Source organism: Gopherus evgoodei, chromosome 5, assembly GCF_007399415.2.
Source record: "Gopherus evgoodei ecotype Sinaloan lineage chromosome 5, rGopEvg1_v1.p, whole genome shotgun sequence".
NCBI classification, from domain to species: Eukaryota; Metazoa; Chordata; order Testudines; family Testudinidae; genus Gopherus; species Gopherus evgoodei.
In genome coordinates, this window is record NC_044326.1 from 41,778,248 (window position 1) to 41,850,336 (window position 72,089).

A 72,089-nucleotide genomic window follows, 5' to 3' on the forward strand; every position below is an offset into this window, starting at 1 on the left:
TCAGAAAGCCAAGCTAACAGTCAGTGCCAGAATAAGAGAGTCAGGCCAAGGGTCAGAGTCAAAGACCAGGGATAATGATCAGGAACAAGGCAGGAAAACGAGAACCAGGAGTCAGGTTAGTAGGCAATATCAAATGTAGTAGCCAGGTAGAGCCCAGTTATACAGACAACATCCTATGCCTCTCACTGGGTTTAAATAGGAAGCCTTGATCAATCAGAAATCCTGGTGTTCCTTCAGAAAGGCCTTGGGGAGGCATCTCCACTCAGTCAGGTTGTAGTGAGCCACTGGACTGGAATAAGGAAGTGACAGTTGACTGCAAACACCATGAACCCAGTTTTGAGACCCAGGGGGTCATGACATAAACTTTAATCACAGCCAATATGTTTCCACAAAACAGAAACAGCCTCTTTGACAGAAAAAAGTTTCAGCAATTTTTTTCAATCAGCTCTAGTGGTGATAAAAAGGGGGGGAACAGAGAGTTTAGATTTTTGGAGGGTGGGGGCAGAAACAGATGATACAAATTCATGTACATTTTGCCTAGATAATATTGTGATGAGCGCCCTGGACAAAACGTCACTCCATTTCATTACCTAATGACTGTGGTATTGCAGGATGAACTTCATCTGGTATTGGTTTATTCCTGTTTATTATGTTTCTCATGTTTGAGCACAGTTACTGCAGCAAATAACTGGAAGTTACCTTTTCCCCCAGTTTAGAAGTCCATGGTAGGTTTGGTGTTTTTCAGCATTGTTTCCTATACACTTTTATTATGCTAATTTTCAAAAACAAGTAGAAGGCCAATTTCAAATGACTGAATTTTGTGAATTAACTTGTAAATTATCAGACATAATTTACAAAGGCAATGATAATATATCAGAAAATTCATTCTCTTCATTTATTTGATAACTAGAGTTTAATTTTACTTATTTATAATACTTCATAATGTACTTCAGCGTATTTAGTGAAAATTATGAAGGATGAGTACTGTGAGACTTCTAAACAGCACTCTACTATTAAATCTTTTCAGGGAAGTGAGACAAGAGAATATTTTTGGCACTAGGTTCATCTGTGTTTCATCACTGGCCCAGCAGTTACAGTGTTAGCAGCAGGAGTGGGCAACACTGAAAAATATTTCCTGCATACTTATCTAATCAGGGAAGAGAAATAACACAAGATTTCACCTGACATAGCTACCCAAGAGCTTGAAGAGTGAATATTGAATATCAGATACATACAGCCAATTCCTCACAATCAATCCAGAGAGTTAAACAAAAACATTTATTGAACATTTCCAGATATCAAATTCAAGAAAATCACTATCTGCTCATTATAGACACCTTCAATCTGATCTGCTCTGACATAACATTATGCCCACACAGAGTCCCATTGAGGTCAATGGGTGCCCAGTTAGGCTCAGGCATGTATTTTCGTGCATCAGATTGCAGGATTGGGGCTTTAGTTTAATGAATACTTTGCTAGTTTAAGAGCCTCCCAATAAGTAGAAACTGGAAGTATCAGCAGAGATGTTCGGGGAAGCTTCCACACTGCCTGCCCAACTGGGTCAAATTTTGCTCTCAGTTACAGCTGTGCCACTCCATCAGGCAACATTCAATGGCTCCTAAAACTCCCAGCTAGAAACTTTTTATTTGCTTTCAGATTTATTTGTTTCCTTTCTAAATCATTCTTCAATCCAAGGAACCAGTCTTCCACTTCTTTTAATATCCTTAGATATGATACGTCTGTGGAAAAAATTGTCAAAGGCTTTCTCAACATACCAGTTTAAATTCCTCTCCTTACTTGACTACCTGTAGTGATGTCCTTAAAGAATTCCAAAAAGTGAGCAATGAATGACCTTCCTTTCCTGAATCTGTATTGGCTGTTCTTAATCAAGCTGGGCTTCTCAAAGTATTTCCTCATTTGATCTCCCAAAATAGTTTCTAAGACTTCCCCCATAGCTGAAGATAAAGGTAACTAGCAGAAATCTCCTGGTGTGCTCCTAAGGCTTATCTTCAATTAGTGCTTTATATTGGTCATATTCAGTATCTTCAAGATTCATTCCTAACTGAGAACACCTGCAAAAATTCCTTTTGAATCTTCACCAATTTATCTGAGCCTTAAAATATGTTTCTTTTCTGAAAAGTGACTACATAAAAATGGCACTTTCTTAATTCAAGAAATCTGCTCCATGAGAGTTATCAGTTATCCCTGAAGATTTTAATGACAAAAAGTAAATTGCTACAAGTTTTCCCCCATTTGCATTTCCCCCAATGCAACTGAAATAGTTAAGTGGATTTAAAGTACATGCATGGTTTAAAAATTTAAATAGGATCAAATATGCACTCACACTTAGGATGTTTGTCTAAATCAAATGTCCATACCTTCTGAAGTTTGGTCAACATTAATTTCAATCCTGCTTGTAAACTATTTCCTAAAAAGCTGTCTAAGATTGCTTCAGATATTTTTGCTTGTTCAACACATTTTTCAGTGGAATGAAATAAAAATATCAAGAAATCTAAGTCCTGCTCCGCACTACAATGTTAGGTTGATTTACACTGCTTTGCTTTTACCTAGTTGCTCATGTGTCTACACTCAAATTTGCCTCCCACCAATGTAAGTGTCCTGTTACTGCAACAGTAACACCATCTCCCTGAATGGCATTGAGCCACGGTTGACATACTGTGCTCAACACAGTGCAAGTGTAGATGCTGCATGACCTATGTCAGCCTGAAAAGTTCTCCAGCAGCTATCCTACAATGCCCAACCCTGACTGCTCTGGTTACAACTGTGAACTCCACTGTCCCAGGGTCACAGAGACCAGAAGCTGCCTCCATTTTAAAAATCCTGCATATTTTTAAAATGACTTTTCCTGATTGCCCAGCTTGTGGAGCACACCTAGCAGCTCTCCTTGTGTGCAACTGTCTAATCAACCATGTGGGCTACACACTCTAAAAGCACTCATGCTTGGAGTAGATAGGAAGTATTGGGTCTCCTGGGCCTGTGGTGAGAAAAGGCTGTGCAAGCACAGCTACAGAGCAATTGTAGAAAAGTGGACATCCATAAGCCAATTGCACTGGATATCAAAGTGATGAGGTATGACAGGAATCAGGAGCAGTGTTATGTGCAAGTGAAGGCACTATGGCAAGCATATCAGAAGGCCAAGACCATCAGTTGATCTGGTGCAGAGTCCCAGACCTGCAGCTTTTACAAACAACTACAGACCATACTTGGTGGAGATCTCACCAGCACTCTGCAGAACACTGTAGCTACCTCTGAGATCTCTGAGACATAGATCCCTACCATGAACAACGAGGAGGAGGAAGATTGGGTGATATGAGACCAGAGAATCCAGCTATGTCGCATCCAGGACCTGTTCAAGACTATACTGCTGTCTAGCCAGTCCTGGCTGCTGAGCACGAGCAAGTGCAGTACAGTGGAAGGACCCTTGGGAAAGTGTTTGAATGCATTTTCCATTACAAAGTTTAATGTACGGATGGTGCCCAACCGCAGCTTAGCAGGACACAAGTATCAACTTCTCATGGTTTTACTCTCCTAAAGGTAGCAGTACAAAAACAGAGCTACAGTTTTTATCTGCTTTTCATTCCCCTGTACAGTTAGGTAAGGGGTGGGGAGCATGTGAAGCATTTTATTTATGTACACAGTGATGTTCCTTGAATCCTTCTGAGAGATCATGATGAAATTTTCCTGGAGCTACTCTGTAATCCTCTCCCAAAGGTTTCTGAGATGGCAGCCTTATTTCTTCCTCTGTGGTAGGATATTTTCCCATGCCACTCCACAATGACTTCTGCAGGCACTGTTTCAATTATCAGGCTAGTGACATAGGGGTCCCTGCAGCTTCAGGATCCCAACAGCAGCTGTGATCTCTGTGCATTTGTTACACTCTGGAGTGAGAGATCAGCTAAAATCATCACTACCTGTGGAAAATAGTGCCACTACTCAGTGTCTTTGACCTGTGTTCATATACATGGAAACGGGGCCAAAATCTTATTGTTTCTTGAAGACAAACCATTCTCTCTTAATTCCTCTCCCCTCCCCACCGCTGTTGTGCCATACTCACCATGGCTGGGTCTGAAGGGTGGTGCTCTGCAGATGCACTCTAAAGCTGAAGTGTCAATAAACATGTCTTGTTTAAAGGTTCTGGGGAGCAAGGAAAGGGAGCTTAACTTTCACTTTCCATTGTGGCAGGTGAATATTTCACACTATGGAGAAGGAAAAAGCAGACAGGAAAAGGAGAGGCAGATACATTTGGACATCATGGGGCTACTTCAGCAGCAAACACAGATGGTACAGATACTTGTTGACCTACAGGTTTAATAAACACAGACTTATTCATCTTTATTTCTTCACAACACATGCTACAGAACACCTAGTGCTACTGAAAGCACTCTCTATTTCTTATTGTTCAAGGCAACAGCGCTCATAGGATCAGGAACAAATACAATACTGCAAGCACTGAAATGGGTGCATAAACAGAGTTATAGTCATAAATTTACACTAAGCACCACATAATTCCTAACAGTTCAAGTTCAGTTCTAATAGCCCTTGAATCTGTGCAAACTCAGCAGACATGGGCTCCACCTCTGCCCTTCTCAATGGCAGCAATAGTTTGTCCCTTTGCCTCACAGATATTATGCAGGGCACAACAGGCACATTTAATGTCATTCTGAACTGCTGACCTAGCAGTATAATCTTTCCTTGGTGCTATCAAGATGGCCAGTGTATGGCTTCATAAACCAGGGAAGCAAAGGGTAAGCTGGGTCCTCCAGGATCACTATTGGGATTTTAAAATTGTCTATGGTAATCTGCTGTTGAGAAAGAGCATCTCTCTTTGCATGTTTCTGAACAGTACTGTGTTCTTAGAGATGTGAGCATCAAGCACGTTCCCATGACCAGTCGCACTGATGTCAGTGAAGCATCCCCAGTGATGCACTAATACTTACATATCTTTTCTGCCCTTTCTATTCATGTACTCATTCCAAAATAGGGATATCTGCTCCACTCCAACACAGTTCAGGAACCCCATTGCTGCAAATCCATTCACTATGTCTTGCACATTACTGAGTCAAAGTCCTGCTTAGCAGCAGACAATTAATGGGCCTGCACACTTGCATGACAATGGCCCCCACTGTGGATTTTCCATCTCCAAAATGATTTCTCACAGACTGATAGCACTCTGGCTTTTTGAGCTTCCACAATGGGATCACCATTCACTTGTCAGCTTGCAATGCAGCTCTCATTTTGGTATCCCTGTATTGGAGAGCTGGGGAAAGCTTGGCATTCAGATACAGGAGCATGGCCTCTGGCATCCAAAAGTTCTGCAGCCACTGTTTGTAATCCAAAACCCACATTATGATGTGATCTCACCAGTCAGTGCTCATTGCTCAGACCCTGAAGAGGTGCTCCACCATCCAAAATTTGTAGCATAGACATGGAACACCTCTGAGCCCTGGATCCTCACTGACTAAGGATAACTACTATGAGTTGGGTATGGTTCGGGAGGGGGTATATAGAGGTATATAAATCTATTTACATATTCAGCAAATTTTATTATTATTTTATTACAGTCAGTCAGTGTCATACTAATATGAATCTGCCACATATATATGTGTAGCCTTTTTGCATGGCTTATCTGATTGGACATTTTCAGTTTCTCATCTTGTATATATTTATGTAACATTTTTCTCTTCCATAAACTGACTTTAAAGCAATAGCCATCTTTCTACAAACATGCAATTTCTTGATTCTTTACCTAAGATAAATAAAAGGGTGCCTTCTTATAAACATTGTGAGTTATCCTAGCCTCACTTTAACTTTCATATTTTTCAGTTTACTCTTTATATTGGTTCTGCTGGCAATTTAATAGTTCAATTTTCCCCCCATATTGACAAAACTTAGTTATATATCCAGTACTATACCTCATACTCTTAAAATATATATTTAAAGTGGCAGTTTAGCTGTATATTTGTTTGTTTGTTTGTTTGGTTTCCTGTATAAAGCATATATGGCTGCAATTTCTTCATATTCTGGATTCTGTTTAAGTGATCATGTTCTTTTTCCACAATTTCAGAAGATATCTTCTTCCTAATGCAAACAATAGCTCATTCTGTATGGTAAGTAAATGGAATCCATGTAAAGATGGAAAAAAATAATTACTAATGCCATGAATTCAATAGTGGATGAGAAAAGTGGCACAGCACTAAAAAATATTCGTGGTCCCTTCAGTGGTTTAATGAAATGAAGTTTCATTTCTAGTGGCTGGATTTGACTGAGGAAGCAAGATAACTGGGTGAAGGTTTGACTGTAAGTTTTCCAGGTCAACCTCAGTCACACCAAAAAAGGAGAGTGTCAACATGGTCAAAGCCCTAAGTGTTGCAGAGAGCAGACCTTCGGAAAATTGGGGTGAAATTTTCACAGCCCCCGAGGGATATTGCTGTGAGCAGGACACCCACCCCAGAGTGTATGGGACAGTCTTCTGGCTCATGTTCTTGAGTTCTACAACCAACACTTCCTTTACTGTACCCCCGTCTGCTCCCTCACCATATCTCACTCACAGTGGTTGTCCTGTGTGAGTTCACCTCCCACGTGGGGAAGAAGGCACTTTGCTTGCTGTGGCATCTGAACACTTGCTGTAGCTGGCCACCCTGCCACCCACAATTCCTCTCTGGTGGCTGTCTCATCACCTGCTGTTCATTCCCAATGGCCGCACTGCCAGCCATTCATTCTGTGCTGCTCACTAGCCACTATTCCACTCACTGGTCACCTTCTGACACCTGCCTCTCTGCTATGACCTCTGCAGGTCAGTCTCTGGAGATTCCACCCAGTTCTTAGTGATTTTCAGCTCTGAGATTGGGCAGAGACACTGTCCCACTGGAAGTGATTGTTAGCACTTCTAAGCACTTAAAATAACAAAAGAATCCTAATGGAGCCCATTTAGTTCTGTTTTTGAACAGTGGGGAGGAACCAGAGCCGGCGCCTCCATTTAGGTAACCTAGGCGGTCGCCTAGGGCACTAGGATTGGGGGGGGCAGCATTTTGCCACCCTCGGCGGCAATTCGGTGGTGGAGGGTACTTCTGCGCTCCAGGTCTTCGGGGACAATTCTGCAGCGGGTCCTTCACTCACTTCAGGACCAGCCGCCAAAGTGCCCCAAAGACCGGGAGCCGCGGAAGGACCCTCCCACCACAGAATTGCCGCCAACAACCGGGAGCACGGAAGGACCCCCGCCTAGGGCGCGAAAAACCTTGGCGTCGCTCCTGGGAGGAATAGGTTAAACCAGACCATCATCTTTATATCTCTCAGTACAATATGCTTCTTATTCCATCTATATCTCCTTCACACTTTCACAAATCTCCTCATACATAGGACATGGATGTTTTCCGGACAGCTAAAGAATGATACCAAATATGAGTGTCATCCCTGTCCCATGGGAGCAGTGTTTCTCAACTGTTTTGATACCAAGGACCAGCTTGCTGCCTTCCTAAACTGTCAGGGAGTTCTCAGGGACCAGTGCCGGTCCACAGACTGGTAATTGAGAAACAATGCCATAGAGGACCCAAGAGTGAAGCTAACCTTAACCTTTCTCACTAGTTGTTGTAAAAGGGACAGATGCTGGGATTCCTGTCAGGGTTTTGTCCCTTGACTCTACTTGGAGGCTCTATTTGTACCAGCTCCTGGTTAGTGGGTGTCTGATAAATTTGAAGTCCCTTCCCCTAAGCCACAGTCCAATTTTTTCTGGCGTCTGGAGCATTCTCTGTTTCCTTTATCCAACCCAAACTGTTCTTTCTGCTGGGAGCACAAATGGGTGGGTTCTCCACTACTATATTCCTTCCTCAACTCACATTATTGACTTGTGGAAGGCACCTGTTTTCTGCCCCTCCATCAGCCTTTGTGTTTGGATCCTCCTCCCAGTGAATAGCTCCTCTGTTGTTCAGACCTTTTCTAAGTAGAGCAGAGTGCGAACAACCAAATCCTTTACAGTTTTATTTCTGCATAAAGACTCCTGAAGAGCAGCAAGCCAAGTTTTCACCCTGCTGAAGTGTGGAGGAGCTAGGAGCAGAGTGAGTGGAAATGTCTGTTGGCTGACCTAGGAAGATAGTACTACATAGCGTATAGTTGGGGAGTTTACATTAGCAACCGTAATGGCTAAAACATTCTTTTAATTCTAAATTAATGCTCGGATCTTGCAGATAATGATGTCCCTCAATGGAAAGTCATCTCCACAACATGGGTGGCCACCGTGAGAGAGTGGAATTTTCAAGCCCTGTGCTAATTTTTTAGTACTAAAGTATGATGAACTTAGGTGGTATATCTTGGTCATGTCACTCATCTTACCAATCCTGAATTTTTACATTGCAAAATAAATTCTCTCTGCATAACCCTTATTTCTGCAATATAAAATTTAGGTATTCATGTTCCATGTGGACCTCCTTTGGTGGGACAAACTTTCTTAGGTGATCCAGAGTTACTGATTCGCTGCATTAATTCAAAACCTCATTTAATTAAAATTTTTACATTTCCAGTTATTACTTTTCTTAATCACTTCTTATAGTTATTTGTCTGGCTTTATATTACATATTATCATCAACGTTCTGGTGTTTGCAAAGACTGCTGCACAAAAGTTTACACTTAAGATTTTTGGGATAACCATTGGCAATGGATAGTTGCAGACCTGTTCATCTCTCCTTTAAGCACTAAGACTGTTTGAAGATGCCTTGTGCTCCATAGTGAGAGCACCACAAGGGTCCGGCTTGGTTCAATTCCTGTCAGAGTCACTGAATTATCATGTGACCTTGGACAGTCATCTGATCCTTTTGCCAGAGTTGCTGACAAGGGGTTTTGGGGGAAGATAAATGCTGAAAATGAGTTGCTGAATCTGAGCTGCACTGTGTGAGCAATACATCTTACCACACCAATAGCACTGGCAGGATTTCACTTTGTTTTATTTCACCAATACTGCTTACACAGGAAACCAAACAAAATAAAAAAGGACAATACAGAGTTTATTTTAGACTTTCTGAATAACACAACTTCTGCATCTACAGCTAGTTTTTTCCTCCTTCACCTTGTTGAAGTTCAGTGCCCCAAATTAACTGTCTGTCTTCTGTGGCAGGGAAAGCAGATTGCAGGATTCTTGAATACACCAGCACATGTCCAGCTGAGCCCACACCTCTCTGAGCCTGTGAATTCAGGGTATTATCCTGCCCAAGAAGAGTTCTAATGTTTCATCCGCTCCTTTATTCTGAGACACCACCAACATCTCTCATAGCCTCATTCCATATAGTTGCTCAGGACAGGCAAACAATGAAGTGGAAGTTTCACCCTTAATACTGGAGTATGAGAGTTTCACTTTGGTTATGATGCAAAGTGTGGGCCATTAATGGTGGTTTGGAATCTTAATGGCTCCCATCAACCAGGACTATTGACTGTGGATGGCTCTGTTTGCAGGCAGGCCTTCCTTTGAGTCAGTCTGGGAGCAATGAAGGCTTGGGGTCTTACAGTGACATGTGATCATGTCACATGAACTGGAATCCATCTTTAACTTGGTACTTTTCCAGTGAGTGGGGGTGGAAACCCAGAGAGAGACAAAAGATTCCTGCCTTATGCAAAAGATATATAAAGGAGTGGAACATAACAAAGTGGGGAGCCATCATGAAGAACCCCCTAGCTACCACCTGAACAGGAACAAGAGCTATACCAGGGGAAAGAATTGTGCCCAGGCCTGGAAGGGGCCCAGTCTGAGAAAAAACTTACTGAAGCATATCTGAGGGTGAGATTATCTGTATTCAGTTTGATTAGACATAGATTTACATGTTTTATTTTATTTCGCTTGGTGACTTACTTTGTTCTGTCTGTTACTACTTGGAATCACTTAAATCCTACTTTCTGTATTTAATAAAATCACTTTTTATTTATGAATTAACTCAGAGCATGTATTAATACCTGGGGGAGCAAACAACTGTGCATATCTCTCTATCAGTGTTATAGAGGGCAAACAATTTTTGAGTTTACCCTGTATAAACTTTTTACAGGGCAAAATGGATTTATTTGGGTTTAGACCCCATTGGGAGTTGGGCATCTGAGTGTTAAAGACAAGCACACTTCTGTGAGCTGCTTTCAGGTCAACCTGCAGCTTTGGGGCAAGGAATTCAGACCCTGGGTCTTTGTTGGAGCAGACGGGAGTGTGTTCTGGCTCAGCAAGAGAAGGTGTTGGAGTCCTGAGCTGGCAGGGAAAACAGTAGCAGAGGTAGTCTTGGCACATCAATTGACAGCTTCCAGGGGGCGTTCTGTGATCCAACCCGTCACAGTAAGATTACATAGTTAGAGAGAGATACCAAGATAGATAATTAGAGCAAAGATTTATTGGTAAGTTAGTTAGTTAAAAAAGCTATTTCATTGTTTTATCATCATCATTAGCAGTAGTAACATTGTATTAGTGCCTAGTAGCCACATTAAGGGTCCTGCACTGAGCACTGAACACACAGAACAAAAATGGTGCCTGCCTCTAGAGCTTGCAATATTTTCAACACATATTGGTAAAAACGACAACCAGAAGCTTTGCAAATAATGCATGTTAGCTGAAAAGTGAAAGAATATGCTCCCGAACCCCATAGCAGAGATCTGTATAGCAGAAAGAGGGGAAAACAATCAAAGAAAAAGGAGAAAAATATGACTAATATTGGTAGCATGCAGTCTTTTGTAGCATATCACAAATATCATCCAGAGCTCTTTATTTCTGCTCGCTTCCTCTTATCAGTACTGTTGTCATGGAATTACTGCTTTCCTGTTCACCTCTGCAGCAAGGAATTCATGTGTATCTGAGAATGTAATGTGGTTGTCAAAATGACAACAATCTGAGGTTTGGTGTTTCAACATTGGAACAAAGAAACAGTGGAAAATGTGTGAAATATGTTTTTAAAAAGAGCCTATTGGCTGCTAAAGTGAGAATCCCTTTGGAATTTAAAGGATATCAGGAAGAATAGCAGGGGGTCAGTAAAGAAGTAACATCTATGTTTTAAAGCTTTAGAGTAAATAGTAGTAGCATAAAACGTGATATGGTGACCTGGGTTTGATATTAAAGCCTACATACATCCCAAATGGTCTATATTTTGAAATAAAAGGAAGTCTGGCACTTAATATGAAGCAAGTAGCAAAGAGGCTTAACTAGCATCTTTTTTTTTATCAGAATACAAGGCCATATCCTCAGCAGGTGGAAGTCGACATAGCTTCCCTGAAGTCAGTAGAGCTCTGTCAATTATATCAGCTGAGGAATTGATCAAAAATGTTTATCGCTTTCACTTACAGTTTTTCATGCCCTTCTTATCTTTTTATTTCCTTAAGTTGAGCAAAAGGTTGACTTTTGAGCAAAAGATTCTTGACCATACCTCCAAAAGCAATTCATCACGCAGTATTCAGGTTCTGACAGACAGTAAGCATTCCCAGACCACCTCCAAATTGTATCAACAAATGTCAACTGCAAAAATGCTTAATTTGGAATCAAGGCATCCAACTGAAAAAAACAGTTATAAAATAGGGAATACCAGAGAGCCGTTAAGTTATCAACACAACATGACTACACTGATGTTATCTTGTTAGGAGGTCTCAATCCACCTGCTATAGCTCTTCTGCCAACTATGAACTGTAATGACAAAAATGGTCATTATAACCTTATTAGTTAAAACGATGAATGCTCTTCTGGGCCAATACAACATTGCCTGACATCAATTTTTGGCAGATAGGGCCATGTAAGCTAATAAAAACTGGAAATGAGGCAAGGAACTGGAAAGAAATGGACAAGTTAATAAAAAATAATAAATAAATAAATAAATAAAATTAAATTAAAATAAAATAAAATAAAATAAAATAAAACAAAATAAATAAATAACGTGGACACTGCATAGTTTTCTACTTTCTGAGGAAGATGTAAAAATGGCACGTATGAAATATTTATTCAGGACTTCAGGTGGATACGTTATTTATCATTTTCAGTCCTACATCTGTGCAAAGTCTGCTCTTGGGTAATACTCTGCCATCTTTTCTTCACAGATGTGACTGTATATAAGTAGTGGGAAAAGTGATCTCTCTATATAGTGGATTAAATTCATCCCTGGTGCAACATCACTGGCTTGAGGGCATACATTCAACATAGAGGGCACAGAAGGAGGAATGCTCTCTCCAAGTAGCTAAATGCAGCAATTCCAAGTGAGACTACTAAATTGGAATCCATGTCAATTCCCTGAGCCCTGAGAGTTGCAACTACTTCCAGTCTATTACCATGATGATAAACACTAATGAGAGGTGCTGCTATGCTTGTTACTGTGGCCTAAGGTAATCAAGAGAGCACATGGGACTTGCAGGTACGGTAATTCCATCCTGGCTTCAGATTAGGTAACTCCATGCCACAGCAAGACAGGTGAAAGGGCAGGGAGATGAAATACAAGAATGAGGCAAAAAATGATATGAATTAATAGATACAGACACATCAAGACATACCTTTAACAATTTGTTCCAGCATCTCTCTTCTCTCCTTCTCTGCTCATAGGACACCACCATATCTTCTTCTGCCCTATGCACTGTACAGTTCCCCTTAGCTCATCTATAAAGTACTTACCCTTTATCCACATTTAAGTCTCTCTTTAATACGTCATACTGTTTACAATTAATCAAACGGACTTGAATATAAATTGTCTATTGTTGCTCCCTTTTCTGGCTTGCCTCTATCTACTTAACATTTGTCAGTCTTTAGAGTGTGAGTTCCCTTGAAAAGCGATCATTTTTCTTCAGTGTTTGGAAAGCTCAGACTTATGGTAGCTCCCATTACATGCTAACCAAATAATAAACAAATTAATTAATAAAATAATACATAAAATAATAATAATAATTGCAAAGAGACAGGAAGAAAAGGTGAAAACAGTGCCTCTACTAGAAGACCAACCTTTAAAAACACATGCTGTTTCTATGGTTAACTTTGTCACTGAAAAATGATGTTGTTACACCTGACAAAAGCAGGTGTCCACATTTTGACCCTGTGCCACACATTTTTATAGCCTTGTCACACACTGACATGTCTGAAGGTTGAACAGCCTGTCTGACTCACTGCTCTAGAGAAAACTATTGCACTGTTAATGATGGGGATACCAATACACCTTTTTCACTTCCAACAACCATTTACAATCTTTCTCTGCCCTTTAGCAGGGCTTCCCAGGTGTCAACTGCACACAGTTAAACAAATGAATCCAAGTTTATCATCAGGTTGAGCTGCCAGAATTATATGTCAGATATATTTACTAGTAATATCTCTTTCAGACCCCACCATATATACAATATATACATGCTATGTACATTTTTCCTTCAATTTTTGGCCATATTTTATCTTCCTCCCACCACAAGGCAAACTGCCAACTACCTATCCTCCTTTTTTTTTTTAAAGTCTATTCCCCTTTTACTGCTCATGATTTAATTATTCAAAATGGCACTAATTTCTGATAGTCATTCATCCATCCTTTATCTCACAATAGCAAGTTGTGTACATTTTCCGGGGATGAATAGAGATGATTGTGGTCCCCAGAGCAGACAAAGCCAAAACATTTTATAAGCACTAAATTCATTCAGGGATTATGCTTGTTTGTTTGTTTTTAATAAATTCCATCTTCTGAGGAATTTTTCTAGGTTTTAATCTACTGAATGTTAACTCAGGACTTGTAGATTTCTGTTCTATAGGATTCATTGCACAACACTTCAATGTACTTTGGGGTTTTGATGGTATAATCCTAAACTTCTTACTGTCGCAAAGAAATCAACCTTTTAATTATTAATCAAATATATCCAACAGAATCATGAAGAAATTGATATATTGAGTGCTGAGTTTATTAAAGCATTCACTAGTACCCTAATGAAAGCAGCAGATCTTTCCATGTCCAGAGATTACATGAAATCTTGTTCATAAACAAATTAAAGTTTATGAATACCATTGTTCAGTGAACCATATCCCAAGGTTTGTAGTATTTTACAGGCATCATATGAAAATTCCTCCTTGAGGAGAGGATGAGGGCATGAACCTAATAAAGATATTACCTCTGATTGAAGCCAGTTCATCATAAAACTTGATATGTATGAGGACCACCTACTACTGAAGGGAGGTTTGGTTCTGATGTCACATAATTCCTTAAAATGAATGTGACATCACTGACATACAGGAGATTTATTATTTCAGAATTGTTTTCTGTGGCTTGTGGTGATTTAAATTCCTGAATGTTTGGAGGTCAGACTTAGCCTCTCCTGGGAGTATTCTCAATCCTCAATCTCATTTAAAAGAAGATTTCCTTTTGAATATTTTCTTGTATTCTTACACATCCCTAAATCATCCTTCCTCCTCATAATGGTTTGCACTGAATTTCTTTTCAGACAGACATGCAAAGACTTTACTTCACCTATTATTCTGAGACTTTTGATTCCCCAGTGACAGGTTATACTGCATCTGTGTTTATTTCTTGACCTGTAGTTAAGGTGTGCTTTTCTTTGTCATAAAACGCTATGTCTCTCAGGCATTGTGCACTTCTTCTCTATTCTTCCTTATGGATTAAAACATATATTCAGCTTTATTATCTTCTGCTAGAGTGCTATACAAAAGTGAGACGCTGGCTTCTGATTTGCTTGAGTTTGTGGTGAAGATTTGTCCCTCTCAGGGCGTGAGGAGGTTTGGTGTCTGAACCCAGCAGTACTGCCTAGTGGTGATATTCTGGGATGTGTTGCCTAGTGGTGATAGTCCACAGCAGTGAAACCCTATCACTGTATTTCTGTGCGTCACAACTGAGAATAACAAATTCAGGACAAGATGCTGGGAAAAAGGGCAGACACACACTAAAAGTGATGGTTATTCTCCCACAAGATATACCACACCAGCAACAAAAGTAAACTTCTATTTCATTGGCTAACAAGAAGTCATAAAAGCAGTCTCCTTACGCATTCAAGTCCTGGATTCAACATCCAGACCTTAGACTTAAAGATGAGTGGTTATTTGAAACCAATTTAATCAAACAAAGGATTCTTCTAAAACCAAAGGACCAGCCACATACCCAGGTCAATATGTAACACAGATCTTACCCAGTAATCATGCTGTTGCCAATCCTTTAGTATCTAAAATCTAAAGGTTTATTTATAAAAAAAAGAAAGATAAATGAGAGTTAAAATTGGTTAAAGGAACAAATGTATACAAGAATTGCAAAGTTCTTGGATCAGGCTTGTAGCAATGATTGAATAAACTGCTGGTTTGATAAGTATCTGGTTGCTTCCAAATCATTGGAAGGTCCTCAGTCATTTGGTTAGAATGCCCTCATTAGTATAAGTTCAGTGGAGGGCTTGAACAAACATGGTGATGTGATGTATGTGGTACTCTCAGCTGTTACTATAGATGACTATGCCATCAATATAGGCTGTGGTGTACTGATTGTGGGGTCTCAGCACCTAGTCCATTAGTCACCTAAAGATTATTGCCACTCCATGTAAGCCAAAGGGCATCGTCACAAATGGATAGAGGTCAAAGGCTGTCAGGAAGGCCATCTTCTCCTGGGACTTTCTTGCCAGGGGGATTTTACAATAATCTGTTAGTAAGTCCAGCATGGAGATATACTCGGCACTCCCCAATCTCTCTAACAGCTTATCCACCTGGAGCATCTGGTAGGCATCACAGCATGCCCTCACATTGACCTTTCTGAAGTCTATACAGAACTGGGTTGTACCATCAGATTTTGGCACAAGTATGATGGGGTTCCTCCACTCACTGTGGGACTCTTCGATGATTCCTAGGGTCAGCATAGCCTGGAGTTCCTGCGAACCATTGCCCACATCTTCTTTGGCACAGATCAATAATTCTCATGTGCCTTTTTTCCAGGTATCATTGCAATCTGGTGATGGGTTAGGTGTTTCCTTCCTGGGAGGGCTAAGAACACCACAGGGAAGGCCTGCATCAGCTTCAGCAGTTGAGCTTGCTGTGCTGGGATCAGCTCCGACACCATTAGCACAGGTGTTAGGTCCAGTAATGGCCTGGCTTCAGGCTCCAGCCTGGGTTCTGGGGCATGCATGGCTATCAGAAAGCCTTCCTGAGCTTTGCAGGCTTCAGGAGATTGATATGGTAAATCTGTGTTTCCTTCCCTTTCTTAGGGAAACAGATCTCAGTTGACCAGGCCTATCTTCCTCATCATTTCAAACAGTACTTCAAAAGCCCCTTGGTCTGTCTCCCATATAGAAACACAAAGGGTCAGAATCTGGTGGAAGCTTGGGGGACATCCTCTATAGCAAACAGTAATGATGGTAGTAACTGGTCCCAGTGCCAGGGTTCTGAGTCAAAAAACTTTCGTAACATGGCCTTCAGGGTTTCGTTGAATCATTCCACTAACCCATCTGACTGTGAGTGGTAGATGGAAGTCTTCAGGGTCTTAATCCTTAGCAAAGCTCCTGCATCAATTTAGATGAGAAGTTGGACCTCCCAATCCATAAATACTTCTTTTAGTTTTCCAACCTTCACAATGACCCTCATGAGTTTGTTCACCATTCATTTGGAATACCATGTGGCATAGTTGACTATATTAATATGTGAAGGTACCCTGCTGTGGTCATCTTGAGGGAACCCTAGGTATATCCCCATTTGTTCAAAGAGTATGCCTACCAATGGGAGGTAGAATCATGGGGCCTTTGGCATCCTTTTGGGACCTGCCAGCTGGCATCAGGGTACAAGGCACAAAAGTCAAAGATCTCTGTTGATCCTCAGCCAGAAGAAGGTGAGGTCCACTCTCTTTTCCCTTTCCAGTTGCCCTGTGCACAGCACTCAGTGGGCCAGATGGAGAAGCTTCCATTGGAACTTGTAGGGTACTAGGATTTGACATAATACCTCTCTGTTTTGGGGGTCTCTTGTCATGTGATAGAGTTGCTCATTCTGGAGATTAAAGTGGAGCCACTGCTTTGAATGAGGGTTTTGCCCACCTCCTAGCTGGGGATGATTACCTGCTCCCCGGCCAGCTCAGTCTGGTTCTCTTGCTGTTCTCAGGCAAAGTCCTTATCTTCTGGTAACTAGCTGAGACTCTGTTTCACAAGTCACCTTGAACTAGCATGTTGTCGGGTTGGCATCCTTGGCTTGCCTGAGGGGCCCTCCGCAGAGCCTTCTGCCTTATTCTGGCCATGATCCTCCTTGTTTTTGGGGTGAAGGTTATTTTTGATGAGGGGGCCTTTGTTCTACTGCTGCAAGAGCTCCCCAAATCATCTCCAGTCCTATCCCAATATCATGGAGAAGACCAGAGTGACCACTAAACCAGCTTGCCAAGTCTCCATGCATCATCCCACTCCCAAGTCTCCATACATCATCCCACTTCCAGCTGCAATTTTTGTCATGGGGTAGATGTGACACTCATAGAAAGAATGATAGTGGTCCCAGTGGGATGCCAAAGGCTCCTAATTCTACCTCCCATTGGTAGGCATACTCTTTGAACAAATGGGGATGTATCTAGTGGGTCTCCTCAAGATGAGCACAGCAGGGTTCCTTCATATATTAATATAGTCAACTATGCCATATGGTACCCCAAATGCACAGTGAACAAACTCGTAAGGGGTTGTTGCAAAGGCTGAAAAACTAAAATGATAAACTACTTTTGCAGTCACTAATATATCACCACTGTTGCACAATTACACTAAATCTTAATCAAAATATGTCCTGTAAGATATCAATGGAAAAGTTGTAATCTGCAAAGTATAATAATCCTGTTTACATGCATGTCTCATCTTTGTATATGAAGTTACTAATATTTGCTATGCATTTGTATCTCAAACATGTGTTGTGTTCCTGGGTGACACCCCTTCCACTCTACAGACAGATTTGCATCAATGCTAGCCAGCCTCCCTGATGGCCTATTAAGGACAACTACTCCAGTGACCCTCCTGAAAACTCCTAAAGGAACACTGACTCAGTGAATACCCCTATGATTCAGCAAAGCATGTGAGGACCTGTGATCTAAGACTCCATCTTTTGCCAGTAACTTTCCATGCTCATGAGCTGAGGTATAAAAGTGGAAGCTGTCACATCTCTTCTTTCCTGCTTCTCATCTCTGAACAGTGATTTTCTAAGGAAGCTTTGAACAAAGGACTGAATGACTCCCAACCTGTGATTTAACATCACTGCTGTTATCCTGACCTACAAACTCTGAAATCAGTTGTGAAGTATATGATTCCTTTAACCATTTAATAACTCTCTTGTTTATTATTAATAAAATCTTTAATTAGTTTACTAAGGATTGTTTGACAGAATGATATTTGGGTAAGATCTGGAATATATATTGACTGGGGGTAAGTGTCTGATTCTTTGGGATTGGTAGAATCTTTTGTATGGTGCATTTGGTTTTCAGTAAGCTTGGATCATAAAGATCTGATGTCTGGGTGGTGATAGGGGCTGTATTGCCTAAGGAGATTGTGTCTTTAGGTTATTGTTAAGCAGTGTAGTGATATGGGGGCTTATGTTGTTACTGGCTTGGTGAACTCTAATGTAGAATAACCACAAGTTTAGGATGTATCTGCCCTATTTCTTAAATCAGTCTGTCCTGAATTTGGCATTCTCAGCTGTGACCTACACCAGGCACTAGTTCACAGTAGGGTTGCACATCTATGGATACACTGGAGTTAGATTGGGGTCCCTGCCATGTCAGGGAACTCTACTAAGCTCGTTTGTATGACCATGTGGCAACACCCAGAGTCCACTACACCCATCATTCAAGTGCCATTCACTTGTACAGGCAGCAGCACCTTGCCTGGGCTGTTTCTGGGTTCTGGTGCCTCTCATCCATGCCTGCCTGTAGTGCAGTCCAATGAAGGGACACTCCCACCTAAAATGCCCCTGCTGACCACACTTGAAGTAATTGCACTTTGGTGTCCCCAGTGACTGCTTGCTCCCATGGGGGATGGGTCTTCTAGGTGGAGTGCATCCCTTTCTCCAGAGACCTCAGCTTCCCCTACATTCCACCTCAGTGGTTAAGGCCTCGCCCCACACCTATGGCAGGGACAACTCCCTGGCATACAGCTAGTTTAGTTTCCGTTGGCTGCCCCTCAGAGTCTGCCTCATTCAGGGTTGGCATCTTGGTTCCTGGACCTAAGCATCAGCAAGGCCTAAGTATCAGGGAGGACGAATCTTTGGCTGGCATGTAATTTTCCATCAGAATCAAGTCCTTATATCAAAATCAAGGCACTTCACCCACTCCTTCCCTCCAGCTGGGAGAATTTGAATGAACTGTTCTGACACCATAGGTTCTTCCACTTCTACTCTGGTCCACTTCTTTGTGTCCAACCGGTGCCAATAAAGTTGCTTTAGGCATTGAGCCACTGCCACTTGGGGCCAGGCTCAAGGTGGGCATCTCTCTTTGCAGAATCTTTAGCTGAACATCTCAGGGTTGATATCCAGTTAGTCAAGGATGGCTGCCTTTACCTTGGCATACTCTAATACTTCTGTGTGATCCAAGTCTCGATAGGCTGCTTGTGCTGGGCCCATCAAATATAGGGCTTTCAGGGGGGCCCACTGTTCCGGTGGCTACGGGGCACTCAAAAGTGACCAGGAAGGCTTCTGAGTCACCACCGGGCCACATTTTCATAAGCCTGATGGGCATGGGTTTGAGTGTCTCAATATTAGATTTGCCCCGGGGGAGGGGAGGGAGGCTGCAGTAGTGCTACCATTTGCTGGGTCAGGCGTTCCTACTGTGCATGATCCTGGGCAGCCAACTTCTGAAGCAGCTGTTGCTGCCACTGCTAGGTTGCTTGCTGTTGCTGATGACCTGCCATTTACTGTAGTGTCTGTCCCTGTTGCTGGGGTGCCTGTTTTGTTGTTGGTTCTCCATCATCCATTTCAACAGCTGTTTGGTCTCCATAGTCCCTTTTAGAACAATTCAATCAGTTTTCTGGTGTTCCTTTTAACAGAACCCGGATGTTGCCTGTATTCTCCACCACATGTTGGGGGAATTTTGGTGTCTGAGCCTGGCAGTACTACCTAGTGATAATATTCTGAGCTGTGTCACCTAATGGCAAGAATACATGGCTGTGCTGTCCAGCGGCGAGAGCCAGAGGCTGGAAGTAGGTGAACCTGGCCCTGCCTGCTTCAGTAGGTTCCAACTGTGGGCCCAGTAAATAGTAGTTCCTTATGTGTGGCTTGGGGGTGGGTTCCCCTATGCCTGCTCCTTGGGCCACTTCCTACCATGGCTTCAGTTCCTCTGCTGGTGCCAATGGTTTGCTCCGAGTTTCCCTGGGACTCCTCCCTGGTTACACACGAGGGGGTCTTCCTCTCACACTCACAGTTTGTTGTTGTCAACCTCCGTGGTTGAGAGGCTCACAGCAGCCTGAGAATGGGCCTTGGTCCCAGCTGTTCGAGGAGCCTGCAATTCACAACTGTTCTTCTGACCTATCCATGCTGACTGATCTGAGCTTATCTCTTTTGAGCCTAGCCTGCACTGTGAGCATGCCAGAAGGGGTGACTTAGCATTGCTTCCCAGGGCTGCTCCTTAACCCTTACGTCCCCAGTGTGTGACTTGTACACACCATCACAGTACTGTATAGTGAATTTTTTTCAATATCATGCATCTATTTTTCTCCCCAGAGAATATAAAGCAAGAGAAGTGCCATATAATATACATATCAATACAATATGTTATTTGAAAGCTTGCTAATTTCAAGACACATCTAGAGATTGTAAAAATGGAGGGCTGTATATATATATATACACACACATATCTCCTTTTAATCCATAGATGTGTCTTGAATTTAGCAAGCTTTTAAATAACATGTTGTATTGATATGCATATTATATGGCACTTCTCTCGCTTCGTATTCTTTGGAGAGAAAAATAGAAAAACTATACTGTACGAGAGTTAGCTTCACCAAAAAAACAAGCAAATCAGTACATAAACTATTGCAAAGCAGAACAAATCCATAGCTATGTCCCTGGGAGACCAAGCTGTGGGAAGCCATAGCATTTCATAGTATTTATAATGATTTGAATGTTCAATCCAACATTGGTATTATATGATGATCCCATAAATTTCTGACATGAGAGATTACTCACTTAATCTGTTCATTCTGTAATCATAACATAGAATATAAATGACTGGAGTAACTGGAGTAATTCCACTGAAGCAATGAACTTATACTGGTTTAAAGTGAAGGGAAAATGAAGCCCAAAAACTCACTTTAGATAGCAGAAAATTACCTAATATCAACAGCGGCCTAGTCTAAATTGCCAGATTGTGGAAAAAAGAGAAACCTCAGTGAATGAGGTTGGTGAGAAAAGGGGAGATACCAGGCACAGCACTGTAAATAAGAAAAAAAACATTGAATGACAATGTTGTTCGCCTAGTCATGTTATTTAAACAGGAATCAAAGATATTTTATCAATTGCAATTTTTCTTCACATTTAAAAAGAAGAAAACCACACATATAACATTATTGGTCATTACTGTGAAAATTCAGCTGAGAAACTACTGAAGATACAAAATTATTTATTTATGAATCACACAAATTCAAAAATCACAACTAACTGGCCTATTTCCCATGTAGGGCAATCATCCCCCTCTTCTGGCCTCAGCATGCCTCAGTCTGGGGTGGGTTTTTTCCATCTCTACCTCAAGTGAATATACAAATGCTTCTCCCAGTCACCTATGGGGAGACAATTCCCTATATTCATCTCTTCTGGGGCGGCTCCAGGCACCAGCACGCCAAGCGCGTGCCTGGGGCGGCAAGCCACGAGGAGTGCTCTGCCGGTCACCACGAGGGCAGCAGGCAGGTTACCTTCAGCGGCATGCCTGCGGAGGGTCCGCTGGTCCCACGGCTTCGGTGGACCTCCCGCAGGCTGCTGCCGAATCTGCAGGACTGGGGACCTCCCGCAGGCAAGCCGCCGCAGGCAGCCTGCCTGCTGTGCTTGGGGTGGCAAAATACCTAGAGCCGCCCCTGCATCTCTTCCCTTGCTTTCTGGGCTGAGGGCACCATCAGTCAGGCCCTGTACTTGCCAGTCTAGGAGATTGCTGGTACTTCCACTGGCATGGTCACACTCCTTCACATCTGTTGGTGGTGCTATGGCTACTGACTGGGCCCAGGTCAGGTGGTGATGCCACTGTCCTTGGCCTCTACCTGGAAGTACAGAAGAGGCTGCTCTCCTCCATGTAATCCGGTCCTTCTTTTGGTGTATTTCTAAACTGCAATATGGATATTTATTGTCCCATTTAGCATTCTTTGAGAGATATTTCAGTATCTGAATACCTTTGCCCCAAATCATGTTGCTCTCAGCTAGAAATTTTCAGAATTTCAAGTTTTCAGCTATGGGGGGGTTTTCTGTCATTTTCTTGTTGAAATTTTGGATTTTGCTTAAAAGAAAAGGGCACTTTTTTGCATTTTTTTTTATGAAAAATATTCCCATATCTGCCTTCTGGATATTTTGGTGAAGAGGCGATGGACTTAAACTGGATGGAATTTACAAATCCCTGAAATTCTGCATTTGAGAAATGGAGTCTGTTGTCAGTAATAAGAATCCTTGGTATGTCATGTCTTATCTGTTCCGACTGCAAAGTGGAAGTATTTACAATACATAGTTTAATTTAAATCATATATGTGAATCCATTGCCATTTCTAATCTGACTTCTCAATTACAACCATAAACAAATCTTCGCCTATAGATTGTCCTACCTTTTTACCAATTCCTGTTTTTCTTATTATCAAGTTCAATTTTTAAACTCATCTGTTAGAGTAAATAGAATTTTTCTTATGTATGGAATATCTGAGTTAATTATTTGTGAAACTTAAAATGGTTTTCCCTTTCCAGGTATCCAAGGGCTTGGAAGACATCTAAGACTTTGCCTTTTATACAGTCTGTGCTCTCTCTATGAGATGTTGCGGTATAGTTGGTATATTTTTAACTAGCTTAATGAATACACAATTGTTTTTTCTTAACACGGGTGGTACATCTGCATTTTCTATTTGCAATGCAATTCAATGTTATTTTAAAACAAATTGTACTAGGTACTGTATGCCTTAAAGTAAAAAAGGTTTCCTTTAGATTTTGATACAGTAGTTATTATCTACTACATATTCCAGGGAATAACGTTGCATTTTTCTCCAGCACTCATTTTAAATGACAAAGTCTTCCACTGGTGCTGAATGTGCCAATCTGAGAGACAGAGGCATCAAAATCAGTACAAAATACCTGAAACAGCTTTTCTATGACTAGAAATGTCATGATATAAAAGTCTTAGCCCTTTTCAGAATTAGAAATGAATGTTAGCTCCTACTGAAAAAACTCCCATTTTTATCCCCACAGGGATGTACAATATATCTTGGCTTTTACATTTGTGAAGTATAGAAAAGCTATTGTTGGCATAGTACTTAATTTTTTCAGGGAAAATTCTATATTTGGAAGGTGATAGTATGTGACATTCTCACCCTGCATTAAGAAACACTTCCAAGAGGTTGGCTTTTTTTAACTAGCAGCTTAAAATAAAACAAACCTCCAGCCCAAGTTTTGCCTCAAGGTATGCTTCTGCCTAGTTTTCCACCACCACCTTGCTGCCAGCACTAGCCCCTTGGTCCATTTGTTGAAAAGCCATTCCCATCTCCTTTATATTTAACTAGCCACTATACACCAGCTGTACTGAGTGACAATAGTTCAATTCGCATCTCCCTGAAGGGTTCCAATGCCTGCTAACAAGATGGGTCAGCTGAAGAATTTAGCACATTGTTACAAGGGGAACCAATAGCAGATTGATCTTAAAAAAAAATGGTGGTTGTTTCCAGATGCTTAGAGTTTGAAAGGTTAGATTAAGTCCTGGGGAGGTGGATTAGTAGGCTAATAGAGAGCAGGTGTGGTGGTCTAAATGTGCATGATGTAAATATTTAGCATGTGCCTTTCTGTACGTAATCATATGGATATCAGCTCCACATATGTAACAGTGATTGACACTAATATTATTCATTAATATTCAGTGGTGGTGGTGGTAGCATCAAGTAAATCTTGTAAAGGAGACTCCTGTCCAACAAAAATAATTAAGGTTTCCAAAATAAAATGTCATCTCCAAATGATGAATCTTTTGCTAGGATCATAAGAAAACAATAGCTTATATATAATTTTTTTGTAATTGAAGTATGGTCTAATGTCTCCACCTACAGACCTGCCTTCGTGAAAACAACCTTCTGAGTAGTAATTTTTAATTCTTTTGGTAACAATATTTGTAAATTGAATTTATGCTATGATGTTACCAATATTCAGACATGAATAAACAGACTTGCTTACTTTTATTTGTAAACGAATCTAAACTTTTCTGTGGCAAGCTGAGAACCAACATCGGAACATCCACACTCAGACATCTGGTACTTCATGATAAATAAATGATTTGGTTCTTCATCATATATAATCGTAAGAGAAATAATCAATAATACTGTTCTTAGCACTTACCAGCACCTTCCCTCAAAAGATGTATAAGAACATCACAAACATTAAGAAATTAGGCTTCACAACTCCTCTTTCAGCTGAGTAAGTATTATCCCTATTTTACATAGGTAAATTGAGGTATTGAAAAGTTAAATGATATGCCCAGTCTCATATAGTGAGACAGTGGCAGTGAGGACTAGACTACAGGAGATCTTGGGAACCAGACTTGCATTCAGTCCACTAGACCACACTAAATCTCAGTGAGGTACAGAAGTCATTCAGATCCTAATCCAGCAAACATGTACATGCTTAACTTTTTGGTCAATAGAATCATAGAAATGTAGAGCTAGGACCTTAAAAAGTCATCAAATCCAGTCCCCTGTGCCGAGGAAGGACAAAGTAACCCTAGAACATCCCTGACAGGTGTTTGTCAACTTGTTTTTAGATGCTTCTAATTATGAGGACTCCATGACATCCCTTGGAATGTCCCTTAGAATTCCTATTTCAAAGCTTAACTACCCATTATAGTTCGAATTTATTTTACTAATATCTAACCTAAATATCCTTTGCTTCAGAATAAACCCATGACATCTTGACCTACCTTCAATGGACATAGAAAACACTTGATCTCTATCCTCTTTATAACAGCCCTTAACATATTGGAAGACTGTTATCAGGTCCCACCTTAGTCTTCTCAAGAGTAAATATATCCAGGGTTTTTTTTTAAATCTTCCCTCATATGTCAGATTTTCTAAACTTTTTATAATTTATGTTGCTGTCCTCTGGACTCTTTCCAATGTGTCCACATCTTTCCTAAATTGTAGTGCCCAGAACTGGATGCAGAACTTCAGCTGGAGCCACATAAGTGCTGAGTAGAGTGGGGCAGTTATCTCCTATGTTATATATAACACTGTTGTTAATACATCCCAGAATCATATTAGCCTTCTTTTGCTGCTACCTCAAATTGACAACTCATATTCAGATCCTTTTCAGCAGTACTATCACCTAGAAAAATATTTGCCATTTTGAAGTTGTGCCTTTGATTTTTTCCTTCCTAAATGAAGTACTTTGCACTTGTCTTCATTGATTTCATATTAATCAATGGAACTATTCATGTCTGTAGAGTTAAGCACCTTTGTAAGTATTTGCAAGATTGGGGTCTTAAATGTCATTGTTCTTTCATGCAGTGTAGTTGCAGCTGTGTTGGTCCCAGGATATTAGAAAGACAAGATAGGTGAGGTAATACCTTTCACTGGACCAATTTCTGTTTATGTATATAAACAAAATCTTTGTTTAAAAGGGAATAAGGAATGGAAACCCTAATAAAACAAGGAAACTAGTGGTGTTCCCGAAGGGTCAGTCCTAGGACCAATCCTATTCAACTTATTCATAAATGATCTGGAGAAAGGGGTAAAAAGTGAGGTGACAAAGTTTGCAGATGATATTAAACTGCTCAAGATAGTTAAGACCCAAGCAGACTGTGAAGAACTTCAAAAAGATCTCACAAAACTAAGTGATTGGGCAACAAAATGGCAAATTAAATTTAATGTGGATAAATGTAAAATAATGTACATTGGAAAAAATAACCCCAAATATACATACAATATGATAGGGGCTGATTTAGCTACAACAAATCAGGAAAAATATCTTGGAGTCATCGTGGATAGTTCTCTGAAGATGTCCATGCAGTGTGCAGAGGCAGTCAAAAAAGCAAACAGGATGTTAGAAATCATTAAAAAGGGGATAGAGAATAAGATGGAGAATATATCTTATTGTCCTTATATAAATCAATGGTATGCACACATTTTGTGTGAACCGTACAGATGTGGTCGCTTCATCACAAAAAAAGATATACTGGCACTAGAAAAGGTTCAGAGAAGGGCAACTAAAATGATTAGGGATTTGGAGAGGGTCTCATAGGAGGAGAGATTAAAGAGGCTTGGACTTTTCAGCTTGGAAAAGAGTAGATTAAGGGAGGATATGATAGAGGTATATAATATTATGAGTGATGTGGAGAAAGTAGATAAGGGAAAGTTATTTACTTATTCCCATAACACAAGAACTAGGGGTCACCAAATGAAATTATTAGACAGCAGGTTTAAAACAAATAAAAGAAAGTTCTTCTTCACACAGCGCACAGTCAACTTGTGGAACTCCTTACCTGAGGAGGTTGTGAAGGGTAGGACTATAATAGCATTTAAAGGAGAACTGGATAAATTCATGGAGGTTAAGTCCATTAATGGCTATTAGCCAGGATGGGTAAGGAATGGTGTCCCTAGCCTCTGTTTGTCAGAGGATAGCAGGAGAGAGATCACTTGATCATTACCTGTTAGGTTCACTGCCTCTGGGGCACCTGGCATTGGCCACTGTCAATAGACAGGATACTGGGCTGGATGGACCTCTGGTCTGACCCAGTATGGTCGTTCTTATGTGATCAGTGCCTCCCCCTTTCCTCCTTGCTAGAAACTAGGCTGTGAGGAGGAGGAGGAGATTGCAGCTTGAATTGAATGAGAAGGGGTTAGGAGCAAAGTGGGGAGAGAAGTAGACTGAGACCAACAAGAGCTAGGGATGTGGGGACTATAGGAACAGAGGACAGCAGGGACAGGAGCTGGCACAGTTGATAGAAGCAGAGAGGCACACAGACAGGAACTAAGGGGCACAGAGACAAGAACTGGCAGAATGGATAGGAGAGAAGCAGAGGGGCACAAAGACAGACTGGAAGGACAGGGAAAGAAGACTTTGCAGCTGCTAGAGTCCCCTGCTCTCTAGCAAATAGCTGTGAAACCCACAAGAACACACCTGATTGATTACAATTTCTTGTTTACAATTACATTTTGAGACCTGTCAGACAATTTTTAATCCATTTAATATAGGCCATATTGATTTTTTTGTCATTCTAGTTTCTTTACCAAAATGTTGTGTGGTACCAAGTCAAAAGCCTACAGAAGTCTAAGCATATTACACCAGCTCTACTACATTTATCAACAAAACTTAAAATCTCATTGCGTGTTGGGTAGAGGTGGTTTACAAGATTCCATTCAACCTTAATTGGACCTCTTGTGTATGTGTGTTCTGACTAGAGCTAGTTGAAATTTTTCCTATAGAACTGTTTTCCATTAGAAAATACTGTTGCATTAAATATGCACTATGCAGGAGGAAGGAACAATGCTGGGAGACAGAGAGAACTGCCATAGGTGGCAATAGGACCAGTACATTCCCAAATTGGAATACTCTCTTTCTCAGGAAAGTCTGAGGGTCAACATTTTATTCTGATTCACAATGAAATAAAATCTCAAACACTCAGATTTTTCCCATGGGACAGACATTTCATTTTCTAGCCAGCTTTAATAATGATACAAATTTTAATTATATGATCACATACTAATTTTTTTCCTGCCTCATTCAGTGCCCAGGATGGATGATTCTTCCTGAATGGGTATCTGTTAAATATTCTTTTTTATTATTACTAACATGTCGTCCCATGTTTTATTTACTGAATGCCATTTAAACACTGAAGTATTATTATGCAGGTATCAATTTTCTAACTGACTTTTCTCTGACACTCATCACTGTACTGAGTACTTCACAAACATTAATGAATTCACATTTGCAATACCTTTGTGAGGTGGTGCTATTATTATTACTGTTTTACAGGTGGGAAGCTAAGGCACCAAATAAGGCCAAAAATTGTCAGATGTCCACTGTGTTGGTTACTCATTGTGAGATGCCTGAGGTCTGATTTTTCTGAGTCCTTTGACTTTTTAGAGAACTTTATATGTTCTAAGCATAGATCCCATAGACTTCAGCTGCAGCTGTGAGCGCTCAACATTTCTGCAAATCAGTCTCCAAGTGTCTCAAGTTGGGCACCCAGAAAATCAGAAGCACACAGTTAGTGTCCCTGTATGAGAATACTTTGGTTTAAGTGATTTGCACATTATTACTTAGGTGCAGAAAGAATAAAATCCACTTCTTGAGAGTGGCATATTTAACTGCCTTCTCTTCCATGCCTCATTCACTCCACGTCTTCTGACTTCTCCAAAAGATGAGAAGCGGTCCTATGGACAAAAGTCTCCTTCACTACATTAACCCATTTTCCTATGCACAAGTCCCTCCTATGCACTGAATGGGGAAAGGGTTCATGGGAAAAGTTTGATCATATAAATGCAGACTGTATGATAAAATGTATATACATGACATTTCCTAACCTTTAAGTGCTTGACTGTGCAACAGCCAAGATGGAATCTCCTTCACTGGAGGTCTTCAGAAAGAGGCTAGCTAGACATCTGTTTTGGATAGTTTAGACACAATAAATACCGCATCTTGGCAGGAGGCTAGACTAGATGATCCTTGCAGTCCCTTCTATCACTATGATTCTAGATCAGCAACATCTCAAATGTTCAAACACGATACTCAGGTTTTTAGCCATGAAGAGACGACTCCCCAGTTCCAAACCCTGATGACATAGCCAAGAAGAGAGAGATCAAAGGCAATGCTAAAACATTAGTGCATCCCCAGGGCCTAGAAAAAGGTGAGGCTGAAGTAAGTGGGCAGAGACTGTCCAGAGTGCTAGTGAAAAGCTGAGACGCTGGCAAAGGCATATAGAGTGAGAGAGGTAGAAACTGCAGCAAAGGCAGTTTGTTTCTCCCTGCCAGAGATGGAGTTAGTTGGACTGAATGAACTTACATAGGTTTAAGTAAGACCCAAGTGTGCAGGTCTTTCATTGTGTTAACCCATTTTCCTAAATGCTTTGTATCTTTAAGGAATGAACAAAATAATGCTTTGTTTTGAAGACACTTTTTCTGTGTTACTGCAAACATATACTGTCACAGAGTCCTGAGGGAAACTCACACAGATGCTAGAAACAAGTCAGGCCTGTGTTGTTAACATGACTAAGCTGGAGCCCAGAGATGCAGTCTAAGAGCGGTTGGACTATGTGATTCCACCCAAAGTGAGATACAGGAAGCCAGGCCTAAGGGATGCACCTGAAGGGGACTAAAAGAAGTCTAAGGTATAGTTGAGGTATCAGCAACCTTTGGCACACAGCCCATCAGGGAAATCTGCTGGCGGGATGGGATGGCTTGTTTACCTGCAGCATCCTCAGGTTCGGACAATCGCAGCTCCCACTGGCTGTGGTTCGCTGTTCCAGGCCAATGGGGGCTGCAGGAACAGTGGCCAGCACATCTCTTGGCCCGCACTGCTTCTTGCAGCCCCTCATTGGCCTGGAACAGTGAATTGCAGCCAGTGGGAGCTGCAATCAGCCAAACCTTTGGACGCTTCACGTAAACAAACCAGCCTGGCCCTCCAGCAGATTTCCCTGATGTGCCGGAGCCTAAGTTTGCCAATCCCTGGTGTACTTCATCCTGTAGCTATGACCATCTGTATAATAATGAGACAGTTGGCTTGGAAGTCCTCTAAAATCAGTTTTTATACTTAATCTAACTCCATTTACATTAATGGAGTTTCTCCTTTTTTGCACCAATGTAAGTAAAAGAAAAATTAAGCTCCATGCCTTCACTTTTCCCTTATAGTTGGGGGTAGCAAGTCAAATAAGTGTCTAAGCTAAATGATTGAGGAAGAGAGATGTCTTTGTTTCCTGAATCAGACTATAAAAACTTTTATTTTATATCAATATGCAGATAAAGAAGTCTGCTAAAATGACAAAGAACAAACTTCTCAGAAGAGAAATAGAACTGTATGGGCACTAATGTGTACAAATCTTTCTTTAGCTAGATTGTGAAGAGTTGTTCAACGTCTGAGTGTTGAAACCAAAAGAACAGTTGCTTTTCTCTCTCTCGCTTACTTTTCTTAATTTGTAGGGAAAAAAAAGCAACTAAAAGCCATAAAAACTGACTTTCTAGATCACTTTTGAAATACACACACACACACACACACACACACACACACACACACACACACACACACACACTGAAGTAATCCTACCATTAGGAACAGACAGTAATAATCTGCAACATCTTGGGAATCTTTTGATATGAAAGTTTCTGGATGTGGACTCCTCCTGGGGAATTAAAATGCTTTTCAATACAACCTTCCAAGAATATTTTTGGCAATGAAAAAGGCGGTGTGCTATTGATGATGCAAATGGATCCACATGAGTAACTTATTAATGGGATACTGGATTAATTGACATGTCAGGTATATAATCAACTAGAAAGTGCTTATTTTCTGATACGGTTTGGTGGTTGGCTGCGTTCTTTGATTCCTTTGTTCTAATTTTGCTGTATATCAGTAGGATTCTTGGGCACTATTGGATTTTTAGTATTTTGTGAGTTTGTAATGGTTATCATAACAGACATTAAAATTCTATCTTAGATCGTCTTAGACATTCAAGTGAAGCCAGATATTTAAACAACAAAGGTAAAATCTGATGTGAAAACTTTTTTTTCTCTCTACTCCCATTTAAGTTGCCAGATGGTGAACTCTGAAGACTAATTCTGTTCATCCATATAATTGGCATGGCACTGGCAATAGCACTGCAAGTTTTCCTACTCTTCTCCTCAATGTGCCACAACCATGGTCTGAGGTGACCGCCACCATAGCTGACAAGGTAGATCAGCTCTATGTTTTTAATCCTCGGTCACATGTAGGGGTGGTTTTTGCTCTTTTCCACTACAAAGTGGACTGGCAGAGGCTAAGCACCCTTCAGATAATTATGGCTTAAATCACTGCTGAGCTTAGCTAGATTTGAACGAGTGACCTACAATAGAGATATTGGCCGATACCATGAGCACTTAGCACAAGACAGAAGGGATACTGCAAATCTGACTTTAAGATATTTTGCACTCTCTCAGTTCTGGCTCTATCTGCACCAGTTCAATCCTCCAGTAAAATGTAGCTATTTTATTAAGTTGTATTTTGAGTTACTTCCAGGTAAAGTTATATATTTCACATACAAGGTGAGCAGCAGCTTTTAAAGGAGGAAGCAAGGCAAGAGGTCAAAAAGACTGCTCCCCAGAGACAATATAGTTATGAAAATAAACATATTATATCCTTTTAGTCTTCAGCAAAATGGGTTAATGCCAAAACATAACCTTTTGGACAAACAAGAAAGCAACATTAATCCAATAATTTCTGATTGAAATTGAATACAGCGACAGCTGGAGTGATCATCTCACCAGCTTCAGCAATACTCAAGGCATCCTTCAAAGTGATAGGTTTCTTTTGGAAAATTTCTTCTTTGGTTTCTTTCTCTTTTCATTCTGGAGTTATGAAGTATGTCAGGTTTGAAACAATGCAATTCTTTTTGAGAGTAACATTTCAGAGTTATTCCATTATGTCACAAACACACTTAGGGTTAATTTGAGCTAGGAATCAGGCAGGTTATTTTATGCAGAACTCAATAGCTCTAATTGCAACATTTATCATGCAAAAGCTGGAGCTGCCAGAAAGGTGTTGACATTAAGAGAATACACAGCTTCCCCATAGGGATTTTATTATCCAACATCATGGAACACCTGCCACACAGTGGTCGTTGTCACCATAAGTCTCTCTGAGCAACATAATAACAAGTTTGCTAAGGGCAAAGAGTGAAATTTCCTTGTATTATTTGCAGATTTCTTGTACAGTACAAGTGCTGTACTAAACCTCTATGAAAGCTTGCCAACAGGAAAAAACTACTGTAAATCATGTAGGTTTTAAAGCATACCAAGCCCTAAAATCATAGTTATTATGTTAAGTAGCACACTTTTAAAGGCATGCATCAAAGAGAACAAGGGAAATGGAAAAATCAAGCTGGTGATGTTCAATGTACTTGTAAATAAGTAGAAGCTTGCTAATCATCATGTAATAATGCAATATTTTGTTGTTACTTCAGTCGCTCTTATGATATCAGATTCTTGCAAAATGAACCAGAGAAGAATATGTGTCAGATTCCCATTTGTACTACACTTAAAATAATCTAGCATGAAGCTTGATCCAACAACCCTTATTTGTATTGAATCAGATGAATGGCCTTGCTGAAATAAAAGGGGTTACTCACCTGGTAAGTGCCACAATGTATTGTAAGGATTGCAGAACCAGGCAAGTAAGTGGTAAAAGTTATAGCATCTTTATTAGACATGTCAGATTAAAAAAAAAAACTCTCTTAGGATTCTGAAGAGTCCATGAATAAGTTGCAAATTAGATAAGAGAATTAAAAAAATGCAATTATTTGGGAATAAAAATGCAAGTAACTCATAGTGAATTTCCTGTGTGTGTCACATTGTTTTTTTCCCCCATAAATTATTTTTCTTGTCATTTTCGCTTGCTGCAAAACAATAAGGCATTGCATAACTCATTGCAGAACTGAGACTCTTGGGATATTTCCACTTTAAGAAAGAAGAGAAGAATGCACTTTTTAAAAAATTAGACTATAGTTTTGTCTTCCTTTTCACATTTCACTAAAAGCCAAACATGAACAGCAGCTGATCTGCTTTGTGTCTGCTTATAAGGACATACAACAGGTGAAAAAGTTGACTATATCCATAATTTCTACCAGTAACAAAGGTCATACATTTTATATTTTGTGGCCTCATATCGTGTTCCCTTTCTGTATTAGCCTCAGCAGCTGTAGCAGCATATCTCATCTGGGAAGTCAGTCAGTCCAGCATTATGGTTCTATGAAAAATATATATATATTCTATGCTGGAAAAACTAGGGAAAAATCATGATTTTTGCCTAGGGAAAATAAATCTTAGCGTTCTCAGCAGAAATCTCTGTTCACTGGCAGAAATGGCAAAATGTTATCCAGGGACAAATTTATGGATTCTCTCAAATATATTTTTGCATGTGACTACCTTCATAGAGAAAACTGGCAGTTTCACACTGCTCTGTACAGCAGCTACCATCTGCAGCTGCTTTTGAATTTTCTCTGTATGAATCATCCACTAAAAGGTGTCATCTGAGCAATGAGGTCAGTGCTTCCACCCCCACCGGGACAGTGACGTTGTCTTCTGCCTGACACACCAAGCTTTTCTGGCACAAGGCCTGGAATACTCAAAAGTCCAACTTCCCTTGGGTTTTTGCCTACCAGCATATTGCACAGATGCTGCTGCATTGGTCTGGCTAATTAAACACACATTTTCAAGCAAAATATTTGGAACAGTGATGTCAAATTAACCCTGACACGAAAAATAATGTGGAATTTAACTCAGCGAAATAAATGCATTGGCAGATAACAAAGTTGCTTCTTGGTTTCAGTTTAAAGGGGTTTCGATTTTTTTCCATTTATGGTTTTAATATAAAAAAATGGACTAAGTTGATGATAGAAGCTATTTACTTGGACATACTTTACTTCCTCCCCTTCTAGTTTACCAATTTTTGCCCTGAAGAAAAAGATTTTATACTATCATTTCACTATAAATATTATTGATAAAATTACCCAAACATGTAAAAAAAAAAAAAAAAAAAGGCTAGAGCATTTACCTTGAGAAAACATTTACAGAGAGTAGAAGTAAATATGACACACGTAAATGTATTGTTTGCCAGTGTCCAGGCATCTCTTAATGATGTACAATTACTATTTAGTTGCCAAGACGTTTTGTAAAGTCCTGTTTGGTTTGTTGTTGTTGTTGTTGTTGTTGTTTTGTACTTGAAACTGAAGAACCAATATTGAAAATACTTTCAAGTTTTCCCTTAGGACTTACTAGAGCCTTCAAGGTATAACATTTTGGAAATTCTGAAAGCTGCTCAAAATATGAAGTGTTTAATTCAATTATTGTTACTAAGATTACAGACTGTGCTTTTTCCTCCTTCAGCCTGATTTGACATACGGCGAGGAGAATTGCAGAAACACTGCAAAATTGCGAAGATGATAGTTCTGAAGATTATTTGATCATTTCATTTCCCTTTCCTGTAAAAGTTGCAGAGTTCAGAAGTCTCAGCACCATTGTTCAGGTGGGAAGAGGGATTTTTTTTTCCAACTATGAAACTACTAAGAGAACAAAGATTTGGGCTTGGAATTTTCAGTAACTCTCCAAGTCCTTATGCCAATAAGTAGCCTATTTTTAAAATTTTTCTTCCTAACAAAGTGCACTCTTTTTATTTGGGGAAAATCTAAATAATGCTCCTTTTAGTTCGGTTCATATTTTCCAGTACAAGGAATTTGCCAAATAAGATGAAAACTGCTCTCACTTCCATGAAATTTACACTTGATTCTTCAAGAGTAAATTTGTCCTTTTACTGCTTTCTAAGTGGTAGTTTTACTCCTAAAATTACAGCTGAAACATTGCTTTATTCAGGGCAAAATGAATGGCTTAAGATCTAGACTCTGCTGTCTTGTGCCAGTTTATAATATATGCATTCTTATATATCTACATACAAATGGATACAAAAGAATTGCTGGTGTTTTCATTTAAAAAAAATAAAGATTCTGAACATTTTTGTTACCAAACCCCACAGATGACTGATATGCTAATATGCTGAAAGGAATAGAACTGAAATGTTTGCTATTAATTTTCTCTTACCTGACATTATGTAAGCAATAGGAAGGTCATTGAGAGGTGGGTTTCTTTTTGTAAAGGGTGCAGTTCTACTACTCTAGATACTTACATGGCTCCATCACTATAGTGGTTGAGCACTTCACAATCTTTAATGTATTTAATCTCATAACACTGTTCTGAGGTAGGAGAAGTACTAGTATTTCTATTTTACAGATGGAAAACTGGGGCACCAAGAGACTAAGTGACTTACCTAAGGTCACACAAGAGATCTGAGCTGGATAAGAGAATTGAACCAAGGCCTCTAAATCCCAGACTGGCACCTTAACTCTTGAGCTTTCTTTCCAGCAACCTTTTAAACAGAGATGGTGAAATTATTCATTATGAATAAGTTTTCAGACAAATTATTTTTTCCTGTTCATATGAATTCTACAGGGATATTTTTAGTATTTGTAAATTTTTGACTAATAGTTTATGAAAAATATCAGACTATGGCTTGATCCAAATTTTTATTTGTCAATATTTATGGTGTGTCATGGGTCATGTAAGTCACGTGGTATTGTTTCTTCTCCCTGTTTGGATGGAGGAAAACTTTTAAAGAGGAAAATGAATAAAAATATAGCTAAATAGTGAATAACAAGTAACATGTTTCTTGCATGAAGTTCCAGATTAATAATCTCTGCTTCTAAAATTCATTTAACACTCAGGACCCAAAGCCACAAATTTATGAATACTTGAGAACAACAAATAATATGATCTCATGAATAAAAGCAAAGTAAACTTCTCAAATTTATTTGTGAAAATATTCAGATACCAGTTTTTTATTATTTCAACAACTCTACTTTATAAACCAAAATTATATAGCTTTCATCTTTTTTAGAGACAAATATCCATTGTTCCAATTGCACAAAATAATACTCATAATGATTTAAATAAGGGGTGGAGCTAGCATTACTTTTGCCAGTTATACTCCCTAAAAAGGATAGAAAACATGGCAATACAATAAGTACCTAGTAGTGATACCGATCTGTAAACTACTGAAGATATGTAAGGGTATATAACAGACTAGAGTTTGTTTACCAGTTTTAGCATTTCTAGGGAACAGCACACTTTAGCTGAATCTTAAAACAACATTGCTACTTTATTTTGAATTTGTAAATCAGTCTTTTCAGGCGATGAGATTAAATAGCACATGGTTCTGAAATGTTTTTATTTCTTTCTGTGCTTTGTTATATCACAAATTTCTGGGACTACATCATTTGGCAAGAATAATGAAGTGAATAACTTCCTTATAGCTTTCAATGATTTTATTGGACTACGTGCAGAGTAAGGTACTACTCGGTGAGGTGGAAAAAATAGGACCCAATGTTTCGGCAGTACCTTGGTAATAGAAGGGGAGACCTGGCAAGGTTCTTTTGTTGGTTAGCATAAAACATTCCAAAGCAAAGGTTCCCTAGAGGGTTCTAGTGCAGATTAATGTATAGTGTTTCTGAAGAACAGGAAAGGTAACTATTCTGGGCCCGAAAAGTTAAAAAAAGAAAACCTGGAGGGGGTGTGTGTGTGTGTTTGCGCATGGAACTATGTACACAGCATTATGAAGATAGATAGTTGAGGTGCATGTGTTCATGGATCATCAATGCAAACTGGCTTCACCAGAGTAAGATCAAACAAGAGTTTGGTATTGCAAAACCCTAGCTGCAACCCAAATGATTAATGGCAGCAATAAAGATCAGATTCAATGTGTCTAGGGTCCCTCTTAAAGAATAACAAAGGTAGCTTGAGTTCTGGGAAGAATAAATAAATCTTCTTCTGGAAGCCTCTAACATGCTGAACCTTCCCCCTGCCCCCCAGTCCCTGACAAGCACTCTGAGTCTATATACAACACCAGATAATCTTTTTTAGGGGCAACATGGTCATAGAATCTGGAAAAACTCAGCAATAATATAACATTCAAATAAAAAGTAAAGCAGTCAGTAAATCTGCAGCAGTGTATTCAGCTCCATCCCCACTGTTTTTTACAAATACCCAACAAGGCAGAATTCCTTGGCCATGTCAAGTCACCCACTACAAACCGTACTTGTGGTTCAGGTTAGTCCGGGTGCCTAAGGGTGGTGATATTTGCAGATCTGATTCCAGCCCTCTTGAAGCTGCTTTCCTAGTCCTGGTTTAATGCACCATCACCTGACTCGGCTTTGTGATTCAGCTCAGTTAAAGTGGCAGAGGGGACCTTAGTGAAGCCATTTCAACGCTGTTACCACCCTGTTGGACTCTTCACCACAGAATCTTCAGAGGAGGGAAGCCAAGAACATCCAGGCTCTGGGACATAGTCCTTGCTTCTTTCTTTTACCATGAAAGGGCAATGCATACACTGCAGTTAAAAACCCACAGCTGGCCTGTGTCAGTTGACTTGTTCTCACAGGACTTAGGCTAAGGGGCTGTTTAATTGTGGTATAGATGTTTGATCTTGGGTTGGAGCCTGGGTTTAGACTCATAGATTCATAGACTCTAGGACTAGAAGGGACCTCAAGAGGTCATCGAGTCCTGTCCCCTGCCAGGTTCTAGGAACCTATGAGGTGGGAATGAAGCTATCTTTCCTTTCCACCAACACAAGGAGCAGAGAGTTCCTTCCCACTCTGAAGCATCTAACTATTAGTCTACACTCCATTCCATCTGCTAGTTGGTTGAGCAGAATTATATTCCATAGTTTTATTTGACTCTACTCCCTTCCCTAACTCAGCTACAGAATGGCATTCATCACCTTAACAACCAATTAGATCATCATGGTTGGAAGGCACTTCAGGAGGTCATCTAGTCCAAACCTCTGCTCAAAAATCTCCCAGATAGATTTTTACCCCAGTTCCCTAAATGGCCCCCTCAAGGATTGAACTCTCAACCCTGGGTTTAGCAGGCCAATGCTCAAACCACTGAGCTACTCCCCTATCTCAGATGATTCTCAGGGAAAGTATTCATAGCTTCTCTGAACTCTTCATTTTTAGTGATACATTTTTGGCAGTCAGAAACAAACCTCAATGGAATTTTAAAAAAACAATAACCCAAACCAGTCAGTTGTGAAAGATAGAAAATCCTTAAAATACATAAAAGAAAATTCATAGAAAAAATAGCACCAGCACTAGAGATCTTTTCCTTCTACCTCTTAAGTTCATGAACATGCAAAAATGATCATTTTATTATAAATAAATACAATAAACACTTCTTTAAAAACTAACAACCTTGAAGTTCTTTGTTACTGTAAACTGAATACCTACGTAATCCTATTGCTATAACCTGTGTCCTTCCTTTCCCCACCCACTTCCTGGTTTGTTTTATCCTCGTTTTCTGTCAAATCCACCATTTATCTGTCTGTCTGTCTATCTTGGTAATTATACGACTATCACCATAATGAGCACCTATGTTATATCCAAGCACCATTTAGCCCATAAACTCCATGTGACAGGGACTCATCATCCACGCATCAACTACAAAGCAGTTAGCACAAGGTGTTCTCAACTTTGTTTTAGCCTGGAGCTCATCCTAACACAGAAATTATCTTGTGGACAACCTCCTCTACCAGTCACAATTATAAGCATGTACCTCCCTTGACATTTTGCAGTGACCTAATATCCCTTCAAAATCTGCAGCAATTTCTTAATTAGAAAAGTAATGCTAGGGAAATATTTAACATAATTCTGGATTTCTTTTAATCCGCTTGAAAATATGGGGAAAAGTAAAGTTCTAAGATCTCTGTAAGGCACCAGCAAGTGCTCCACAGCCCACAATTAAAGGAGTAGCTACTATACTTGTAAGTGCTATACGTAAACAAATAAACAAGATACTCCTGCTTTATAAATGTGGGAGTCTGATAGCATATCCAGGGTAAAATATAATGGCACCCAAGATTGCTTTGAAGTTGACATTTGGCCAAATGACATTCTTCTGAGCAGAAGAATGAGCTTCCTGAAAATTCCTCAAGCATTCCATTTAATGAATATACACATTAAGTAGTACACTTCCATTTAAATAGAAATGTTGCATTCAGGTAGTTCGAGGACCCAGTCTGAGGAGTATGAATATGTCCTCCAGGATTTTCTTCCACATTCATTCCTCATGAATGTGATCACCTAACACTTGAGTGAGTGCAATATATAGCACTTTGGCTCAAAAAGATACCTGGAGACCAGGAGATGAAGGGGTCCATCCTCCACGCTTTGTGGACCACAAAACAACTGCAACTGCACTTGTGACTGACTGGAATAATTTCATGGATCTCTGTTTTGAGTCCACTTAATCAGATAAAACAATTATTTTGAAGCAGCAGAAGCTAATAACCAATTAGTACTCAAATACTTGCTTTCAGATTTAAAGCAAATTTCTTTTTAATATAAACTTTTCTCAGCATATTCATAGAAATACACTTCAAAAGCCCTATCACATTTCAAACACAATGAAATAGAATGTGAAATGATTTTTTGTGCAAACTATCATATTTTTCTGGTTCATTTTCAAGATCTCTGGTATTTACATATGACCTTTCCATTTTTATTAACAGTTTATTGGATTTTTACATTCCAGCCAGCAGAAGAGAAAGGTAATTTACACAGAGATTTGACAGTTATACACACAGCTATAAACTTCAGTCCATTAACTTATTTCTCATGTAACCTTTACAAGATTCTACCAAAACATCCAAATAAGCAGTATATCTTGTTTTCCTTTACATTAAAAAAGCTCTCATTAGAAGCCCCTTTTCCTAGAATGTCATGTGGAAGGAAAAGTTCTAAGAAAAGCTTTTATCATATCTTTCTGTGGCTTTTGGAATGTATAGCTCTTAACTTTAAATGACATAATTCGATGTCAAAATTGCTTCTGTGCGGTTTAGGTTTGCGTTATGTCTTAATCAGCATATATATTAATTTTTTTATTTATTTATTCAGGTGGTCATTGTCTGGCCATACTGAAAGAAGGATAGGAGACACTCTTTTAATCAGGTCACAACTTTATTATATAGATGTCTGGGACTACCCGGCAGATAAAGTGTATAACGCAGGCAAATTCATGATTATTCAGATCATTACCTAGGGCTTCCACCAGCCCCCTTTCCATCCAGGTCCCCAAGTCAACACATGGCTTGGACCTTACCATTCATCCCCCTCATAGGACGGATAAGGTGGTCTATAAGAAAGGGAAGGGGGAGTTGGCTCCCTACCCTACCAGTCATAAGGGGCCCCAGCCCCCCTCCCCCATTCTGTTCCTTTAATCAGCATCTACTTTTAAGTCCTTTACCAAGACATTTATCCGCCCTCTCTATTGAGTACCTGCCTGGACATCTGTCACAAGCAGACACCAGCAATTAGCTTGGCTGCCTCCCCCTAACCCAGTTGGGTTCCCAGACATCTCCCAATGGATTCTTTTATAGAGCCCAAATAGGTAAAGCCCCATTCTCACGAAAGAACCCATTGTCCCTTGCACTATACCAGGATCGTTGAGGATGCCAGCAGCTCAGTCATCAACAACCAGGTACTGCAAAACCCACCCCTCTGTGGGGGGCAATATCGGTGACCAGCATTCCAGATCCTGAAACTGGAAGTACTTATTAAAACTTTCTTTATAGCTTTGCTGTGTGCCAGGAGCCAAGAATATCCATGCCATCAACAACATCATATGCCAAGGCTCCATAGAACCAATGGCATCTGCTCAGGTTCGTCACTAGCTCCTGGTGCAAGCTCACAAAATCTGTCAAACTGAAGATGAGACAAGGCATTTGCTGTACCATTATCCATCCCTGGCATGTGCTTAGAAGAAAAACAGATGTTAAAGTTTGAACATTGAAGAACAAATACCCTCACTAATTTAATAACCCTGTGTGATCTGGAAGTTTGGCGACTGATAACCTGTATCACTGCCATTTTGTTGCACCAGAAACAGATCATTTTATTAGCCAGCTCCGGTCCCCAAATAAACACTGCAACTAAAATGGGGGAAAAAACCAGGAAAGTCATATCAAGTACAACCCCATTTTGTGTCCGGATGGCTGGTCATTTCTGGGCACACCGCTTGCCTTGATAAAACACCCCAAAACTTGTACCCCTGAAACATCCAAATGGATTTTTAAACTCTCCTATAATAACCATTCCTCCCTCCACAATGACACACCATTCAATTGACTAAAAAAATGTTCACAGACCTTCAAATCTTCCTTCATCTCTCTATTAACTCGTATGTAATGGTGAGGCCTGACTATGCTCGCTGTTGCTTCCGCAAGCTGGGAACAAATTGCCCACACTCAGGGGCAACCAAAGTTCAGGTGCCTCAGAATAGACTCCAGGTCTTGCAGCATGAGTTTCTTGGCTCCTACCAGGGGTGGCTCCAGGCCTCAGCACGCCAAGAGCGTGCTTGGGGCGGCAAGCCACGGAGGGAGCTCTGCCGGTGCCGCAAAGGCGGCAGGCAGGCTGCCCTCAGCGGCTTGCCAGCGGAGGGTCCACTGGTCCATCGGCTTTGTGAGACCAGCGGACCCTCCACAGGCACGCCTGCGGGAGTTCCACCAAAGCCGTGGGATCAGCGGACCCTCGGCAGGCAAACTGCTGAAGGCAGCCTGCTTGGGGTGACAAAAACCGTAGAGCCGCCCCTGGCTCCTACAGCTCTCCCAAGCAATCCCAATAGCTTCTGAAGCTTACTCTGAGGGTGCCACGATATGCCTGCCCTGGTGTCCAGCACAGTCTCCACGCAGGTCAATGTAGTGTAAGGGCCCTCTGTTTTTTTTTCCACTAGAGGTATCCCCAACTGTTTAGTTAGGACCTGAATTATGTCCAATAGGTGAACACACTCATCTGACTCAGCTTCTCCTGCAAACAAAAGGTTGTCTGAATAATGCTCTATTTGGCATAGTACAGCTGCCTGCACCACTTCCCAGTGCAACATTGTTCTAAATTTTTCAGATACTGAACAGGATACCAAACAACCCACGGATATAGGCTTGTCAAAATAAAATTGTCTCTCAAAAGAGAAATCCAAAAGGTCAAAGTCCAAAGATGCCCCTGCAGCAGATAAAAAGCAGACTTGATATCACACTTTGCCATTAATGCCCCCAGGCCACAAGCCCTAACCATATGAACGGTTTATTCAATGGAGGAATAGTACATGGAACATAGCCCCAGGTCTATCCCATTATTAACAAAGCCACCTCATGTGTACGACAGGTGATGAATTAATCTGTATTTCCCTTAAGTCTTCTTGGAGATCAAACCCAGGGAGGAACCCTTAAAATCTCTATAGGTAACTGATCAAATGGCCCTGCCACCTGCCCTGATGGTAGTGTGGCAGTGTCCTAAATAACAGAAACAGCCAGAGGTAAGGAATCAGCTGGATCTGGAGTGGATCTGGTACCAAAGTTTCTCCTAAGAAGTCTTCAAAATTTAGAATTTGTAACAGAAGAGGCTCAATCAGAGGAACAGAAAGTCCTACTGGAACCTCTCTGAACTTTGGTACATGTGAAGGCTGCAACTGTGACATAATCATTTCCATAAAATCAGGGATGGCTCCAGGCACCAGCACCATCAAGCGCATGCCTGGGGCGGCAAGCTGCCAGGGGTTGCCTGCTGGTTGCTGTGAGAGTGGCAGTCAGGCCGCCTTTGGCAGCATGCCTGCGGGAGGTCCACCAGTCCTGCAACTTTGGCAGCAATTCGGCAGAGGGTACACTGAAGGCGTGGGACCATGGGAACTCCCGCAGGCATGCCGCCGAATTCGTATTACCAGCGGACCTTCCGCAGACATGCCGCCGAAGGCTGCCTGACTGCCATGCTTGGAGAGGCAAAATACATATTGCTGCCCCTGCATAAAATACTGTTGGATAGTTTTACCACAAACAAAACAAGTCCTGTATATTTTACAAGTTCTCCAGGTATCTGTTGCATTCTGCAACCACAGTCGTGTGTCCACACTAAGTCTCCTTCTTGAAAAGAATGATGCCAAATCCCATGCCATCAACTGATTTTCACAGCTTAGGATTTTGCCACACACAAGGCAATATCCGGACAAATCAGGTCCAAGTAAATATGCAAACATCACTTCAAGAAAATAATTGCAAGTGACTCCTGGGTAGTAGCATGTGCTATGTTGTCCACTTTCTGCTGATGACTCAAAAGATACTTCTTAGCTCTTAAGCCATGCTTAAATGTCTGTACAAAGCATTCTACTAGTCCATTTGTAGCAGGATGGAATGGAGCAGAGTGCATATGCTGAATTCCATTTGAACCTAGGAACCTTTTGAAATTCTTCAGAAAAGATTTGTGGTCCATTGTTACTCACCAATTGTAAATCAAACTGGCTAAACAAGGTACAAAGATATCTAATGGTCTTGGTAGCTGTAGTAGAATTCATTCTGAACACTTTTGGCCATTCTGAATTGGCATTGACTATGAACAAAACCATATAACCCTCTAACAGTCCAGCAAAGTCCCCACGTGAATGTGTCTCCAAGAAGTCTGAGGCACGCATCCAACTTTGTAGACAAGCTGGGCCAGAATAATGGGGGAGGGATAGCTCAGTGGTTTGAGCATTGGCCTGCTAAACCCAGGGTTGTGAGTTCAATTTGAGGGGGACATTTAGGGATCTGGGGCAAAAATCCATCTGGGGATTGATCCTGCTCTGAGCAGGGGGTTGGACTAGATGACCTCCTGAGGTCCCTTCCAACCCTGTGATATTCTGTGAATGCTGAATTTTGCTGACATAGTTCAGCACTTTGCCTTCCTCCCAAAGTCTTTGTTGATCCCCAGACATGACTCTGGTCTATGGCCTTCATCTGTACAATGCTCAAATGACCTTCAGGAAGAGCTTCCAAAACCTGAGATTGAAGAGAATTCAGAGTAATCATTTGCATTCCCCATAAAATGCAATTGTGATTTACAGATAATTCACATTGATGTGACATTAATTATGTGAACTGGGGATTCTTCTGATCCAACATTATACCCTGTAGTATCATTCCCTTCACAAGAGAAAGTGCATCATCCTTAGTGATTTCTTTTTTGATGTCTGTGCTAGTGATGGGTAAACTATCCATAAAACTGAGACAGAACTCTGAGTCTGAAGTTTCTTTGGGATGGGAGCTTGGACCAGGCAGGAATGAAAACCAATCATCACTGCCATGCTGAGTCCCTTTATAGAACTGAATAGCAGAAAAATGTGCTGAAAGTAGTAATGCCCATTATTGAATACAAGCAGCAGCTAATAACAGAACTCCACGTTTCGATTAAAAAATTGAAATTAATGGGTGATGAGCCATCAACAAGATACAATGTCTAATGTGCACATAGGTATGGAGGTTCTGAATCCCGAAAATAATTCTGAGAACTTCTTACTCTGTTTGTGCATAGTTCTCCTCGGGCGTAATGAGTATTTGTGATGCAAAGGCAAATGGTTTCTCCATGTCATCAGGAAAAATGTGGGAAAGGACTGCACCAACTCCACATGGTGAAGCATCACAAACTAACTGCAATGTTAGCAAGGCTTCAAAATGTTTTAGAACTTCAGCTGATATCAACAGTTTGTTTGCTTCCTTAAATGCACATTCACACTCTTTAGTCAATTTCCATTTTTTAATTTGCTTCTAACAGTTCATGTAAAGGTGCCAATATTGTCACTAGATTAGGCAAAGATTTACCATAGCAGTTAAGCACCCCTAAGAATGAATGTAACTGTGTCATGTTCTTTGATGCTAGTGCTTCAAGAATTGCTTTCTCTTTCCCGGGTGATTTTCTTAAGCTTGTGGCATCAATACTTGTCCAAGGTATTCAGCTGAAGGTTTGAAAAACTTACATTTGTCTCTATGTACTTTCAGCCCATGGTCTTTCAAACACTGCAGAATGACCTCCAAAGTTCAAAGATGATCTTCTTGATACTTACCTATAACAAAGATGTTGTCCAAATAGCACTGAACTCTGTGTTCCTTCAGAATTTCATCCATGGCTTTCTGAAACAGAGCAAATGTTGTTGTGATACTGAAAACCAACCTGTTGTCACAAAATAAGCCTTTTTTGTGTGTTGGTTATGAGATATTTGATCCGGCATCTCACAATCTCCATTTGCAGGTATGCATTGAGCAAATCCAATTTACGTGAAACAATGACCTCCACTAAGAGCAGCAAACAAATTGTAAATATGAAGCAGTAGATAAAGGTCTGCACATAAAACTGGATTCAGTGTCACTTTGAAATCTCCACAAACATGAAAGAGTCATTTTTCTTGATTACTGGTACAATGAGTGTAGCCCACTCATTATGTGAAACTAGTCAGAGGACTCCAATGTTCACTTAATTCAGCTTCCATGAGAGGCTTCAGAGCATAAGGCAAAATTCTGGACTTGCAGTATTTTGGCTGGCATTCTTAAAAAGTGAGCTTCACTGACATGTTGCTTATCTATCCAAGTTCTTCTTCAAAAACTTCGGAGTGTGTCCAGCATTTCCTGAAGATATTGAGATGCTTTCATGATCACCTTGACCTCAGTCCAATTCACGTAGAGCTTCTCAAGCCAAGATCCGCCTAATAATAGTGGATATTTCCCTTCAAATCACATATAAGGGTAAAACAACTGATTGTCCATCTAGCTGAACTTCTACTTGGAGTATCACTTTTGGGATTAATTTTTCCCCAGTATAAGTCTTCAAAACTTTGGCAGCTTCCTCCAGAAGAACTTGTGACAAATTCTGATGATAGGTAGATGCAAAAATCAGTGAAATAGCAGCTCCAGTATCAAGATCCATTCTCATAGGAACTCCGTCGAACAAGGGTGTGACCCAAATGCCATCTCTGACTCCAGATTCCAATAACATGCGTAATGCTGGCTCTTGATCAGTGTCATAAGAGCTGCTGTCTTTTTTTTTCAGATTTGAATTACCAAATTCAGTCCTTTCTTAGTTTCAGTCTTTATAGATGTTTTCTTTGATGGATGATTTTTCTATGTTGCTCATTGTTGAACAGTGTGACAGGTCACAGCCATATGCACTCTCTTCTGGCACTTGCTGCAAGTGACCTGGCATGCCCATCAATCCTTCTCAGCCAGTGTAGTTTGTGTACAACAGATGCACAGAAATTCCTTATGTTCCCATGGTTTTCTGTCTTGCTGATTCAGAAGATGGACTTAATGGTTCGCACTAATTTCCTGAGAATTCTTCTCAGCAGTTTCAGCAGCCACTTTAAACAGCCTTTTTAAATGTAAGCGCTGGTATATGCAATAACTTATTCAGGAGATAGTCATTGCATAATCCGGAGACTAGCTGGTCACACAGGGCATCACTTAATGTTTGTCCAAACTTATAATGGTCTGACAACTTCCTTAGAGCAGCAATGAACTGTACTACCAATTTTCCACTTTCCTGATGTTGGTGATGGAACCAATATCATTCTGCTATCATTAATGGGGTAGGGGAAAATGTTCCTCTGCTGATGCTGTAATTGTGGTATATGTGGCAGCTCCAGGCACAGCTGGAGACAATAGGTCACAGAGCAGTCCCTATGACTCTGGACCCATCACTGTTAGCAAGTTTGAAACTTGTCCATCTGGAATGGTGTTGCAGATTACAAATTGCTCAAAATGTTTGAGGTACGCTACTCATGATTTGCGGTTGTCGTCAAATTCACCAACATTGCCCACAAAAATTTCTATTTATATGCTCTCCTGTTGGACTTCATGTCTCTTTTCTGTCACAGGCACACTTTTTTTTTTTTTTTTGTTTTTTTGTTACTGCACTATTTGTGTTCAGTCATGCTCTGGTGGCTGTGTGTTTACACTGCAAACTGGAGAACTCTACTTTGATTGAACTCTACACCCTCTACTGGCTACAGTACCTGACTAAACTGTTTCTCTCTCTGCCTGCTTGCACATGGTCCATCATTCTGGCTGCTTGCTTTCCCCTCACTGCTTTGTTTGCAGAAGCTCCAGGCAGCAGCCTATTCCTTTGTTCTGTTTTTAATTGCCAATTCCCCTGCTCTAGATGGCTGGTTTATGCTGTCCCAGAAGCAAAAAGCTGCAGTCTGTCACTGTGTGCCTCTAGGTGAGCTTCCACCCCCCCCCTTCGTTATAGTATTATTTGCTTACTTTTTCTTCTTCTCATTCAGGCAATGGGAGGACTGCACACTAGTGGAATAGAAATCTGCTGCACAATGTTATATATGGACCCAGAAGAGAAAGAGATACAGCCACAGGAGATGATAGAAATTCATCTCTCTTTTGTGCTGGTTTTTTTGTTCAGGCTGCTTATTTTTCTCCTCAGAGATGGTAAACAATGTAATTGCTAGAGTTAAGTTGTAACACAGCTCTTTCTAAGCATACACATTTATTCTTAAACTAAAAGCGTCACAGATAAAACATTAAAAACAATAACAGAGCTAATAACAGGTATGCTAATAAGTTTACCAGTGTTCACCCCAACTCCAGCAAGGGCACTGTCCAGTCATCAGTCCTTCAAACCCCACTAAGAGGTTTTTTTTATGGTCACAAGTTCATAATAGCTGTTAGCTTAGAACAAGCATACAGATTGGTCCAAATCCTGCCAGCCCTTCTCAAGTAGGATGGGCATACTTGAACAGATGGTCTTGTTCATTTGTTGAATCAGAAAAAAGGCCCTGAGTCAGTTTTAACTCAAGTTATTTAACCACAAATTCTTTCTTTGTCTCTTGGTCCCTGGAGAATCTAGTCTGAACCATTATATTTGAGACTCTCTGCAGGTGATGGTAGGTCTCTAGAGGTGTTACAACATGGGTGAATTTGCCTACCCCCCTGCTCATCTCCTGATTTTTAGTTCCTAGAGGGCTATGGTTCCCCACACCCATGGAATGACATACAATCTGTGGCCCACAAAGTTACATAAACTTAATTCAATAAAGTTTGCCCAGGATACTGTAGGAAATTGCCATATCTGTCCTAAGTAGTTACCCCTACTGTTAAAAGGGATCTTTATTTCTAGTCTGAATTGCTCTAGTCTCAGCTTCCAACCACTGGATTTCATTCTGCCTTTGTATGACAGATAATAGAGACCCCTGTATTATCTGAAATTTTCTCCCTAGGTAGGTACTTATAGCCTAAACAAGTCACCTCTTAAACTTCTCTTGGATAAGCTAAGTAGAGCAAACTTTTTAAGTCTCTCCCTCTAAGGCAGGTTTTCCAGATCTTGAAGCTGTTTTCTGAACCCTTTCCATTATATGTAAGAATGCTGATGAAAATGTTGGTACAGCTTGTCCCAGATCCAGCAGAGGGATTAAGGCATTAGACTGGAATTCAAAAGATCAGTGTATAATACCTGTCACTGCTACTCACTTTCCATGTGACTTTTGGAAAGTCTCTTCATCATCTCTGTGCCTTAGTTCACCATCTGTAAAATTGGAATGGTAGTACTTCCTTCCTCCCACCTTTTGTTTGTCTTCTCTATTTCAATTTAATTGATTTAGAACAATGACTATCATTTTAGGAATATATACAGTAGCTAACATAATAGGGCTCCAATCTTGGCTAAGGATGATAAGTGCTGCTGTAAAACAAGTACCATTAAAAAGTATTGTTAGAATGGCTGCTGGCAGGTTGTGAGGGGAAGTGCTAGTAAGAAGAAACATCTTTGCCCATGCTTTCTGATAAAGTATAGGTCCCGAGCCATTGAACCCAAAGAGTTGGAGGAGGTGATTTCCAGATGCAAGATTGTTAGCCAAACACAAGATGTTGTACACAGAAGAAACCAATTAGTGAGATGACAAGGAGAAGTTTTGTTGTTATGAGCTTATGTTATATTCATGTGATAAGCGGAACATGTAGATGGGGCAAATACAGTTTTATTATCAAGAAAAAATAGTTGATTTTTAGAGTATCCCAAACACACAACAGTAAAGACTTGAAAAATGAAGAACATGCAGTGATATATTTTGTTGCCTTTGCCTATTCCATTGGAAAAAGATTTGTCCTTAATAAACACAAGGATTCTTCCAAAGAAAACCAAGATTCAAATCTTTTAATGATCAAGTGCTACACTATATGTACTTCCTTCTTGATTTGGCAGATAAAGGTGACAAGTAGCAGCTCTTTAATCCTCCAGAGATTATGCTGCGTACAAGCAGGACAGAGTGGGGGCTGAACAAATGTTCTGATTCAATTTGAAACTTCAAAGGCAATATACTCTGCTGAAAATGTCCATCATTCAGAGAATATAAAATGAAATGACAGATGCCTATAGAGATTAGAAAATGTTAACTTTTCAGCTCTGTACTCTGGCCTGTCTTTTATAAACTAATGTACATTGAGTTTACTATTGCCATTAAGCTGAACTAGCAAAGTCAAATAATCATTTACCTGTAACAATTCAGGGAATAGGCATGAATCATCAAAATAATTTCTAGAAATAGCAACTATTTTAAGTAAAGCAATCACTGTAAACAAGTTCAAGCAATAGAGATGTTATTAGTTCTCCTTTCAAGTGACATTAACCATCATTGATCTTTTTGCTTTTTAATACATATTTTTCTAAATGTAACAGGACATTTATTGCAAATATGCTGATAAATGGTTTAGGATTGTATCCCAAGATAATTAAAACACTGGAAAGAGGTTGGCAGGGGCTGTGCAGGGGAAAGAAATGCAGTTTGTTTCTGAGCTAAGAGAACATCTTGATTGATCGTTCTGAGGAAAGCCATATTTTTTAGAGAATACAGAATACATTTTTACCCCTTGGCTGCACTGCTACACTTGCCGGATGCTATTAAGGCACAGAAAATGAACAGCAATCAAAAATGGATTAAAACAAAAAAGACATTTATCCTGTATATTTCTGAAGGTGAGACCAAGATCACTGCAAAGTTTCACAAGGGCTGTTTATCCTACAATGGCCATCTGTCTATAAGGGAAGGGATGGGCTCAGGCTGCCACGTTTTTTTGTGGCAAGATCTCAGTCTTGATTTGCCTTTGCAGTAGCAACACCATCCAGGGTTTTGATTGTGGCTTCCCAATGTCCAAAAAAGCTGAGAAAGACCCCAGTTTTTTTAGCATGCACTCCATTAAAGGATATTTGACTTCTGGGAAATACTGGATATAATGGATGGGATAAAAACTGTATAGGTTGAAAAGTGTGAATTCAATTACAGCCAGTAAGAGATATCAAGGAATAGAGTTCCCTGCAATATGGCAAGAGTTAGGCCTCAACCGGTGGTGGTAAATTAGACTGTTGAATTAGAATGGTTCAGTTACTGCCCCTTATAAAGAGGATAGGCAGTCAGAGGGAAATCTGTATTGCATAGTATGTTATGGGAATCACAAGAATGTAAAAATGGCCATACTGAGTCATAACAAACATCCATCTAGCCCAGTATCCTCTCTTTCAACAGTGGCCAGAGCCAGATGCTTTAGAGCAGGGATTGGCAACCTTTGGTACGAGGCCCATCAGGGAAATCTGCTGTCGGGCTGAGATGGTTTGTTTACCTGCAGCAAGTTCGGCCAATTGCAGCTCCCACTGCCCATGGTTCACCATTTTAGGCCAATGGGAGCTGCGGGAAGCGGCATGGGCTGAGGGATGTGCTTTCCACCACTTCCTGCAGCCCTCATTGGCTTAGAACGGCGAACCACAGCCAATGGGAGCTGTGATTGGCCGAACCTGTGGATGCTGCAGGTAAACAAACTGTCCCAGCCCACCAGTAGATTTTCCTGATTGACCGCATGCCAAAGGTTGCCAATCCCTGCTTTAGAGGAAATTAGCAGAACAAGTCAGTCATCTAGTGATCCACCACGTGTTGTCCAGTCCCAAATTCTGGTAAATGGAGATTTGCCCAAAGCATAGGGTTGCACCCCTGACTATCTTGGCTATAGCCATTGATGGACCTATCCTTCATGGACTTATCTAATTCTTTTTTGAACCCATTTATATTTTTGGCCTTCACAACATCTGCTGGCAATGAGTTCCACAGGTTGGCTGTGTGTTGTGTGCAGAAATACTTAATTTTGTTTTAAACCTACTGTCTAATAATTGAATCAGTTGATTCTTGAGCTATGTGAAAGGGTAAATAACACATCTTTATTCATTTTCTCCACACCATTCATGATTGTATAGACGTCTGTCATATCCCCCTTTAGTCATCATTTCCAATCTGAGCAGTGCCAGTCTTTCTACTCTTTCCGCATATCTTTCCATACCTCTAATAATTTTTGTTGCCCTTCTCTGTACTTTTCCCAGTTCTAATATATCTTTTTTGAGATGCAGTATTCAAGGTATGGGTATATCAGGTTTTTATATTGTGGCATTATGATATTTACTGTGTTATTATCTATCCTTTTCCTAATAGCCCTTGACATTGTTAGCCTTTTCAACTGCTGCTGCATATGGAGCAGATGTTTTCAGAAAACTCTCCAAAATGACTCCAAGATCTTTTTCTCGGGTAGTAATAGCTAATTTAAACCCCATCATTTTATATGTATAGTTGGGATTATGTTTTCAAATATATATTATTTTTCATTCAACTCTGTTGGACAGAAATTGTTAATTTTTTTCCCATCTATAATCAGACATTCAGAATTAGCTAGTCTTTGTAAATTAACAGCACTTCAATAATACAGTGTTAGGGCTTTTAAATGACAAGGCTTAGTAATTTTTCAGAATTTTTTATGGTCTGGGTCTACAATGTAGAGACCTCCCACCACCAACAACCTGCTTACAAGGCTTGGAGCAAAATTATTTTAACTGTTTTTGTCCAGATGTTAAAGAAAACCCCAGTAACTTCTGGCAAGTGTTGTGATGTTATTCCACAGCATAAAACAATCATGTTCTGCCAAACTGTTTACAGGAGGCTCCCTCAAAAGTCACATCTCATCTAGTGACATATATAACATTCCCAGACATAACAATACCCCCTCTCACCTCTACAATATCCTCTCTGCAACTAAAAATATGAATTCCATACTCTTTTTCCTTCCAAGTGCATCTCTTCATTCACCACCAACCCTCTGTATTTCTCAACACTCCTGTTTCCTTCTGAAGTTCCTCATGATTTCTTCTTACCTCATAACTCCTCACAGCAGCAGTGATAGAAGGAGGGCTGTCCTTTTGCATTCTTTGCTACTAGTAATGATGTCAGGGAGGATAACTTGCAGTCTTTGTATGGCAGATGATTATCTGAGTGTGGAGCAAGTCCCCTTTGGGTCTTGAGTGGCATGAGGAGCTGGAGAGTTGATTCCTTTTGTTTCCTGAGTGGAATATGTCTTCCTTGACTGCTATAATTCTCTTATACGTGGGGTATGTAGATGAGGGAACAGGTTTCCCAAGGCTGAATGGTGGGGTTTAAGCAGACAGACTCTGGTAGGCTGCAGTGGCCAAATATCTTCTACTCAGTATGGCAATAGCTTGTATCCATCTCCTTTCATCTCCATGCACTTCTGGAAAATCTTGAGAGAGCTGTGAGGCCTATACAATAAATCCCTAGTAAACTCTTACAAATACTGGTTGGAGATGCAAGGAAGCAGTTTTATTTGCAGCACCTACCATGGTAAAATGAGTAGTGAGTGCTCTCAAAATGAGATGAACTTTTTAACTAGAACTGGCTTTGGCATTTGTGTTCAGTGTATGAAAGAATTTTTGGCTGCTTCCTCTTTCTCCAACCAAACACAACCACACCACTACACACAAGGCCCATCAGAGGATTGTGGGGAGGTTTAGTGAAATCCTTTCCCCACTGAACATAATGGCAAGACTACCATTGACTTCAATGGGGCCAGAATGTCACCTATAATTCTTGGGTTACAAACTTAACTGACCCCCACCTTTTTTTTTTTTAAACACAAGAGTATATGCATGTATGTATTTAGGGGAATACTTATGTCTCTGCAGAAGCAAAGTATAATGTTGTGGGCCATCCCTATATGGCCCCTTGTGGCCCAGTATTGTGCTGCAGGTGAACCTGCATTTATATTCCCCGATTGGAATGGCGATAGCTCACTTTATTCACCCAGGGCAAGCGGAAGCCAACAAATACTAACAGAATATCATGTCTCCTTTTAATAAGGACAGGCGCAATTACAACAAACAGTTCATCAGATTATCATCTCAGGACACAGGTTTAGCAATCCTAACTTAAAGTCCACAAAACAGAGCTTCTGGTTAGGTTGGTCTCCTGAACCCACAGCAGCCTGCATGACTTTTACTCTGCCTATCTCTTGCTCAGCTTCCTCTTCCTGTTTATATAGCCCAGCTCTGTTGCTAGGCAGGGCTGCCTTGAGTACACTCCAGCCTTTCCTAGCTGTAGGCAGCCTGTTTGTTAAAGGACGGTAGCATGTTTGGTCACCTAGGGCCTCACTGTATATTCCTTTCAGTCTTAGAAATCAGTTTAAATCTGTGGTCTGTCTAAATTTTCAAGGACAGCTCACAAGGAAAATGGGTAGAACATTACTTTAAAAATAATTCTGGGATTCAAAAGATTATATAAACAAGAGGATTGCCTGAAACCTCTGCAGCTCATTATTATAAAATGAACCATTTCCAAATATCCAGGAACACTATGGAGAAGCAAAACAAGACTCAGAACAGTATTTTGTTTTGATGGGTGCATGGGGAATTACCATTGCTTTGGGTGTTTGTTTCATATACTTTCTGGGGTAGACAGAAAGGAAAGGTAATTTATCTAAACAGATATATGAAACCCCCTTTTTCCTCAAAATGATACAGAACAAATGAAGATTAGGAGATCAAATTGCTCTTTGAATGCTGCTCTTTGAGAATCCAATTAGGATTTTAAAAAAAATAATAAAATAAGGGAGCAGTGAGAATCCATCTGCACAGATTTATCAATATCTGTCCCAATTTTGTTACAGGCCCGTAGGTCTATATATTTAATCCTACATAGATAAAATAAACAAAATAAAAACACTGCTTGTTTAAAGCTATCTTTAGAGATATTTAAGATGATGGGCACATCTGTGGAGTTATACTGTGTCTCTCAGTGAGATTCTTAAAGCAGTTTACAAACTTTAAACAAAATTCAAATACCCATGCAGTCACTGTGAGTCATTTATCTTAAAGAGGTAAAAATGAGGCCTGGATAGGTTAAGTGGCCACATGGTAAATTAGTGTTAGGACTGGGAATAGAAATAGAGCCCTAAACTGACTCCAACTACATTGCTAAAACCATCAAACCACAATGTCATGACATGAAATAGAATTACACCTCTACCTTAATATAACATGATCTGATATAACACAAATTTGGATGTAACGTGGTAAAGTAGTGCTCTGGGGGAGGAGTGGTGGTGGCTGCCTACTCTGGTGGATCAAAGCATGTTTGATATAACGCGCTTTCACCTAACACGCAGTAAGATTTTTTGGCTCCCGAGGACGTTATATTGAGGTAGAGGTGGAAGAAGAAGAGTTAAATGGTGTTTAAATGAGACAGATGTAGTGGAAAATTTTGATTTTACAACCCTTTGCAGAAATAGATCTACAGGATGAAAGCCCCAATTAGCTGAAAGCCTAAGGATAGGAAATATAGTAAAATGGGTAATTTGGTAAAATTCACTATGGTGCAGTGAATAGCACAAGGAGTTAGAATACTGAGATTTCATTCCTGGCTCTGTAACTTTGGGCAAGTCACCACAGCTTTCTTTTTCCTCTCCTATTGCTCATTTATTTAGGCTGCAAACACTTAAGGTCAATGAATGCCTCTCACTGTATGTGTACAGCATCTAGCAGCACAATGTGGCCTCAATCTCAGCTGGAGCCTCTTCCAAGTGCTACTGTAAATAGAAATAATAAATTAGGTTTATGCAGGTCTGAAGATAAAGTTTTGCAGCAGTGGCTCTTCAGCCAGCACAACCCTGCAGGCCCAATCAACCTTCATCTAACCCAGAATTTTAACCCAAATTTCACAAAACTGGGTTTTCACTCTTCTCATTATCTTTCATCAGGTCAGACTCTGCTGGTGTAGATTTGTTCAGCTCCATTGACTTGAGCCTGTTTAAAATTTAGCTCCTTAGGTATTATTAACTTGGCATTAGGTTCAGAAAGCACACATCCTTTAGAAATATTTTAATGTGTAGGGAAACCTAAGTGGATTTATCAAAACCCTCAACTGATTCTGTAACACTGAGTACATTGAACCAACATACAGTAGGATAGGTTTCATCTGAAGTTCAGCCAGCCAGAAGTCTACCTTAGCCAGAAGTCATAAAGTAAATACAAGAAAGCAAAACCAATCACCAGAGGGGAACAACGTTTTGAAAGTGAGTTGAAAGAAGCTTTACCTACATGCATGGCAAGAAATCTATTGAACAAAACAAATTACACAATGCTAGTAGAGTGACTCTCTGCCTCAGGGAAATACAAAACAGTACACAATGAATAAGGAAAAAGTACTGAAAACTGAAATCAAAACAAATACAAGAAAGATGATACAGAAAAAAACAGTTAGAGATAACAAAATACTACTACTACTACCACTAATATGCTCAATCCCAAACAGCATACACATTACAGTGTTCAAGAATCAAAGAAGGAGAACCGAATGTTGACTTTAAGAGGTAATAGCCCTGCCAGGACCCATCAATGACATATAAGAAAAATCATTCTTTATCCCTGAAAGAAAAACATTTAAAATATGGAATACAACTTAAGATGCCCATTACAGGTCAAGTGTTCAGAATAAGATTCTACATTCTAGTCACTGTTCTAGGACCAGTAAATGGAGAAAATTCCATATATACTTGGTAAAACTGAAAATAGTCTTGTGTCTAAAATGGCTTTAAAGCCTAATTTATTTTTTATGTGCACTTAAGTTCTCTTTTCACTCTACGGTAAGAATGTTGCCAAAATAAACATCGTTCTTAAAAACAAAAAAATAGACCTTATTGCTACTGAAATCCAACAAGGTTCTGAATTTACATTTTTATGTAAACAATCAGAGGACTAGAGGCTCTGATTATTATTAAAGATTAACAGAGATAAATATGTATCACTAGCTAAGAAGTGGTAACACAAGCAGGACATAACAATAGTTTTTAAAATATCTGAGAGTGCAAACACCAAGCACTCAGAAGCATTGTTTAGTCTAGTACTATTTGCATAACTAGATGATCTAAGATTAATTCAAGATATGGGAAATATAATCTGTCAACCAAAAAAATATCTTATATGAGATGTATGAGGTTATGGGATATGTTCCTTAGTGAAGTGATGGAAGTGCCATTACTTGGGACAGTTACACTGTCTGCTCAAAGAACTAAAAAATGTACTGTGGGGAAAGATAAGATGATCTAATAGTTTTTCCATCTTTGGCTTCTTTGATCCAGTAGCCAATGAGTTTGAAGTTTCTTTCTTATTCCCTCCAATTTTTATTGCCACAAGCACCTGGTGCAACCAGGCACTCAGATACCACAGTGATGGGTGGATCATGAGAAACTAGAATAGAAATAAAAGAACAGAACAGATACATATTTACACGCTTCAGACTAGATTGCATATTACAGAAGAAGATTGCATTAAGACAACAGGGGTCCACACAAGCATTTTGAATTGAGGTTTATATAACATCTCGTAGATTCCTCTTTCTAACACTTATGTTTCTGCATATTTGCAATCAGGTGATTGCTTTGTGGTTTCTGACATTGACTGTTAAAATGATCACAGATATTCCCTGCCATTGCTGATCAAGGGATTTTCTTACCCTGTGCAGAGCCTCCACTGAAGAAGTTTGGGGGAGAACATGTCACACATTAACCAAACACAAGTCTCTATGGTCTCACTAATCTAATAATAAGACTTACTGTCAAATATTTTGGAAATTGCTCTTTAAAATTCACTTTTCCCATCAAATTAATTTTATACTCAAAAGAAAATGATTATCAACAGTTTACAATAAAAAGAGTCTTTAAGAGACTTAATTATTTCTCTCTCTATTAATATTTCATTTTGTCCTCCTAAAGATCTATCTTGACAGAGAACAGGAAGTTGGTCTAATTTTGGAACTCTTAGTGGAGGAAACATAGCATGGGGGAGCACACATTTCAGACAAACTGTCCATTGCGCAATCATACATTGCAGGTGTTATATAATCACTGTCCATGAAAAACTTCAGAGGATAAGGATTGAATTTTATATTAATTCCAGGCTCAGAGATTTTAAAACAAGCCTCCAAACTTGGACTGATTCTCAACCAAAATCACTGGCTAACACTGATAGAAAGTATCTTTCTCCACGTCTATGTTTCAGACTTCTCTGATGGGCCACAATCTAGAGAGCATACCAAAGACAAGTTATGGGATCATTCTTGTATGGCCTTTCAAAGATTTCATTAAAATTGTGTAGAAGCCAAACTAACTTAGCTCTATTTTTCAGAAATTCACTCTTTCTAGGGAATACCACCTCTTCCTCTTTCATACTACATATACTCAGCACAGTATCTTCTATGCTGTCAAAAAAGTTTTCAAATTTGTTCTGTTAGTACAATTTTGCCTCACAATTTTCTCTCTTCTTTAGTAATGTCTATTTCTCAGACTAGCATCCCTTATCTGAGATACATTTCCATATCTGTTTTATTCTAATTTCTTCTCATGCTTTTATTTACTCTTCTGCTAATGAGAACTCTAAGAACTTCAAGTATGGTTGTAACGTGCTGCTAGGGATACCCAGAGCTGTGAGCCACTGTTACCTCTCTGCTTCAGCAAGCACAAGTTTTGCTAGAGATTAGACTGTGTCATCTCCCTGCTGCACCAGCCTGTCTCCCTCACCAGAAAACTCTGCAAGGGTTTCCCAGCATAAACCTTGCCTAGCAGGTAAAAATCAGTGAACCCAAGCTCCTGAGTTCCTCAAAGAAGTTTCTCTGCAATGAACAGCCTGAACCACTGTACATTCACAGAAGATAATAAGTTTGCTGCTCTGTTAAAGAGTGCATCACAATTTATTAATTTAACTGAGGTAAATACACACTTCCTTTCAAACACAGCACTGAACTGGTTTATAGTAAATGCAGAACAAGTCTATTCACAGAACAACATGGAGTTAGGCCATGTCTACATCTAAAACTTTGCAGCGCTGGTTCTTATAGCTGTATTAGTACAGCTGTATAGGGCCAGCGCTGCAGAGTGTCCACACTTACTGCTAGCAGCGCTGCAAGTGCTGTTAGATGTGGCCACACTGCAGCACTGTTGGGAGTGATGCATTGTGGGCGGCTATCCCACAGGGCACCTCGTCCCACAGCGGCGCTGGGGCTTGTGGGAAGGGGAAGGAAGTGTGATTGTCCTTCTGCTTCCTGTTCCTGTTCCAACGGCCAGTGTTGCTTTGGTACACATGCGGAGCACTGTGGCAGCATTGTGACTCTAAAGCGGTTTTTCTGCATTATCTTTCAAGAATGGATCCCCAGGTACTGAATACCTTACTAATGACTATTGCCAGCACATCTCGCCTTACTGTGGATCTAATCCTTAGGCTGCTAAATGTGCGTGTGACTGACATTGAGGAGTCGGACGATGGTACTGAATCGCATCAATATGCAGACAGTACAATGCTAGTGGCAATAACAGACGTGCTCTGCTCCCTGGACCGGCGCGTTTGGGCTCGGGAAACCAGCACTGAGTGGTGGGATCACATCGTCCTGGAATCATGGGATGACGAGCAGTGGCTGCAGAACTTTCGTATGAGGAAAGCCACTTTCATGGGACTTTGTGATGATCTCGCCCCCAACCTGCGGCGCATGAACACGAGATTTAGAGATGCCCTTTCTGTGGAGAAGCGGGTGGCTATTGCAATCTGGAAGCTGGCAACTCCAGACTGTTTCCGATCGGTGGCGAACCAGTACGGAGTGGGAAAGTCCACCCTTGGAATGGTGCTGATGCAAGTTTGCAGGGCCATTAATCGAACACTGACAAGAAGAACCGTGACTCTTGGGAACGTTCAGGACATTTTAGATGGCTTTGCAGAAATGGGGTTCCCTAACTGTGGAGGGGCAGTAGATGGGACGCATATTCCTATTATCTCTCCACCCCACCTGGCATCGGAGTATATTAATCGCAAGGGGTACTTCTCCGTGGTTCTGCAAGCGCTTGTGGATCACCATGGGCATTTCACTGACATTTACTCTGGATGGCCTGGAAAGGTGCACGATGCACGCATATTTAGGAACAGTGCCCTGTTCAGGAGGCTTAGGGCCGGGACCTTTTTCCCAGATCACAAGATAACAGTAGGGGACGTGGAAATGCCCATCGTGATTCTGGGAGACCCCGCTTACCCATTAATGCCATGGCTCATGAAACCATATACAGGGAAGCTTGACAGGAGCAAGGAACGGTTCAACTACAGGTTGAGCCGCTGTAGAATGACTGTGGAGCGTGCTTTTGGCCGTTTGAAAGCTCGCTGGCGCAGTCTGTTCGGGAAGCTAGATTTGATGGAAAGCAGCATTACCGCAGTTATATCCGCGTGCTGCACCCTCCATAATATTTGTGAAGGGAAGGGTGAAAGGTTCAGTGAGGAATGGACCTCCGAGGTTAGATGTTTGGAGAATGAGTTTGCTCAGCCAGAGAGCAGGGCTAATAGGGAGGCCCAGGAAAGGGCTTCAAGGATTAGGGATGCTATAAGGGAGCAATTTGATGCTGAGAGCCAGCAGTAATGTTTGGTGCATGTGTTGTGCTTTGCTTTACCTTGCTGTGTATAATTAACCATTTCTATCACCAATAAAACATATGGAAAGAAATACAAACCAAAACCTTTTATTTGTCATACAGTAAAAAACAGGTAAGGGGGTATGGTTGGTTCACAGTACATTCAGAGGTTTTACTATTTCCTATTTTACTCAATTGTGACCGTCTGATGCAACTCACCATTACTTTGCTGCAGAATGATGGGGGTGGAGTGCACTGGGTAAGAATTAAACATATCTTGGTTACTAGGTGATGTTATAGGTGTTGGGGGCAGCTGATGATAATAAGGAACTGGGTGCTGCATAAAGCTATTTTGAGGATACACAGGGGGATAAGGAACAGTGCTTTGGGAAGCCTGTGGGTTATCACGGTATATATTTGCCTGCATGGCAACAAGAGACTCAAAAGACTTGGTTTGGCGAGACAGGAGTCTCATCATCTGCCTGGCTATTCTTTTGGCAGACAATTCCTGTCTCCTGCTTTCAGTCAGCCTCCATTCCTGTACAGTTTTTCTCCACTCCTCAGTCTTCCTACTTTCCCTGTTGTAGTGGTTCAGAACGGTCTTGATCAGCTCCTCTTTTGATTTCCTAGGATTGCGCCTCAAATTCTGCAATCTACGTGAGGCCAGTGACACAGCTGCATTACTCGAGTTGTCTAGAAAAAATAGAGATAAAGACATGTAATACACAGGGGCATCATTGTTTATTATCAACTTTTGAAGGACATTTGAAACTGTAGGTAGCATCCCTCTCACATACCTCACATAACACTGTAGAGTTCAAGAAAGCTAAGACATGTCTAGCAATGGGGTGAGTACTTTTGCTTAAAATTCTCCCATGTTACTGGGATGCCTTGGTTCCTGCTTGGAAGGGGGGCCGGGTGAGGAAAAAGCACCCCGCAGGACACGGTTCCCGCTTGGAAGGGGGGGTGGGGGATGGACAGAGCACACCGCAGGGCAGGTTTCACGCTTGGAAGGGGGGGTGGGGGACGGACAGAGCACACCGCAGGACACGGTTCCCGCTTGGAAGGGGGGGTGGGGGACGGACAGAGCACACCGCAGGGCAGGTTTCACGCTTGGAAGGGGGGATCGGTGAGGAAGAAGCACCCCGCAGGACACGGTTCCCGCTTGGAAGGGGGGGTGGGGGACGGACAGAGCACACTGCAGGGCAGATTTCACGCTTGGAAGGGGGGGTGGGGGACGGACAGAGCACACCGCAGGGCAGGTTTCACGCTTGGAAGGGGGGGGTGGGGGACGGACAGAGCACACCGCAGGGCAGGTTTCAGGCTTGGAAGGGGGGATCGGTGAGGAAGAAGCACCCCGCAGGACACGGTTCCCGCTTGGAAGGGGGGGTGGGGGACGGACAGAGCACACCGCAGGGCAGGTTTCACGCTTGGAAGGGGGGGTGGGGGACGGACAGAGCACACTGCAGGGCAGGTTTCACGCTTGGAAGGGGGGATCTGTGAGGAAAAAGCACCCCGCAGGACACGGTTCCCGCTTGGAAGGGGGGGTGGGGGACGGACAGAGCACACCACAGGGCACGGTTCACGCTTGGAAGGGGGGCTGGGTGAGGAAAAAGCACACCGCCTGGATGCCTACGTGCTGGGAAGGGCGGGGGGGGTGGATTGGGGCAGAGGAAACAGAGCGCCTTGCGCTGGGGAGCCGTGCTTCTAGCCACCTGCCCTCAATTATCCCTAAACTATCCACAGGCTTTCATAATGCCAGACATATCACTGCTGCGTGTTACCAAGGAAGAGCGGGAGGGTCTTCTACAGGAATGCGGATACCGCCCTGACCCCTATGCAGCTCGTCTGTGTGCGGCCATGGTCCCCCCACCCCTCGCTGCACAGTGGATCGGACGAGTTAGCCTGACCGGGACAGGGACCACGGTGGCTCTACCTATAAACTTGCTAAAGCACATTGCCCAAGATCTAGCTGCAACTTTTCAAGAGATTACTCAGGCAGATTACACAGATGTCATAGATCACATCAATGGGCTATTCCACGTTTAGGCATGCATGCAGTCAGCCATAACGAAAATTCTGCTATCACAAAGCATTGCAATCTATTTACCACGAGCACGATCCTCAGCTTCCTCATCAACGTCCGCTTCCAGGTGCTGCGACTGGCTAGTCTCATCAGGGCTGGAGAAGAGCTCCTGGCTGCCAGTGTCCTGAGACTGCGGGGTGTCCCCCTCAACGCCAGTAGCATCACTGTATTCATCCTCTACACCATCCCCCACTTCTCCCTGCTCTGAACTCTCCATCGTGCTCCTAGGATTCACGGTGGGGTCACACCCAAGAATGGCATCCAGCTCCTTGTAAAACCTGCAGGTTGTGGGGGCTGCTCCTGAGCGTCGGTTTCCCTCACGGGCTTTGCAGTATGCACTCCTCATCTCCTTAATTTTTACTCTGCATTGCAAGGCGTCCCGTTCGTGGCCCCTTCTCATCATGGACTGCGATATCTGACCATAGGTATCGTAGTTTCTCCTTCTGGAGCGCAGCTGTGTTTGAACAGCCTCATCTCCCCACACACTAATTAGATCCTGCAGCTCTGCATTGGTCCATGCTGGGGCTCGTTTGTTGCGTGGAGGCATGGTCGCTGAATGATTGATTGATTAATTGCACTCCACGCCTGACTGAGCAAACAGGAAGGTGATTTTTGAAATTTCCCGGGGCATTTAAAGGAGGGGTCAGGTGAGCACAGGGCAGAGGAGTTTTCTTGATTACCAGAGAGGTATCCTCAGGTATGCTGGGATACCTGCTTATTCCACGGAGGTCAAGAAAAACGCTGGTAAGTGTCTACATTGCATTACCAGCGCTGGATCACCAGCGCTGGATCCTCTACACCCGAGACAAAACGGGAGTATGGCCAGCGCTGCAAACAGGGAGTTGCAGCGCTGGTGATGCCCTGCAGATGTGTACACCTTCAAAGTTGCAGCGCTGTAACTCCCTCACCAGCGCTGCAACTTTCTGATGTAGACAAGCCCTTAGTGATATCAAGTAAAAGAGATAAAGGTAGAGAGGGTTAGAAGCAAATAAGAGTGAAAACACACATTTAAAAGTCTAACATTTAATCTAGTAAAATACACTGTTTGTTCAAGGTGGTTTCTCTCACCCATAGTTTCCTTTCAAGCATCTTCATCACAGATCAATTTTTTGGTTTCTTTGTCTCCGTAAAGTGAAGGATAAAGATGGAGTCTCTCTGTTCCATCTATTCTCAAAAGGCTGTCTTGGTCAAAAGGGCCTTCTGCGGATCTAGTCTAGGGTCCAGAGACTCTAGCATGGAGGAACCATCTTAATTCTTTGTCTCTCAAGTTCAGGCTCAAAATAACACCCAGTTGTCCAGCTGGATAGCTTTGTTTATGGCTAATATGTAAATTGAGATAAATCCTCATTCCTCTGTTTAGGACAGACCTGTTTATCAACTTTACCTAGGCTGGGCTGTCTTGTCTTAAATCTATCATAGAAACGTCATAAAAAGGGAATTCCTAACATACAAGGTCAATGCATGTATTTTAGAATAATATTAATAGCTGGCATGTTATTCACATTTATAGAATACCTCGTAAAGCATACTGTGTACAAATATTATTGCTGTAGTCTGTAGGGTGCAAGTACATGGGAGCCTGGGGTCACAGCAGTTCTCTAACTTCTGATGTATGCCCCTATATTTTCTCACTCAGCATATGTTAGATCTCTCTCTCTCTGTTGGTAAGTGCATGATGCTTGACTGGACCTTGCAAAATGCAATTTACTTGCATTTCTTGTATTTACAGTCTTTCACAATAGTCTGAATTAATGATGGAAAATATTATTAAGTTTCTTTACTTTGGATAGTTTGTCAGAAGAGTAGTTAGGTGGATCAAAGTATTTCATGAGCAGTGAGGGTGCCCCAAGAAATTTTTTCCCTCTCCACACATGCACACTAAACTAAAAGCAATTGCTTAAATGGAAAAGTAATATTAGGAAACTATTTACTGTCTTTTTAATGGTATTTTAATGTGACTTAATGACCAGAAGCAAAATGAAGAACTAGCATCATGTGACAAACAAGTGGTTCACAGACAACAAAAAAATACTGCAGGTGCCTCCAGTGGTTCATAGATCACTGTTATAGAACTCCTGTCCATGTTCCCACCTCAGTGGATGTGGCCTCTTATAGGGGGTGAAGGAATGAAAATAATAGAATTTCACCATAGTACTTCCCTTTCTTAAGTACCAGTTAAGACCTAAAATATGTACAGGTTGTGGCCTCTAGTATGCATCTCCTGCTCACAAACATTCACATGTGCATACTTATAACACTGATCTGGAAACTAAACACTAAGAGGAAAGGAAAAAAATCATGCACAAGAAAAACCACTTAAGCAATTTAAATAAAGACAAGCCATTGCGTGATGCAAACATTATACACAACATCTCAGTTATAAAGAAAGCTGCAGATTACTGCAATCTACAGTACTTCTCTGTGTCTGTCTAAAAAATGCTGACAGAGCACTCTACCCAGGATGTTCCAGTCCAGCCTTTTCACTTAATTTATTTCTAAATCTGCTTAAATGAAATATGACTAGAGAGTTCATCCATTTCTCTATGTATGAAGTTGTCAGATATTTCATAAACAAACAGGCTCATTTGAGATATGATGAAGTACAAACAATCAGGAAGGCATCCAGCTTTATGACAGAAATAGGTCCAGAAAAACTCCAGCTGTTTATGCAAATGCTGGTACTGAGACGCTGGCACCTTATCAAGGACCAGCAGATCAGTGGCATATTTGTGTACTCTCTTCAGCATGTAATGGATGTTTACTGCATCAAACAGGAAAAATCAACAAACTTCCTAGCAACATTTAAAGGATTTGGTATATTGGGACCTGCAATAGTGCCTAATCTAGTACTATCTAATTAAAACCTGCCTGGTGGTTAAATCTAGCTACTGGTGACTCATATGCCTCTGCAGACTTGACTTAACATATTTTTCCTTTCATTCAAAGAAATTTCTGCAAAGCAGTCACCTATGAGACCCATACTATAAGCAGACCTCCCATTTATTTCTGGTTTCTTTTCCTCTGTCATCTTTCTGTTTTATACTGTGTCTTTTTTTACTGATGTATTAAGCTCTTTGAAAAGAATTAAATAAAAAGTTTACAACAGGGCATTGCAACCATGCATAAACCCATAGTCCGTTCCGTCAATATATAGTCACAAAAGTCAGTGAAGTGAATAACACTTGCACTTTAGAGTATGAAGATATTAGCATTAACTGTAATTCAACTAGTTCATAGACCAGGGTAACATACATTTCCTTCTCTGCCAACATGTTTGTAATTAATTTGAAGGAAATAAAGTATCTTTCCAAATGATTACTTTTGGAAGCCAAATATTGTCATTCTCCAAATCACCCAATACAATATTCTGCAGCCCCTTCTCTTTGCTAGAAAATTTTAGGTCTTCCATTTTAGTATCAACTACACCCAACCGTGATTGACTGGAATGATAGAATATCAGGGTTGGAAGGGACCTCAGGAGGTCATCTAGTCCAACCCCCCCGCTCAAAGCAGGACCAATCTCCAACTAAATCATCCCACTCAGGACTTTGTCAAGCCTGACCTTAAAAACCTCTAAGGAAGGAGATTCCACCACCTCCCTAGGTAACCCATTCCTGTGCTTCACCACCTTCCTAATGAAAAAAGGTTTTTCCTAATATCCAACCTGAACCTCCCCCACTGCAGCTTGAGACCATTACTCCTTGTTCTGTCATCTGGTACCATTGATAACAGTTTAGATCCTTCCTCTTAAGAAGCCCCTTTCAGCTAGTTGAAAGCAGCTATCAAATACCCCTTCATTCTTCTCTTCTGCAGACTAAACAATCCCAATTCCCTCAGCCTCTCTTCATAAATCATGTGCTCCAGCCCCCTAATCATTTTTGTTGCCTTCCGCTGGACTCTTTCCAATTTTTCCACATCCTTCTTATAGTGTGGGGCCCCAAACTGGACACAGTACTCCAGATAAGGACTCACCAACGTCGAATTGAGGGGAATGATCACATCCCTCAATCTGCTGGCAGTGCCCCTACTTATACAGTCCAAAATGCCATTAGCATTCTTGGCAACAAGCGCACGCTGTCGACTCATATCCAGCTTCTCATCCACAGTCACCCCAGGTCCTTTTCTGCAGAACTGCTGCCTAGACATTCAGTCCCTAATCTGTAGCAGTGCATAGGATTCTTCCATCCTAAGTGCAGGACTCTGCACTTGTCCTTGTTGAACCTCATCAGGTTTCTTTTGGCCCAATCTTCTAATTTGTCTAGGTCCCTCTGTATCCTATCCCTATGCTGAGAGCGCAATCCACACTATCCTCCAGACTATTAATGAAGATATTGAACAAAACCAGCCCCAGGACCGACCCTTGGGGCACTCTGCTCAATACCAGCTGCCAACTAGACATGGAGCCATTGATCACTATCCGTTGAGCCTGATAATCTAGCCAGCTTTCTATCCACCTTATAGTCCATGAGAATGAGCTAATAAAATCATAACCTGAATTTCTGAAAGGATATAACCTGTATGCATATTCACTATTAAGTTGATAGCAGAGCAGGTTGATTCCCCCATACCCCAATGTAGTGGGACGGATTGCCCCACTCCCTGGGAGGATGGGCTGTGGCAGGCCAGGGAGCCTGCGCAGCCCAGGAGCCAATCAGAAAAGGGGCTTATGTAGAGCCAGTCAGGGCCCAGATTGGAGGGAACCAATCAGGACCAGGCTCACCCATATATAAAGGCTGCCCAGAGCAGGAGTGGTCAGTCTGTTCCAGGCCTTTGATAGGAGAAGGTCAGTCTCCAAGGGGGAGACTAGCACCTCGGACAGCGCAGTGCTGGGCAGGCTCAGGGAGGCTAGAAGGCTCTAGCCCATAGCCGCCAGGCTGCAGGCCCTGAAGGGAAGGGCCTAGCGGGTGCAAGGGGCCGTAGGGGAAGCGGCCCAGGGAAACAGACAGAGGAGGGGAAAGAAAGAGGACAGCGAGGCTGATGCCAGAGGATCCCTGGGCCGGGACCCAGAGTAGAGGGTGGGCCTGGGTCCCCCCCCTTCCTCCTTGAAGTACACTCAGCCATTGGCCTTAGGGAGTGGCCATTATAGACTACGCCCGATCCCTGACAAGAGGGATTAGACTTTGCAGTGTGTGGTTGCACATGGTGGCTGGAGTGTAGGACTGCTGATCACCGATCCCCGGAAGGGAGTCCAGATGGACTAAGAGACACTGCCGGAGGGCAGTGGCCTCGAAGAGGATGCCACCGAGCATGGAGCAATGTGGGTCCAGTGACAGCAGTGGAGAGCAGAACAATGGATGGGACACCATCAGGAGAGGGCGCTCTACTGGAATAGAGCTAATTCCTGAAGTGACCAGCTGGAGGTGCCGCAGGTGGTGAGTCCCAACCCGTTTACACCCAACTTCTAGGGAAAATTTTCATTTTCAGTGGAAATTAATATACTGAAAAATTTCAGCTGAAATATTTTCATTTTGGGGCAATTGTCTTTTTACCCTCCACCCTCATATATATATTTCTCAAAAGCAGTCTTTTTATAGTGAAAAGTTTATCTTTTGTTGAAATCTCAAATTTTCATTCAAAACAGTTTAGTCTGAAAAAAATTGACCAGCATTAATCAATATTGATTTTGTGACATTCAGTTGGTGGAACACCTTATGTGTGTTACACTGTCAGATGCTCATTTTTTTCAGCATATCCAGGCCCAAATCCTGCTCTCGGGTACAGCTGCAATGTATACAGATACTTTATCAAAATCACTTTCAGTGACAAAAATTTGACTCTGAATTTAAAATAGATTAAAGAGAAATACCATCTCATATACAATATCCCTTTAATTTAAAGCCATCTCTCTGTAACATCTTGCTGAGACTATTTTAAGGATGTGTGCTTGAATATAATTTTGAGGAACTGGATGTGTGCCTTTTGGATAGCTGCACATTGAAAACAAAAGGAACTTGGATGTTGAGGACTCTGTGTTCAGGTATAATGGTATTTGATAAAATGCGAGCATTGGTGATTGTGGGTGTTAATGTTACTTTAAATTGGATTTCCTTGATTGTTACTGATTGTGTTTATAGGTAATATCTTTGAACAATATAAAGATTCTTAACCCACTTAACTTGAACCTATTTAAAAGTTGTTGGTTTTTTTGGGGGGCGGGTGGAGGTAGTAAAGAGTAGGGGGTATTTATCTATGTGCTGTCTAATGCAGATATGTATTAAATCAGAAAGCACATTAAATATGCTTACTTGTAATCACATACACATAATGTTAACTTAGAATGTAATTACAAAATCATTAGGATGTGCAATGATTGTAGTAAAAACCTTTAGTCACCCTTTAAGTGAAGTGCCTCACTCTCTTTATTGAGGTTTAAAAGCTATGCATTAATAAGACACATTATTATACTTGCTATATATATTTTGGATTAATCAAATTTATATTTAACAAACAGTAACTTTCCCGTTAAATACAAATTAAATGCATTTAAGTGTATACAGCAGTAGAATGTTTAAAAAGATATCCATCACTGTTAAACTTTCTGAAAAATGCCATATAGTTTTCTTGTGTTTGCTTTTTAATTGTGCAAAAGAGGAAAAAAAAACCTCCTTATTGAATTTTTATAAAGCTGAGGTTCATCCTTAATAGGCCACACAAAGTTCTAATGTGGCCCTGCTAGTCAGCTAAAGTGTACAAAGTCAACAAGGGGGAGCAGTTCAGATTGTTGGATCCCTCCCAGTACAAATTGACTAGTTTTGCATGATTGTAGCAGGATTCTCTTGGGGCAGGCTAGTGCACAGGCCTTTACTCAGCAGTCTCTCAGGGATGGCCTTGCTGGGAAACTGGAGGGCCTGGTAGCCAAATTACAGTCCACCATCCCCTGGTATTTCCTACATTTCTGCAGCTGGGCAAATGATGGTGAAGTATAAGGGGACCTGGGACCTACTACTGTACTGTGTCTCACCCCAAGCCCAAGGGGGAAGGGGTGAGGAGCATCTCCATCCCCTCTATCTTGTACAACAGACAAGCCATCCTGCGTCATACCTGGGCCACTTCCTACCTCCCTCTGTTCTCTCATCAGTTTGGGGCATTGACCCCAGCACCCAGCTTTTGGCTCAGGAGAGGATTGCTCTCATAGTTTCAGTAGTTCAGTCTGTTGGGGCTTCTACAGCATAATTACCAGTGGCCAATCCCTCCCCCTTGTCAGGAAGAAGGGGGGGGGAAGGATGGTCCGACCCTTGGCATTTGGGTCTTACCCACAGTCTGGACCCTTCCCCGTAGATCCCTCCATCCCAGAAGCTGCAGTCTGGCTGTCTTCCTGCAGCCAGTCTCTCTCTTATTCTCCTCTATTGCCTGTCAAAATCTCCTCTTTGAGCAGGCCCTACGTTTGGAGTATGCTCTGTAGCTGCTGAGTGGCAGGTCCTTCTTGGCCTAATACAGCTCAACAACTCCCTTAGCCTTCACGTGTTGTCTGTAAATCCCATCACACATCTCCCCCTCAAGCTGGAGGTCGAAGAGCTGTGTGTGTGGACAAGTTTCCCCCATCTAGCAAGAATAAATCCGCATTCTTGTGGTCTCCTTCTGCTTGGTACCTTAAACCTGTATGGCTGCAGTGAGAGGTATTATTGCATGATACAAGGGTTATTGCTTCTCATGGCAAGCAGCCATAGAAAAGGTGCATGATCTGTTGCCAGACAGAATGGCTGTCCCCATAAGTAATAGTGGTAATAGCGCTTTGATGGCTCATTTCACTGCCAAAGCCTCCTTTTTGATTATTGAGAGGTTTCTCAGGGAAAAAAATATGAGCAGAGGTAAATAATTGTGTGGTCTTCTCTTTTCACCTCCTGAGACAGCACAGTCATGAGGCCAACATCAGAGGCATCCAAAACAAAGGGTTTTGAAAAATCAGGGTGAAACAAGACAGGCTCCTGAATCAGCTGATCCTTCAATTTTCTGAATTTCATGGCATAGTTGTGAGGCCATCAGAGCTTCTTGAGAGTTGCATCCTTCACCAGCTCTGCCAGTGGGGCTCCAGTTGTATGAAATCCAGAATAAATTATGTGTAATACCCTGCTAATCCCAGGAAATATTGTATCCGCTGCTTTGCAGTAGACCTGGTGAATTCTGCTAGTGCTTAGACTTTTCCCACCAAAAGGCATAGATGCCCCCTATTCACTGTATACCCCAGGTATGTCAGCTCCCAGTTGGTTGGATCGACTAGCTGAAAGTCCAGAGTTTCTAAGACTCTGCAAGACTGCCACAACATGCTTCAGATGTTTATTCCAGGACTTGATGTAGATGACAATATCATCCATGTTTGGAGCTACATGTTGGTTGTGAGACTGAAGAATCTTATGCATTAGCTTTTGGAAGGTGGCTGCCATGCTGTGTAGGTCAAGGAGAATAATCTTCAACTGGTACAAACTGAATGGCATGTAAAAGGCTGTCTTTTCTCAGGATTCTGGACTCTAGAGAATCTACCAGTAATCCCTGGTTAGGTTGAGGTTGGTGATATTACTGGCAGCTCCTAACCTCTAATGGGTCAACCATCACCATAGTTTGGCAGTAATCTAAGTCTATCAACCCTTGTCTCTTTGCCATTGACTCATATGGACACTAGTAGTTTCCACGGCCCCATCTTACAGGCCCTGGGGTTGGATACCCATACTTGGGTGTGCAGACAGTCCATGTATGGGCAATTTAAATGGAAGTGTCCTGGCTGCCCACATGCAAAGCAATCTCCTGTCACCAGTGTGGGGTGCGGGGTGAAGAGCAGTTCCACCTGGTCTGCATCTCCTGCTAGTTTCAGGAGCGACTGTTCCTTGAACCTACCACACTTCCAAGCTCCAGGTCCTGGTAGGGTGTTATCACCTGACACTCTTGGTCTGCAGCTCGGGTCTTTCTAGTATCATGTTGCCATGTCCTCTTTGCACCTTCCTTTCTTGTCCCCCTTCTGACACCTGTGCTGGCTGATGTGAGGCCAGATCACTTCATGGAGTCTCTACCATAGGTCTCATGGTGAGCTGATAATTCTCAGCTAAATATATAAATATATATCCTCAGAGTTTGAGGCCAATGACATCACCCAGTCCTGTCCCCCAGACAGGAAAGCCTGCATAAACTGCTCTAAGACAATTCTTTCAGCTATCCACTGCCAACAATATTCTCTCAGGCAGTGGACTACTGTCCATGGTCATGTCCTGGGTGGGAACCTTTCCCATCCAAATCACTAGTGATGAGTTTCTGCTGAAATATTGAAGGCATCTAAGATGTCTGTCTTAAATTGAGAGTAGATATATGAAGCACTCACCAGGCTCTGGTACACAGACTGGGCCATACCCGTTAGGAAGGGGTCAAGCAGGGTGTATTAGCTCTCCGTAGGCCACCGTGGCAAAACTTTCAAAGGTTACCAGAAATGCCTCAGGGTTTTCATGAAGCCCCATTTGTGTTAGCTTTAGTGTGAGGCTGAGGTTGGGACCCAGGCCAGTGCTGCCTGCAGCTGCATTCCCTGGCATACTCTGGGACTATATTAGCATGGCCATCTGCTGCACCAGATGTTGCTGTTGATCTCTTTGTTGGGCTTCTAACTCTCTAATAAGTTGTTGCTGCTGCTGCCACCACTGCAAGGCTTGCTGCTGTTGCTGGGAGGCCAGTTGCTAGAGCAGCTGGGTCATCTGCTGCTGCTGTTACTGGTCCATGATTCATTTCAGCACCTTGTCACACTCCATCTTTAGATCTCTCTCTCTCCCTTTTATCTAGGGTGCCGGCATTCTCCTCCACTTTGTAGCTGGGTTCTTTTGGGGCCAGCAGGTCTAGTGAGCAGGCCATCACTCAGCAGTCTTTCAGGGTCTTTGGATCGCCTTGCTGGGTAATATGAGGTCCTGGAAGCTGAGTTACAGCCCACTGTATCTTGGTGCTCCCCAGGCTCATCCAGTTTGGCAGAGGAGGGAGAAAGGAGAAAGGGACTTGGGCCCTGCTGTTCCACTGAGTCCCAGCCCAGGGCCCAAGGGAAAAGCCAGGGGGAGGGAGGAAGGGTCTCGCTTCCCTCTGTCTGGTACAACAGACCAGCCTCTCTTGGACAGTTCCTACCTCCACCTGTTCTCTCTTCAGTTTCAGGGGTGTCCCAGTGTCATAAACAGATAGCTAAGGGTTAATGTCTCTTTCACCTGAAACACCTGACCAGAGAACCAATCAGGAAACCGGATTTTTTCAACTTTGGGTGGAGGGAATTGTGTGTCTGAGTCTTTTGTCTGTCTGCCTGCTGTCTCTGAGCTTTGGAGAAGTAGTTCTGTTTTCTAATCTTCTGTTTCTAAGTGTAAGGACAAAGATCAGATAGTAAGTTATATGGTTTCTTTTCTTTGGTATTTGCATGAATATAAGTGCTGGAGTGCTTTGATTGGTATTCTTTTTGAATAAGGCTGTTTATTCAATATTCTTTTAAGCAATCGACCCTGTGTTGTATCATCTTAATACAGAGAGAACATTTGTATGTATTTTTCTTTCTTTTTTATATAAAGCTTTCTTTTAAGACCT

General features: G+C 41.3%; 1 long non-coding RNA gene across 1 annotated transcript; it reads right to left on the minus strand.

The window, feature by feature from the left end:
- Positions 1–15,848: 15,848 nt before the first annotated feature.
- On the minus strand, positions 15,849–26,357 carry LOC115652965. Its single transcript, XR_004000797.1, has 3 exons — positions 26,247–26,357; positions 24,322–24,325; positions 15,849–15,860 (listed from the first exon to the last, which is right to left on the minus strand). It is a non-coding gene; the product is annotated as an uncharacterized LOC115652965 (long non-coding RNA).
- Positions 26,358–72,089: the final 45,732 nt, after the last annotated feature.